Below are 72,089 nucleotides of genomic sequence, written 5' to 3' on the forward strand. Positions count from 1 at the left end.
AACAGTGGCAGGTGGAACTGTGATCCACCCGTGGCTGTTAAGATGTTAAATGCCACTGTCAATTTCTGACAGCGCCATTTAACATCCTTCCATCGGCACTCCTGTCACATGATTGTGGGCGCCGATGGGCTGGCATGACAACCCTGGGAGACCCTCACCGTTGTCATTGCGGCTCTGCTATGAGGGCCAATCAGTGCTCGGCGTTCATAGGCTATGTGTAGCACAAGCGATCTGATAATCACAGCTCCTAAAAAGTATAAAAAAAAGTTTTTAAACATTTTTAAAATATATAAAAGTTCAAATCAAAATAAATCAATAAAAAAAATAACACATATTTGGTATCGCCGTATTCAGAATCGCCCAATCTATCAATATATAAAAGGAATCCGATCGGTAAAAGGCGCAATGAGAAAGAAAATCACTCAGCGGGATTGCAATAAAATGCAATAACAAGCGATCAAAACATTGTATCTACACCAAAATGGTAGCAATGAAAATGCCAGCTTGTTGCGCAAAAATACGATCACGAAAAATGGAGACACTATGGGTCTCGGAAAATAGCACCATCATTTTTTTTTTTTACAAATTTTTGTTTTATTTTTCACCACATGAATAAAAAAGAACCTATATGTGTTAGGTATCTACGAACTCATAATGACCTGGGGAATCATAATGGCAGGTGAGTTTTACCATTTAGCGAACATGGTAAAAAAAAAAACCAAATTAATTGTGGAATTGCACTTTTTTTTGCAGTTTCACGGCACTTGGAATTTTTTCACGTTTTCTAGTACACCATATGGTAAAATCAATAGCGTCATTCAAAAGAACATCTCTTCCCGCAAAAAACAAGCCCCCATACATCGTCATAGCTGGGACAAATTCTGGTTTTAACCCCTTAGGCCTGTTTCACACATCCGTTTTTCCCCATCAGTCAAAATCCGCCGTTTTGCAAAAAAAACGGATCCGCCATTTTGCTTGGTGGATCCGTTTTTTTTCCCATTGAGTTGAATTACCGGCGGATCTTGACGGATGGCCATCCGTTGGATCCGTTTTTTTGCGGATCCGCCAAAATTTTGACGTCCGCCGACATGCCCGGACGGACCATGCAACGTTTTTTCGGGCGGCCGGATCCGCATTTCTCACTGCGCATGCCCGAAAGACTTCACTCACCTGGAAATTTAACCCTAAACTCTGTTCTGGCGGCTGAAAAATTCTCTCTCTCTCCCTCTCTCTCTCTCTCCCCCCCCCCCAGGCAGCGGTTCCTTTAAAATTCTTCCTTTGACGGATCCGTTAAAATAAGGGTCCGGTGCCAAACGTTGTGGTACAGGAACGGATCCGTTATCCGCCATTTTAGCGGATTTTGACTGACCAAAAAAAACTGATGTGTGAAACAGGCCTAAGTGACAGAGCCAATTTGGTACCTTATGGCCAAGCCATTTTTTACTATTCTGACCACTGTCGCTTTATGAGGTTATAGCTCTGGAACACTTCAACAGATCCTGGTCATTCTGAGATTGTTTTTTCATGACATATTGTACTTCATGTTAGTGGTAAAATTTCTTCGATATGACTTGTGTTTGTTTCTGAAAAAAAACCCCAGAAGTTTGGCAAAAATTGTGAAAATTTTGCACTTTTCAAACTTTTAATTTTTGCGCCCTGAAATACGAGAGTCATATCGCACAAAATAGTTAATAAATAACATTTCCCACATGTCTACTTTACATCAGCACAATTTTGTAAACATAATTTTTTTGTTAGGACGTTATAAGGTTTAAAAGTTAACCAGAGATTTCTCATTTTTCCAACAAAATTTACAAAACCATTTTTTTTAGGGACCACCTCACAATTGAAGTGAGTTAGGGGGGTCAATATAACAGAACATACCCACAGTGACACCATTCTAAAAACTGCAACCCTCAAGTTGCGCAAAACCACATTCAAGAAGTTTATTAACCCTCCAGGTGCTTCACAAGAACTAAAGCAAATGTGGAAGGAAAAAAAATGAACATTTACTTTTTTCACAAAAAATTTACTTTGGATCCAATCTTTTTTATTTTCACAAGGGTATCAGTAGATAATCGACCACAAAATTTGTTGTGCAATTTCTCCTGAGTACACAGATACCCCGTATGTGGGGGCAAGCCGCTGTTTGGGCGCATTGCAGAGCTCATAAGGGAGGGAGCACCGTTTGACTTTTTGAGTGCAGAATTTGCTGGAATCAATGGCGGGCGGCATGTCGCGTTTGGAGACCCCCTGATGTACCTAAACAGTGGAAACCCCACAATTCTAACTCCAACCCTAACCCCAACATACCTCTAACCTTAATCCCAACCCTAACCACAAACCTATCCCCAACAGCACCCTAACCCCAACACCACAACCCTAACCCCAACACAATCCTAACCACCAGGGGCGTATCTAGGGGGGGGCAGCCGGGGCAGTTGCCCCGGGCGCAGCCAGCAGGGGGGCACAGTCGGGCCGCCTAATGCAGCGGTCCGCAGTGTCCTCCCTGGCGGCTGCGTTCTGCCGCCCCCCCGCCTGAGAGTCGGCGGTTCTCTGTGTCAGCTGTCAAGCTGACAGCCGGCGCAGAGAAGGAGGCCGCGCCGGCTCCCAGGGAACTACTGGGGTCTATACAGACGCCAGTGAAATTGCAGCTCTGACCGCCGGGCCAGAGCGACGTCAGCAGCGTGATCAGGTCATGTGATCACGCTGCTGACGTCACTCCCCGGCGCCCAAAGCAAACGCTGGTGGTAAGTGTGCTCCTCTGTGGAGCTGAAGAAACCACCGAAGATGGGAGATGAGGGGGAGTTAATGAGTGGAGATGGGGGGGGATTTGTAGAGGGGATGGGGGTTAATGAGTGGGGATTGGGTTAATGTGTGGGGGGATTTGGAGTGGAGATGGGGGTTATTTAATGTGTGGGTGGATTTGGAGTGGTGATGGGGGTTATTTAATGTGTGGGGGGATTTGGAGTGGGGATGGGGGTTAATGAGTGGGGATTGGGTTAATGTGTGGGGGGATTTGGAGTGGAGATGGGGGTTATTTAATGTGTGGGGGGATTTGGAGTGGGGATGGGGGTTAATGAGTGGGGATTGGGTTAATGTGTGGGGGGGATTTGGAGTGGTGATGGGGGTTATTTAATGTGTGGGGGGATTTGGAGTGGTGATGGGGGTTATTTAATGTGTGGGGGGATTTGGAGTGGTGATGGGGTTAATGAGTGGGGATTGGGTTAATGTGTGCGGGGGTTAATGAATGGGGATGGGGGTTAATGTGTAGGGGCGTTAATGAGTGGGGATGGGGGTTAATGTGTGTGGGGGTTAATGAGTGGGGATGGGGGTTAATGTGTGTGGGGGTTAATGAATAGGGATGGGGGTTAATGTGTGGGGGTGTTAATGAGTGGGGATGGGGTTAATGTGTGTGGGGGTTAATGAGTGGGGATGGGGTTAATGTGTGGGGGTATTTGGAGTGGAGATGGGGGTTATTTAATGTGTGGGGGGATTTGGAGTGGTGATGGGGGTTAATGAGTGGGGATTGGGTTAATGTGTGCGGGGGTTAATGAGTGGGGATGGGGGTTAATGAGTGGGGTTGGGGTTAATGTGTGGGGGTATTTGGAGTGGGGGTGGGGGGATTTGGAGTGGGGATTGGGTTAATGTGTGGGGGGTTAATGAATGGGGATGGGGGTTAATGTGTGGGTATGGGGGTTAATGTGTGTGGGGGTTAATGAGTGGGGATTGGGTTAATGTGTGGGGGGATTTGGAGTGGGGATGGGGAGTTATTTAATGTGCGTGAGGGATTTGGAGTGTGGATGGGGGTTATTTAATGTGTGTGGGGGGATTTGGAGTGGGGATGGGGGGTACTTAATGTGTGTGGGGGATTGGGGATGGGGGGATTTAATGTGTGGGGAGATTTGAGGACACAAAATAAAGAGTATGTATGAGGAAACAGTATGGGGGATGGGTGCAGACAGTATGGGGAGCGAACGGGTGAATGTATGTGGACACAGTATGGGGAGTGAGGGTGATGGGATGTGAGCAGACAGTAGAGAGTGAGGGGGTAAATATATGAGGAGACAGTATGATGAACAGATGGGATGTTAGAGGAGACAGTATGAGGAGGGAGGGGAATAGTGTGAGGAGACAGTATACACTGTATTGCAGATATTTGTATTTAGGAGCATTATAATGACACTTCTATCTTTAAGGGCATCGTGTGGAGGTTTGCTGCAGAAGACCGGAGAAGATGGAAGTCTGCAGAGACGGCTGTGGATGAGAAAACTCATCATGGGGTCTGGACAAGAAGAAGAAAAGGAGACCGACACCAGAGACGACGTCATCTATAAGGTACCTGGATGTAAATATTATTTGTGACACTGACTAATTCTCATGTTTTTATTTGTTAGGAGCATTACAGGGGTTCTCCAGGTTTGTGCTGAGTCTGCAGTCATTCTATGTGACTGCAGACTTCTGAATTCTCACAGTGCTCACTGAACGCTGTTAGGATTCTCTCGTGCCGGTAATTTACATACATGTGGTCACATGCTGACTAGACATGTGTGGCCTCACTCAATGAAAATGAACAGAGCGAGGCCGGGCACGTCTAGTCAGAGTGTGGCCAGAAGTATACAAATCACATACTTGTGCTGACATGACGGTACATCGGCAAGGGAGAACCCTAAAAGTGTGCAGTGCATTCGTTGTCAGGATTCAGCTCTGCAGATTCCAGTAGTCATCACACGGACACTTCACTCATATGCGATTTTCATACTTGACAACGAGCTTCTCTTCCTGCTTCTCTCAGTTTTTTACTGAACATTGAGAGCATTAGGGAGAGCAGCTCGTCGGCACATGGCTAAGTGTGCAAGTCGCAATATGTACTTGGGCGGGGGGGGGGGGGGAGCGCCGAACCAAATTCTTGCCCCGGTGCCAGAGAGCCTAGATACGCCTCTGCTAACCCCAATCCTAACCCAACCCAAACCCTAGCTCTAACCCTAGCCCCAACCCAACCCTAGCATAACCCTAACCCTAGCTCTAACCCAACCCTAACCCTAGCCCCAACCATAACACTAGCCCCAACCCTAACCCTAGCTCCAACCGTAACCCAAACCCAACCCTAACCCTAATGGAAAATGGAAAAAAAAATAATTTTTTATTTATTTTTGATTTACATTTTTTTATTTTGATCACTGTGTTTATAGGAAAAATCTGTTGTTGCCGGGTGCTGGCCGGCAGATCTAGATGGGCCCATGCGCCCACCATTTTCTTTCCAGAAGAGGATGCCGAGGGCTGGGGGACAGGACCGGGGGATGCAGGAGGTGCCGGGAGCCCTCGGGGGACCCCATTTCTCTCTCCTCTGATGTGCTAGATCATATCAGAGGAGAGAGAAATAATTGGGAATTCAGACTTTTTTTGTTTTTGCGGTTGCCATTATTCTGTGAATAATGGCGATCGCAACACTGGGGATGGTAAAAACAGACCCAAATCACGTTCTCCGGGGTCTGAGGTACCCCTTCCGGTAGCCAAGACCCCAGAGGTTTTCCGACGCTGGGGGGCGCTATAACCTTATTTCTCAGCGCCGTTAAAAATCGGTGCTGAGGAATAAATATCTTTAACTGCAGCCGATAAAAGGCGTATCGCCGGTCGTTAAGGGGTTAAATGACACCATTCATTTTAGCATGTAATGTAATGAAAAACAGTAAAAAAAAAAAAAAAAAAAAGAAACCTTTGAGTTGGGTGACATAGTGAAGAAACACACTGCTGCTGTTATTTTTGTGTTTCGCTTTTTGTGGCGCACAGTGTGCAGTAAAAATGACCTGGTAACACGATTCTCCAGGGCAGTTTGATTATGGCGATACAACACATGTACATTTTTTATTATTATTTTCATAGTTAAATTGTAAAAAAATCAGAACTTTGTAAAAAAAAAAATTGTCTTGTGTTGTCATTCTCTGAGACATAATTTTTCCATAGATAAAGCTGCGTGAGGGCTTATTTTCTGCATGGAGAGCCAATGTTTTTATTGATAAAATATTTGGGAACATATGAAGTCTTGATTTCTTTTTATTGCATTTTTTTTGGATGGAAAGGTGGGGTTTGGTGACAGAAAAATGGCCATTTCAGTTAAAGGGGTTGTCCAACCTCAGGCTAGTCACTTTATCTGCCTGCAGACTGTGAATCTTCACAGCGCGCACATTGTGCACTGTGAGGATTCTCCTGTGCCCCCTGCGGGCACGTCACCAAAAGGTACTGTATGTGATTTGCAAACAGGCTGACAAGACGGGCACAGCCTCACTCAATACAAGTGTATTGAGCGAGGCCAGACATGTCTAGTCAGAATGCAGCTGGAAGTTTGCAAATCACACACTTGCAGTCACATGACCCACATGACCAACAGACAGCGGTGACTGCAAAGTTGTGAATTCTCACACAAGCGCACACTGTGTACTATGAGGATTCTCCGATGTGACTGCTCCCAGCCACATTTAGACAAGACTGTTTCCTGCCTCCCTCAATGCACTTGCATTGATCGGGCCGTGCCCAACTAGTCAATACTCAGCCAGGAGCACAGTGTCCGAATTGTGAGGAGTCACATGTCTGCAGTCAATTAGAGTGACTACAGACTTGTAACTTTAGACCGGACAACCTCTTTAAATTGACGTTGTTCTATCAAGGGGGACCAAAGGGGTCCCTTCGTAAGGAGAGGGCATCTGCAATCTGGGAGAAAAGGTGGGCGAAGGGCCCCAGTATACGTGTGTACTGGCAACCCATTCCTAAGCCCTATCCATATACATTCATACCTTTACTATGACATTCTATTATCAAGATGCATGAATTACCATTGTCAGGGTGCATGAAATGTTGACAAATTTATTGGGTTGAATTGTGTCACTTTTTATTTCTGGGTTTCACAAGCTCCACCGAGGAGGATCCATACATTAATAACGAACTCCTCTTGGAGGCATGAGCACCATGGTGGACCAATCTGATTACCTCCATGGAGACCATATTAATACCCATTGAGTGTGGTAGGGGCTCTTCGCTCAAACTGAATTTGCAGTCAGATGAAGAGAAGTGGTCATTGTTTTTTACTAAAAATATTTAAATTAATTTCCTTAGGTTGAAGAATAAAATTAATAAACTAGGAACCAAGTGTAACCAAGTGAGACAACCAGGAGAAAAAGACCTTGTTATGCTGGTAACTCACATGCTGTTCTACTCACTGTGCTCACCGCTCTGCAGCTCTCAGTCTCAGGCCATCACACTGAACTGCCTCTTGCAGCATTTCCAGCACTGCTGCATCTTCCTCTTGCTGGAGAATCTCCACCTGTCTATAGGGAGGTGCGGCGAGACTCTGCAGGAATTTAACCCCTCTGTGTGTCTTGCGGAGTATAACTTCTCTGGCCTATCCCTCTTCAGCAGGGGATATATTAGGCAGCTCCATCCTCCACACTCCATACTGTGCATGAACTTAGGTTCCTAGTGCAGTTCGTCTCCTAGCAGGGCTGGGACAAGGGGTAGGCAAGGAAGGCACCTGCCTAGGATGCTACCTCCTGCTTCTCCGAGGGGGGCGACTTTGTAAAAAAAAGCCTTGATGAAGCAGAAAGCGTTCAGCCACCCGTCACCTTCCACCTGCGGCAAGCATTCAGCACAACGAGCAGTGTCAGTCACTTACATCTCTCACCATTTTCTCTGCCTGTGCCCCGGCTGTTGCTACCTCACTGCAATCAATTGTATTTGCGTCTTCCACCAATCCAATTCCCCCATTACTTGGGCGCCCAGGGCCACGGACCGGGTCACCGCTGCTGTGACACATCCCCCTGACACCGGCCTGGTACCGAGTACCCCACAGCCCTGGGAGGGTGACCCATGAGCATGCAGCACAAAGATGTGGGCGCACAGGGGAGCAGTGTCAGTCACTTACACCTCTCACCATTTTCTCTGCCTGTGCCCCGGCTGTTTCTACCTCACTGCAATCAATTGTATTTGTGTCTTTAAGACGAGAATACAGTTGCTGTGAGAGTCACCCGGACAGGACCAGAGGAGTTGTAAAGGAAGGAAATGGTGCATGCAGGGGATGTTGGATGGTGCAATGCAGAGCAACACCCACTTTTGTACAAGATAGTAGAGAAGACAGAGGCTGCGCTGGATGGGGAACCTGGATTAGGTGAGTATAAACCTTTTTTTTTAATTTTTCTTATTTTACTCACAGTAGGAGCTGACTATGGGGACATTGTGAGGGGCGAGATGTGGGGACATTATGAGGGGCTGGATTTGGTGACATTATAAGTGGTACTGAATGTGGAGATGTTATGACGGGCTGGGTATGGGGACATTACAAATAGGTCTGGCTGTTGGGGGACATTACGAGGATCTGACTGTGTGGAAATTACATGAGGGGCTGGCTGTGGCGACATTATAAGAGGGGCTGGCTGTGGGAATATTACAAGAGGGGCTGTGGGGAACATCACAAGAGGGGCTGTGGGGGACATCAAATTATATGGGTGTCTGTGGGGGACATTTTATTGTGTATAGAGGGGGCTGTTGTAGAAGTACTATATGGGTGGCTGTGGTGACAATCATACTGTGTAAGGGAACTGTGTGAGGAGGACAACTGTTGTGAGTTCATTCTCCCCTTCACCTTTGATGTCTGATGAACTCCCTCTGCTGGTGAAGAGAGGTAGTGAAATTGATTGGGATGGGAAGAACCTGTCATCTGAACAGGCGGAGTGTGATTGGACATCTGGAATTTCTGGCTACTGTTAGTTGTGGTGTATAGTATCAGGGGTCTGCAATGGAAGACTGTGTGGTGGTTATAGTTCATAAGGGCAGATAGTGTGGAGGCCATATACCATAGGAGGCTTATTTAGAGCATAGTATGGATAGATATATTTATGTAGAGTGCATTTTAGTAACACTTTTATTTTTAATTTGTGTTGGAATTTGCTGCAGAAGAGCAGAGAACAGGTAGGTCTACAGAGAAGAGCTGTGGATGTGAAAAATTATCATGGCATCTGGACAAGATGAAATGAAAAAATAGAAACAACTCAATGGAAGAAGTCCCCTATAAGGTACCTGGATGTCAATGCATTCCTTTTGATGCTGACTATGTCTCATCAATACTGTGGTTCCTGTATGAACTGCAGTCTGATAATGACTGATAACAACAACTCCCAGCAACTCTTTACCATTATTAACCACATACTGGGAGTTGAAGGTTTCATGAGATTCAAGTGTTTATGGCCCTGACTTGACATTACAACTGATTTCTGTACTAAGCTTGGTGATGCAATCATGTACTTATGATGGTTCCGGGGATGTATTCATGTACTGATGGTGGTTCTAGTGACGTATATGTGTACTGATGATGGTACTGGTGCTTTTTTTATTTACTGATGGTGGTTCTTGTGATGTATTCATGTACTGATTATGGTTCTGGTGATACATTCATGTACTGATGTAGGTTCTGTTGACGCATTAATGTACTGATAGTGGTTCTGGTGATGCACTTATCTACTGATGGTTGTTCCGATGCCGTTTTCTTGTACTGATTGTGGTTCTACTGACCTATATAATTTACTAATGATGGTTCTGGTGCCGTATTTCTGTACTATTGATGGCACCGGTGTTCTATTTATGTACTGATGATTATTTTGGTTTTGTATTCATGTACTGATAATAGTTCTGGTGATAAATACAACATCAGAACAGCCATTACTGCTTGAATACATCAAAAGAACCACCGTCTTTACATGAATACATCACCAGAACCACTATCTGTACAGGAATATGGCAACAGAAGAACCATGAGTGTTATAAAAATGTATTCACTCAGGCACAGAATCATCTGAATCAAGGCAGTTGTTTATTCTCATCTTGCAGAAAGTGGACAAGGCATTGGTTATAAGCGTTGTTTAACTTATTATAGATCGTCAGACTTTTTTTACTCTTAGAATACAAGAGAGTCACTCAGATCTACAGGTCTATTTCTTATTGGTTAATATCTATTAGCGTAATTATCAGTCCTGTGTAAATCCAAGTTCGCATTCTCATTCTATCTCTTGCTCAGAAACAGGTGTTTGATAAGTCCAGATCTACCATGAGGACATCTCTTGGAAATACATTTTGCTATAACGTTTTAACTCTTGATTTTGCTAACAATATAGATATATAGAACTATCTAAATGATAATAAAAGCAAGGTATAAAATATTAATAATAACAGTTCCTCCCTTTTTATTATTTACCGACAATTTATCCATCAGCTATTTCCCTTTGTTAAAATAGCCTTGGGGCGACGAATCCTGTTCACTGGCGGATATCTTGTTTGTAAATCTCCTCATATATATTTGCTGGAGGAGCACTGTGATATTTTGCAGATGTGATAACTGATGGCCTGGGACCTTGCGTGTTTCTTTACATAATCAAATGGGTCAAGTCGTTCACAAGTCTAGGCAGTAAACCGCAACTGACTATTGTCCAAATATCCATGGTAATTTATGTGAAAACATCTATCATCACGAATCATAGACGTGCTCTCACACCTTTCCCAGTTCTCGGAGTGTAGGCATCGCAAGGCTTAAGTTAAGTTCCTTTACTGGAATCTCGCCTTCTCGAAACTTTTTAGCCCTGTGTGATATGAATTTACCTTATACTAGGTCCAGCTCATACCAATGTTTTAAAGGGAATCTGTCACCCCATTTTAGCCCTATCAGCTGCCGGCACCGCCACCAGGGGCTTATCTACAGCATTCTGTAATGCTGTAGATAAGCCCCCGATGTAACCTGAAAGAGAATAAAAACACTTTAGGTTATACTCACCGGGGGGCGCGGTCCGGTGCGGTGCGGTGGGTGTCGCGGTCCGGTCGGCGCCTCCTGTCTTCATACGATGCCGTCCTCCTTCTTACTTCTGCCGCGGCTCCTGCGCAGGCGTACTTTCTCTGACCTGTTGAGGGCAGAGTAAAGTACTGCAGTGCGCAGGCACCGGGAAAGGTCAGAGAGGTCCGGCGCATGCATGCTGCAGTACTTTACTCTGCCCTCAACAGGTCAGATCAGGTACTCGCTCCTTTCCTCTCCTATGTATAGCACTCACGCTTTTCACATTGTTAAATTGCACAGATCCAGTCAGTCCCACCATTCAACATACGAGACGCTCTCACAAATCACTTAACATCTGCTCACTCTTTCTATCCTCCTTCTCCTAGTCGCAGGAGACATTGCTCCCAACCCTGGTCCCCCATGTTATAGAAAGTCAAACCCCCCAACTGCTACACTCAGAAACCCCTCTAATATTATTAATATTCCCTGCCTGCCATCTGTCTCTCTTAATTGTGCCCTTTGGAATTCTCGCTCAGTGTGTAACAAACTCTCCTTCACTCATGACTTCTTCCTTTCTAATTCTCTTATCCTCCTGGCTCTTACTGAAACCTGGATCCAGCAGTCAGACACTACCGCTGCTGCTGCTCTTTCATACGGGGGGCTACACTTCTCTCATACCCCAAGATCAGACAATAGAGCAGGTGGAGGCGTTGGTCTGCTCCTATCACCAAAATGTACCTTTCAGGTTATCCCCCAACTACCCTCACTAGTCTTCCCTTCTTTTGAGGTCCATGCCGTCAGACTCTACACCCCCTTCTCCATGTGAGTGGCGGTGGTGTATCGTCCTCCCGGCCCCTCCCATCAGTTCCTGGATCATTTTGCCACTTGGCTTCCACATTTTCTCTCCTGTGACATCCCTACCCTCATCATGGGAGATTTCAACATCCCCATTGCTCTTCCCCTCTCCCCATCTGCTACTCACCTTTTATCTCTAACCTCCTCATTTGGCCTTTCGCAGCTTACTAATTCTCCAACGCATGAAGACGGAAACTCCCTCGACTTGGTCTTCTCTCGGCTTTGTGCAGTGGATGATTTTGCAAACTCCCCTCTCCCGCTCTCTGACCACAATCTTCTTTCATTCTCTATCAAGAACTGCCATGCTGCTCAGGTCACCCCCACTGTCCATACTTATAGAAACATACAGGCCATTAACACCCAGAAACTTATGAAGAACTTGCAGTCTTCATTGGCCCCTATCTCCTCCCTCTCCTGTCCTGATTCTGCATTGAAGCATTACAATGAAACACTTCAAAGTGCCCTGGATGAAATTGCACCCCCTATAAATAGAACACCACAATGCAGACGGCGACAACCCCGGCACACGGTGCAAACACGTTTCCTGCAGCGGTGCTCCAGGTGCGCCGAACGTCTGTGGAGAAAATCCAATCTACACGAAGATTTCATCCATTATAAGTTTATGCTTAGAACATACAACACTGCCCTTCACCTATCAAAACAAACCTATTTCAACACCCTCATCACCTCACTGTCCAATAACCCGAAAAGTCTCTTTGACACTTTTCATTCTCTACTCAACCTAAGAGTACAGGCCCCAACCACGGAGCTCCGAACTGATGATCTGGCCAATTACTTCAAAGAAAAAATTCACCAGATTTGACAGAAAATTATCTCCCAATCACCTCATACCATGCACTGTCCTCCGTCCCCCACTGCATCTAGCTCACTCTCTGATTTTGAACCAGTCACAGAAGAAGAAGTAATCAGGCTCCTTGCATCTTCTCGCCCAACCACTTGCACCAGTGACCCATTTCCGTCACATCTCCTCCAGTCCCTTTCCCCTGCTGTCACCCCTCACCTAACTAAAATATTTAACCTCTCTCTCTCTTCTGGCATCTTTCCCTCCTCATTTAAGCATGCCATCATACATCCACTACTTAAAAAACATCCTTCGACCAAAACTGTGCCGCTAACTATAGACCTGTCTCTAATCTTCCCTTCATCTCTAAACTCCTGGAACGCCTGGTCCACTCCCGTCTTATCCACTATCTCTTTGATAACTCTCTTCTCGACCCTCTCCAATCCGGTTTCCGCTCTTTACACTCTACTGAAACTGCCCTCACTAAAGTCTCTATTGATCTACTAACAGCTAAATCAAATGGTCATTATTCCATGCTAATTCTCTTGGATCTCTCTGCAGCATTCGACACTGTGGATCATCAGCTCCTCCTCACTATGCTCCGTTCTATTGGCCTCAAGGACACGGTTCTCTCCTGGTTCTCCTCCTATCTCTCTGACAGCTTCTTTACTGTATCTTTTGCCGGTTCCTCCTCCTCTCGTCTTCGGGTTCCTCAAGGATCAGTCCTAGGCCCCCTCATCTTCTCCTTGTACACTGCCCCTATTGGTCAAACAATCAGTAGATTTGGTTTCCAGTACCATCTCTATGCTGATGACACCCAATTATACGCTTCTCCTGACATCACGCCAGCCTTTCTAGAAAACACCGGCGATTGTCTAAATTCTGTGTCTAACATCATGTCCTCACTATATCTGAAACTGAACCTGTCAAAGACTGAACTCCTGGTGTTTCCTCCCTCTACTAATGTACCTCTACCCGACATTGCCATTTCTGTGTGTGGTTCCACTATTACTCCCCAGCAACATGCCCGCTGTCTTGGGGTCATACTTGACTCCGAGATTTCCTTTGCCCCCCACATTCGATCACTGGCTCGCTCTTGTCATCTGCATCTCAAAAACATTTCTAGAATTCGACCTTTTCTTACTTTTGACTCTGCAAAAACTCTTACTGTTTCTCTTATTCATTCTCGTCCCGACTATTGTAACTCTCTTCTAATCGGTCTCCCTCTTACCAAACTCTCCCCTCTCCAATCCGTCTTGAATGCTGCAGCCAGGATCATATTCCTCACCAATCGTTACACCGATGCCTCTACCTTGTGCCAGTCATTACACTGGCTACCCATCCACTCCAGAATCCAGTACAAACTTATTACCCTCACCCACAAAGCCCTCCATGGCTCAGCACCACCCTACATCTCCTCCCTTGTTTCAGTATACCACCCTACCCGCGCCCTCCGTTCTGCTGATGACCTGGGGTTAGCATCCTCAATAATCAGAACCTCCCACTCCCATCTCCAAGACTATACACGTGCTGCGCCAATTCTTTGGAATGCACTTCCCAGGTCAATAAGATTAGTCCCCAATCCCCACAATTTTAAGTGTGCCCTGAAAGCGCATTTATTCAGATTGGCCTATCGCCTCAACACATTAACCTAATTTATCCCTGTGTGGCACAGCCAAAAGTTTTACCATAACCAGGTTCCCCTCACCATGTTCCCACATGCTTTATGCATCCATTAGCCCTCTGTGTCTGTACAGTTACACACTTAACATTATGGCTGGTCCAAACAATCAGGACAACTGTTACCACCCACCTTTCGTGTCTACCTCTTTCCTCATAGACTGTAAGCTTGCGAGCAGGGCCCTCACTCCTCTTGGTATCTGTTATGATCTATGTGATTATTGTTATGCTGTAATGTCTATCGTCTGTACAAGTCCCCTCTGAAATGTAAAGTGCTGCGGAATATGTCGGCGCTATAGAAATAAAATGTATTATTATTATTATTACTTTATTCTGCTGTCAACAGGGCAGAGAAAGTACGCCTGTGCAGGAGCCGCGGCAGAAGTAAGAAGGAGGACGTCATCGTATGAAGATGGGAGGTGCCGGACCGGACCGCGACACCCATTGGACCGGACTGGATCCCTGGATGAGTATAATCTAACTCGTTTTTCTTATCTTTCAGGTTACATCGGGGACTTATCTACAGCATTACAGAATGCTGTAGATAAGCCCCTGATGGCGGTGCCACAGCTGATAGGGCTAAAATGAGGTGACAGATTCCCTATAAGATTTATCTGTAACCATGGACTCTATTGAGACATTCGTTGTTAGTGGCAATGTTGTGGTTTGATCAACAGTAGGGAAAGTTAGGGTTAATGTTTGGGACTAGCCCAGAGTGGGAGGGGCTAAAGGGACTGAGACAGTTTCCTGTCAGAATGTGAGATAGGGCTCAGACAACAGTGATTAGTTAGCAGAGCCGCATGGCTTGGGTGTCGCTGACGTGAGTGGAGACTGAGGCCGTGGATGTCGAGAACCAGAGCAGAGATGAGGAAAAGCAGCAGAAAGTCAGAGTGATACTCTGGAGATGGGTCCTGGGACGAGACGCCTAGCAGTATGGCCCCGAGTTTACAACTCAGAGAGGTAACAGGACCGGACGGAAAAGGGAACGTGCGACGAAGAGAGCGGGAGTTCCAAGGCATCAGCAAGCAGAGAAGCTAAGTAAAGGCCATAGTGGCGAACTAACTCCTGTAGGGAGAAAAAGGACGTGGAACAGCGGGTTGAAGTGTAGGACTCTCACTTACAGGACTGTAGCACTGTGCTGAAGTTTGGTGAAGATGGAGGAATTTGGGAACAAAAGCAAGTAAGCCTAGAAGAGATAGAGAGACCAAGTGTGAGGATGCTCCACGTTGCAAAGGAAATGTACGTGAAGTTATGCACCTGCTATCTATTGTACATAGTTCCCACCAAGTAATTGTTCATTAAAAATCTGTTTATTGTTGACTGGCGTCTCTCTCATTTAACTTTTCACCATCTGGTCCTGGCCAGCCGAAGTCATTGGCGCCACGTAGTCTTCAAAATCTGTAGTTCCCCCATAGAGGAAGGTCACACACCCAGCCTTAGTGTTTGCTCACTGTGCACTTTTATGTTAAATCTATATATATATATATAAATGAATGTATGTATGTGGCAAAACATTTTTGTATCCCTGATCACAGCAAAGTGGATATGAAATTACTGGTATTGAAAGGTAACTTCAATTCTCAGAGAGAGAGAAGAGTCTGTGAGTATAAATTTATGATGAACTTTGACACTCTCAATGCTGGAATGAATGTGTCGCATGGATTTATGTCTTTTTACATCAACTAAGGAATTTCCTTTTAAAACCTTGTGGGGGCATCACAACACAGAACTAGACCCCAATCAGAGGACCATAAAACATCCGGACTCCTTATCTATGAACTGATCCAATGTTTATATTTATGTTTCTCCCTCTCCCATATTGATAGTTCTGCTTCACGTCACTTGTCTTATCTATTGCATTTTTTCTAGGCTGTATTGTGCATATATATGTGACTCTTCAGATTTTGTATTAGTCTAGCCTGATGAAGAGACCTGAGTAGTCTCGTAAGCTTGCAATGTGTTACCATCTTTTCAGTTAGCCATTAAAAGGTATCAACCACTGAGGACTCTCAATCCTGAATATTTTTCTATCTACTGGCTAACACGGTACAAAGATATACATCTTTCCTGTATGTATGTGTGTATCACCAACCAATCACGAAGCAGCAGAGTGGGACACCAACCAATCACGAAGCATCAGAGTGGGACGCGGATGTAGAGCTAGGCTGAGGACGGATATGGGTCGCCCTCCCAGGGCTGTGGGGTACTTGGTGTCAAGGGTGTCAAGGGAATGTGTCACAGCAACGGTTACCCGGTCCGTGGCCCTGGGTGCCCAAATATCAATGGGAGTTTGTAATGTAGTTTAAGTGGAATAGTTCGTGACGCCACCTGTGGTGTTCGACAAGTGAGATGTTATGCCGACGCTGCATGCAGATCCTCTGGGGCTGGTGGTGTGGTGCAGCATAGATGGTGAAGCTCCCCACAGGTGGAGCTGTAGCCCCAGGGCTGTGTAGTTGGAATGGATGAGGAGAGGCGCTGGCGGTGTAAGGGATGGTACCCAGAGGTAGCAGTGCTGAGCGGGTTGGTGCAAGAATGAATGGAGGACACCGGGGCTTGTAGTTCCAAAGCTTTACTCACAGTCTGCGGTACACAAGGGTGCCTGCCTCCGGGCCGTGTCCTCCGGGTCAGAGACTCAGTCAACCTCCAGGCAAGATGGAACGCTCCCCTCCAACACTCCGCCAACATGTACCTTTCTGAACGACTCCTCTATAGCGCCTTAAATTGTGAAGATCTCCAGTACCGTGGTACTCTGGAGTTCCTCCTGACTGATGTTCCCAAGAACTCTACTTGTACGGCAGACAGCTGTAGCCTGCTTCGGGGACTCCCTTCTCCTGAGTCCCGGCTATCTATCTAATTGCTGTTGCGCCCCAAGACTTAGATGGGAGTAGCGCATTTACAGCCAACTACTCCACCGGTGTCTGCTGCAGAACCATTAGTGTCCATACAACCTCGGGGACCGGTCCCCGGCCTTGCGCTGAGAACCTATAGGCAGGGTTCCACTTCCAACCCACGTCCTCTCTGTTCTCCTACTCCTTCGTTCCGTACTTGTCTCTCTCTCTCTTATGGAAGATTAGGTTTCAGTTCTACGTCTTTCTCCTTCTTTCCCTTTCCCGTGCCAGCTGGCTCAGATCACTGAGGGAGCTGCAGCACTCCTTCCTCCATCCCTTCTTCCAGGGATCCTCACTCCTGTCTGAGTGACTTCCTACCTGACTGACCTTCTGTCAGACTGAACCTCTCCTCCTACACTTTCTCACTCTTTTATGTATCTCAACTCCACCCACCTCCCAGCACATCCAGTGTTCCAAGCAGCGAACCACCAAAGGGGCTCTGCTACTCTCTAAGCACTGAGCCGCAATGTAGTTGTGCAGAACCACCCCACTGTGTGGGGTGCGAGTGCCGGAGCGTGGAAAGGAGCCACCACCCTACCTGGATGGTGGGGTACCACACCCCAGGAGAAGGTGCAGTACCTCGGTGGCGACTGAGCCTCAGGGGCGCCACAGATACAGCTACAGCAGGACAGTGCATGGAGAGAGGGGCTGTGGAGAAAGACATTCTTCAGGACAGGGGCCTCCCAGCCCCGTCTCCGCTCAGTCGGCGCTCCCTGTCGCCAACCGCGCTATCCGCCCTCTCCCCTGCAGCTTCCCGGCCTAAATTTAGTCCCCGGCTTCTACTGTGGCCTACTACAGTGCTCGGCCATGCCCTCTACAGGCCGCCCAATCACACGCACTGTAGCTCCGCTCTAGCTCCGCCCACTCCGGAAGAACAATCTGCGCAGCTCTCTCTTCTGGTCCCGGCGTCACTGCGTGTGGTGCATGGAGAGCGGGGCTGACGCTGTCAAGGAAGACAGCGGGGCTGTGGAGGGAGAGAGTGGGAGAGCAGGGCCGTGGAGGAAGACAGTGGGGCTGTGGAGGGAGAGAGCGGGAGAGCAGGGCTGTGGAGGAAGACAGCGGGGCTGTGGAGGGAGAGAGCGGGAGAGCGGGGCTGTGGAGGGAGAGAGCAGGAGAGCAGGGCTGTGGAGGAAGACAGCAGGGCTGTGGAGGGAGAGAGCGGGAGAGCGGGGCTGTGAAGGTAGAAAGGGCTGTGGAGGGAGAGCGCGGGAGAGCAGGGCTGTGAAGGTAGAAAGCAGGGCTGTGGAGGGAGAGCGCGGGAGAGCAGGGCTGTGGAGGAAGACAGCAGAGCTGTGGATGGGGAGAGCGGGGCTGTGAAGGAAGAGAGCGGGACTGTGGAGGGGGAGAGCGGGGCTGTGGAGGAAGACATCGGGGCTGTGGAGGGAGAGTGGGGCTGTGAAGGAAGAGAGTGGGGCTATGGAGGGAGAGAGCGGGAGAGCAGGGCTGTGGAGGAAAAGAGCAGGGCTGTGGAGGAAGAGAGTGGGGCTGTGGAGGGAGACAGCGGGAGAGCAGGGCTGTGAAGGAAGAGAGCGGGGCTGTGGACAGGGAGAGCAGGGCTGTGAAGGAAGAGAGCGGGGCTGTGGAGGGCTGCGGAGAGATAGAACGGGACGGTGGGTGGAGAGCGGGGCTGTGGAAGGAGAGAGCGTGTTGGCGAGTGGAGAGCGGGGCTGTGGAAGGAGAGAGCGTGATGGCGGGTGGAGAGCGGGGCTGTGGAAGGAGAGCGTGATGGCGGTTGGAGAGCGGGGCTGCGGAAGGACAGAGCATGATGGCGGGTGTAGAGCGGGGCTATTAAGGAAGAGAGCGGGACCCACAGTTAGGTACTATGCCCGGGCAGCGCCGGGCTCTTCAGCTAGTTCCTTATATATCCATAATAAAGATTTATATTTGTTTCCTTAGTTTTGGCTATATTTCTTGTGAATAAGTGTAATATTGCTACTTTATAGAGCTACATCCTTACATTTGTTGCTGGTTAAGTGTCGTTTCTACCTGCATTATTTAAATTAGCACCATTTTGTTTGGCTGATGATAGGTGGTATCAGTGTTTGTGCTGGGTACAGTGCAGTGTACTCACGTTCAGGCTGGAGGCCTCCGCTGCATCCACGTGCTTAGGTCTAGGATCAGCCACACAAAAATCAGTGGACACACTTCCCACTTAACTGTACTTAACAGGCTGAGTTCAATTGATGATACGGCACAGTACGTTCCCGTGTTCTCCGTTGATTCAGCCTGAGCTATCCCTTTGTTTACTGGCTCCTTCTGCCCCGGGATATTCCGTCTGATTTCGCAGTTTTCACAAGACCCATCCCGTCTCTCTCACATACTTTCCCGGCGGCTACCACTTGATGGAAAGGAATAATACATGCTTCACAGTCCCTAGATTGGGCCATAGGCCCGGACGTTACAAGAATGTCCACTGAAGATCATTGCTGACATTCTCATACTTATTATTATTACTATTTTCCAGCCCTCTGGCCTCGAACCATTACTAAAACTTTATCTATCTCTCAATGTGATCGAATCAGGTAATGCTTCCCTTTCTATATTATCTCATCACCTCCCATGCTGGGCTGGTCCCAAACACATTAACTATATCTAAACCTGTCCTCTACTTCCTATAACTATTATGCCCACCATTGCATATTTCTCTTTCTTAATCTAAACTCCAAGCCCTATACTATACCTATGTATAATCGACCCAATCCTCTCGGATGAGAGAATATTCGCTTGTGTGACCCTAGCCTTAGTAAGCATTGTCAGGCTATTTCCCTGCTGATTAACCCTATATCTGCAGGTAAAAAGCATTTTTGGAGGTGACAGGTTCCCTTTAATACCTGCTAAAACTCATGTTTAAAGTACGCACACTGCCTGATAAACAATGAAAGGGACGCATCTCTTCCAGGAGCAAGACGGCAGTATTATGTTGGCACTATATGGCAAAAATACAGTATAATTTTTTTTATATTGCTTAAGGAAATTTTAAACTGCACACAATAATTGACACACAATCTACACAAAACTTATAACTTTATTGTTACATCTGTTATTTATCAAATGTAGTCATCCAATAATATCACTGAAAATGATGTATAAATGAATTGGAAACTCTACTATTTTTTTTACATAAGTGCAGTGCAGACAACCGTGTATTCGCTCATGTGAGAAAATCGGGTCGATTGTACTAATCACGCTGATCAGAGTTTGTGCAATCCAATTCTCTCGGAGGAGGAAAAGACGGAGAAAGAAAATTTCTCCATCTTCTCCTTTCTGTGAGGCGACAGAAATCGGACTGCACTCAGATGTCATCCGAGTGCAGTCTGATGTTTTCCATGCTCTCATCAACTTGCATGGCTCGGGTATGCAGCAATTTTTGATTTTTTTTTTCCACGGACAGTGTCTTTCCGAGTGAAAAATCGGACATGTGCACAGCCCCAAAGAATAACATTGGTCCGAGTACGATCTGAAGTTTTGTCGGATTGCACTCAGACAACAAATTTGCTTGTCTGCACCTGCCCTAACCAACATTATAGCCATTGAATTGCTAATTTCAGTAAATTCCAAACTCCAGCAGCTTGTCATCTTCTCAGTATTGATGTTTATATTTCCATTGGAGACTTTGCAGATCGAGCCAAAAAAGTCGTCCTGTCGGGCGCCGCTGGTATCCAGCACGTGCATGATACCTGCCGAGCAGTCTGAGTTGTCCCAGCCAACGAGCCACTGTGTTTCTTCTACTCACATGACAAACAAGGATAGAATTAAAGAGAACTTGTCAAGTGATTCTTGTTGCCCAAACCATGGGCAGTAAGGAACAGAGCCTGTCTGTAGTTGTGCAGCAGCGTTCAGAGAAAATAGAGTTTGAAGATTCATCTGAGGGCCATAGCCTGAGACGAGACTAGTCCGACACAACCCTCACCAGTCAGCTTATGCCTTCTCTGTTGAAGGTGATTGACAGGTCTCTCCCATAGCGAGGGACCTGTCAATCAACTGGAGTGGTGCAAGACTATTCTGATCCCTGCCTGTAGTCCTTTGCTGGACCTTCAAAATATACCTAGCAGCCATCGTGCAGCCAGATTCATGCTAACCATGTTGTCTGCAGCATGAACAAGCTAACAAGTTCCCTTTAAGAAACACAAATGGGCACCAAGCATTAGGGCACAGTCCGATGGGCCGCAGAGATCGAACCGCAATGCACGGACTGGCTGCCGGCAGATTTCCTGACCAGAGTGTGAAAGCTTCATATATTTATTCGTCATTCACGACTCAGGAGAGACGCGGCCAGTCCGAACTTTGTGGTCCAATTTATACGGAAGTCTGACTGCATTGCATTGCTATTCTGCCTAGGTGATTATTACAACCCCAAACCTCAGATCTTCACACCTCATATGTGGGGGAAAACTACTGTTTGAGTGCATGGCAGGGCTCGGAAGGGAAAGAATCGTAGAATGTTAGCGTTGAAAGGTACCTCAAGGGTCATCGTGTCCAACCTCCTGCTCAATGCAGGATTCACAACTAAACCATCTCAGACAGATGTCTGTCCAGCCTCTGCACTCTAACACTCTAATAAGGCTTCATTTACATACATTTTTTTTATTTTGGGTAATATTAAATACACCAGAAAAAAAAACACTAAACTTTAAAATATATTAAATGCACACAATAAATATAATTCAAATACACGCAAAACTATACAACCAGAATATTGTGTATTCATGCCCCTAATAAAAAAAAACCAAAACAAGCAGAATACCCATGTGACCATAAACTGCACCCAGTACCATATATATCAGATTAGTGTCAGGCGAGCCCGTCAATTTCAGCTGGACAGCATGACCATCTAACGTGTATTACGTGACAACGCTCCCCAATAGCAGGTGTTGAGAGAAAAAAAGGAATTGGGCAGATTGATTTGGGCATGCTCGACCCTTCCGTTTTCTAGGGATAAAAGTTGGGTTTGGAAGCTTCCCAGAGTGAGCGTTGCCTGGACTCAGCCCTCATGGAGGCGCGTGCGCTCTGACACTGTCTAATCCCAGCCGCGTTCGCACAGTATCAGTGTGAGCGTGTTCTCCTCTCTGCGGCAGTGTGCGCACGTCTGCTCTGACAACTCTGACACTGTCTGCAATTGGCAGGGCTCAGGCAGTGTCAGTGCGCACAGGTGGACATGCAGGCTGAGTTCAGGAAGTGCTCACTCTGGGAAGCGAGCACTGTCAATCAGAAGCATGGGATGTCCCAAAAATGCTAATTAAGGGGGTGTAATGGTGCACTGAAGCCCACTCATTTACATTGGAATTAAGCAATTTTTTCAACCAAGGTGCCACTAAAATGTACAATGTTAGTATTATTTTATAGTGGTTAAGTCCTCCACATCCCTGTACAGCTAGAGTAATATGTATTTTGGGGGGGGGTGATAGACTCCCTTTAAGGCCACGTTCACACGCTCAGTATTTGGTCAGTATTTTACATCAGTATTTGTGAACCACAACCAGGAGTGGGTGATAAATCCAGAAGTGGTGACGTGTTCCTATTATACTTTCCCTCTGATTGTTCCACTCCTGGTTTTGCCTTACAAATACGGAGGTAAAATACTGACCAAATACGGAGCGTCTGACTGTGGCATAGCTCTTAGCTTTCCCTGCATGGTACAACTGTTCACCGCTGCAGCCATACCATATTGTACTTCGCCATGGACTACTGTACTGTGCAACAAGACAGATGATGAATCTGAAAAGGAAACGGGACAACCTTTATAGTATACGTAATTGCAGTCATATTGGTTGGAAATGACCAAAGAGAACTCAGAACGCTCTTGTCATTGTAAACAGAATATGCAAAACACAAGCCGCGGAGACACCATCACATGTTTCTCAATGCAAGCAATGACTAGCCAGGTCTTTCCCCGGGAAGGAACAACCATGGGAAGGGCAGTCTCCAATGAAGGAAACCACCTATGCCAACACCTATTTTGTGCTTTGCATATTTTTACATATTTCTTGTTGTATCTCAGTTAGTGGGTGGTGTGAGCATTGTCTGATCGACGTGTTCACACTTGTGCATGTCACATGTGTGTTTTTAATCCGTTTTTTTTCCTTGCTTAGCATGGTTTGGGAGACCCCACCCCTCTCTTGTGTGACGTGCACATAAGAGCTGTCTCAGACCACAAGCCCATACTAGGGAGCGGCCTGTCTGAATCCTGTTCATATTAGACACTGTTCACATGTTCAGGTTTTTAATACATTAGATAGGGACTGCTTCGATATTGGTTACCTTGACGTGGTGGAGCAGCTTGGTGTACATTTTTTTGCGCAAAAAAACGTATCGACTAAATACCCTGTATTTGTTATCCAGCACTTGCTGATTACTGACATTTTTTATTGCAGAGTATTTTTGCAAATCTGTCATTCTGTGTTTTCTTGTTGTATCTCAGTTAGTGGGTGGTGTGAGCATTGTCTGATTGACGTGTTCACACTTGTGCATGTCACATGTGTGTTTTTAATCCGTAATTGCAGTCAGATTGGTTGGAAATGACCGAAGAGAACTCAGAACGCTTTGTCATTGTAAACAGAATATGCAAAACACAAGCCGCGGAGACACCATCACATGTTTCTCAACGCAAGCAATGACTAGCCAGGTCTTTCCCCGGGAAGGAACAACCACGGGAAGGGCAGTCTCCAATGAAGGAAACCACCTATGCCAACACCTATTTTGTGTTTTACATATATTTACATATTTCCCATAAGGATGGGGGCATTGCCCTAGAATCACTGCGTTGAGAAACATGTGATGGTGTCTCCGCAGTGTTGGATGTTGATCTCCATGAGTTCATTCATCCTCATTTTTAACTGCATGAAGCTGGCTGTCAATCAGCATGAAGATGGCAGTCACATCCAGCCGACAGAGCAGCCTGAAAGAGAAAGAGCTGCTCTGTTGATGTGGAGCAACTGAATCGCCAGCAGGAGCCGTCAATGACCGCTCTGAGACGGCGCTGAGTAGAACAGGCAGATAGTATTTTTAGGCTCAAAGTAAAAAAAAATAGTCCTGGATTATCCCTTTAAATAAAGCTTCGCTGCAACACCACACACAACATTTAGACAGGTGTATCACTCTTTTTGGAAAACATCCCCTTTAAGGGAGCACCATAGTTACTTTTCAAAGTTTGAACAGAGTCGCTTGATGCGGCTGAAAGATTCGATGCCATCCAAGTATAATTCGGTTCGAAACCAAAAGTCCCCCTCTCCGATTGCCAGACCCAAAAGCATAAGTAAATGGAGGGGAGGAAAGGTTTAAAAAATATATATATTATACTCACTTGTTTTAGGCCCTTGCCTGTCCTGCCGCTGAAGCTCACCATCTAATCCGCCATTCACTCTCTCCGATCTTCGTTTGAGACTGAGTCAGTACCGGAAGATCCAGAGGCCAGAGGTAGCGAGCGGAGGATCCTGCAGGGAGCTGCAGGACAGGAGAGGGGTAGGAATATGACAAATGACTTCCCAGACCGTCCAAAAAATCAACCAAACTAGTGACCGGTTGAATATTATGCTAATTAAATCCTGAACATTTTAGATTCTCTAGAATCCAAAATTTGGTGGAAATTTCCAACAAATTGAATTAGTTATTAAACAATTGGCTCATGTCTACTTATGACTGCCATTACCATAACCAAATACAGGTCATGCCGTGGAGCCACAATGGCAACCGTTAAGCAAAGCAACAACATTTTAGTATCCCATTGTGATTTTACTTGGATGTGAAGGATCCACCGGTCAATCATATACAGTACATAGATCAATAGATAAAGCGGACTCCCTGTATTCGTTGCAGTATGCAGAGCTTTTCAGAAGAAAAAGAAAGCACAAGACAGCACCAATCGCTGGCTGTAAGGTTACGCTGCACATGGAAAAATTGTGATTTTTCGGCAGTTCTCCTCTTGCACCTCAGTTACTCTAAAACGAATCATAGGTTTATTTTGTCTTCCCCTATTAACCATTTTGCCGTCTTACAGCTCTCAAGAATCAAATCTAGGACAATCAGCCCATAGATAAAGTTACAAGAACAATGCTTGAAACTTATTTTCAATTTTTAGACCTTCAAGAGGATCTCAAGTAGTTTTGGAGCCTGTGCCGTGCACGCCATAGTCCGACGGACTTGGGAAAGTGAAGGCATTGTTCGCTTTGTCCTGTTCCTTGTGTTCTCCTATCTGTTTTTGATCTGCCTCCGCCGGTATGTAGCAAGGTTTCCAGTCATTGGCACTGCTCTCCTTGAGAGGTACTTTTTTCATATAGCCTGGGCTGTGAGCGACAGATACCACAGTTTTCTGGCTGCCGTTCATAAAGTTCCTTTCATCCAGGGATTCTTTCCTTGAATGGGTGTAGGTGCTGCTACTCCGATGATGTAGCTGGGTTTTCCGCATAACTGATTGTCTTCTGTTTCCCCATTGACATTTTAGGATACGTATGAAGGCTCTCTTAAACTCTTTACTAGAACAGGGGTAAATGATGGGATTTAGGCAGCTGTTGAAATATCCAAGCCAGAAGATCACCTTCTGTACGATTATTGGTGGCTCCAATGCTGCATGGAGTGATCCTGAAAATAAACAAAAACATTTTCGGGGTTTATTATTCATGTTTTTGGACATGTAAGTAGTAACTCAGCTCAATGTTAATGGATATTAAGAGCTGTCCTTCCACCATAATGGGTATGTTCAGAAGACTCCTCTAATAAGCCAGAGCAGAAGGCCACAAGGAGCGTCTCTCTTTCTGGAGGACTCAACATGTCCAAGACGAATTACGTCTACAGTTCATTTATGTTAATGGTAATGGGTCAAAGTTTTATTTCTCCTAGTGTGGCGCAGTATGGAAACAGATCAGTGCCCAACACAGAGCTGATCCCTGAGGGTCCCAGCAACAGTACACCCTCTGATCATCTCACTGGTCATGAAGCCTTCAAAGAAAAGTAGATTATCTAGCCTGCCCTTGTAAGCATATGTTAACTGTTCTCGAGGTCCTCAAATATATTCAATTTTGCAAATTCATATGGGGACATTTATCCATTCATAGATTACTCCACCACCTATCGGGGCATACAGGACTCCCATATATGTGCTAGAATCGAAGAAAACCATTCTGAAATAGAAACTTCTGCTCTGACCAAACACTAAGGGCAAAGTCGGTCAACTGCATAAATCAGACCAAGATCGGACTGCAATGAACAGACCGGCCAGAGGGTCTCCCGACCTGAGCTTGGCAGCTTCATATATTTATATAAAGCTGTCACACTCGGGTCGGGAGACCCACCGGCCAGTCCGTGCATTGCAGACCGATCTTGGTCCAATTTGTACGGTGGTCTGGCTGCGCCCTTAGGCCTCTTTCACACTTCAGTTTTTTGTGTCAGTTACAATCCGCCAAAAAGGTGGAGAAGCGGATCCCTTGTTAACTGATGTGAACGGATGCCACAGGATTCGTTTTTTGACGGATCCGCAAAATGAGGAATTTTAAAGGAACCGCTGGCCAGGAAGAGGAGAGAGAGAGAGATGCAACGGATGCAACGGACGGCAATCCGTCAAGATCCGCCAATAATGAAAGTCAATGGGGAAAAAAACGGATCCGCAAACAAAAATGGCGGATCTGTTTTTTTTCAAAATTGGCGGATCTTGACTGATTGTCAAAAACGGAAGTGTGAAAGAGGCCTTAGGCTCAGCTTTATGGTAAAATTGTGATCTTAATATTATACTGTGGCTGGAAAAAGTTGCAGACGAGCAATGATGATGAGTGATGATTGTGTAAGGAGGGTGAATGGTGTAACCCCCATTCAAAAATTGCATTAAAAAAAACCTGTCTTACTCAAAAACACTCCAGGAAAGGACTGGAGTACATTTACGCCAATTTATGTGACTTTTGGAAATCCTACACTCTGTCCACAATGGAGAATATAAGAAAAAACAGGCAAACACATAAAACAGACTTTAAAACAGGTGCAAACCACAAGAAGAATTAGGCAGGAATCAAAAACAGTAAAAAAATATGAAAAATGAAACCAAAAACAGGTGCTAATGCAATAATAAATGTGGGGCCCTAGTCCTTAGAAGGTCTTAAAGTTAGGAAACTACAACCTAACCCAAATGAAGAACAACACATGACAAATTATACCGCGACATGATACATTCAACATAAACTAGGCCAAAATGCAGAATTAGAGTGAAGAATTAAGCACACCCTGTGAATCAATAGCCTGTAGAACCAACTTTGGCAACCATAACTTGAAGTAATCACTTTCTGTGTGACTATCAATCTCTCAAATCGTTTTGCAGGAATTTTGGCCGACTCTTCTTTACAACATTGATTAAGTTCATTGAGGTTCGTTTCTGTGCAGCTCTCAAGGTTCTGCCTCAGCATTTCAATTAGTTTGACTCCTTTGTCTGGGGGCCATCGCGAATTCTTGATACTTTTCTTTTTCAGCCATTCTGATGTAGATTTGCTGCCATGCTTGGGATCATTATCCTGCTGCATGACCCAGTTTTAGCCAAGCTTTGGCGTTTGAATATGTGGCCTCAGATGTGACTGTAGAGTGCTTTGATATACGGTAACTCTTTAACGTACTAGCGAAGACCTTTAGAGCAATGTTCCTCAAACTCCAGGCCTTAAGACTCACCAACAGATGTATTCAGGATTTATAAGCACGGCCCATGTGATTGAATTATCTCCTGTGTAGTACTAAGGAAATCCTGAAAACATGATCAGTTGGTAGGTCCTACTCCTAATGACTGAAGCTGAGGAACATTGCTTTACAGTCTGAGCTGTAGCTCTTGAGAGTTTTTTCAATTTCTTTGAGCAACGCATAGTCTGGCCATGGAGTGAATTTGCTGGGAAGTTCATTCCTGAGAAGATTGTCAACTGTCTTGAATAGTTTTCACTTGTGAATAATCTTTCTCACTGTAGAATGATGGACTCCAAATAATGGCCTTATAACCCTTTCCCAGATTGATGGGGAGCAACAAATGATTCTCTAAGATCATTGCTGTTTTATTTTCTCCTTGACATTGTGTTAGCACATGCCTGAATGCTCCCGACCAGCAAACTGCCAAAACTTCTGCTTTTATAGAGGAGGGCACACTTATTGATGGACGATTAATCAAGAGCATTTGATTTGCAATACTTGGCTGCTATTTACCTTCTTAGTCCCTATGGAAGCTGTAAGGGTGTACGTAATTTCTGACACTCTGCTTCCGTATTTTGGCCTAGTTTTTGGCAAATAAATAATGACGTGGTGTAATTTGTCTTGTATTCTTGTTCATCTTCTTACAGTGCAATCTTCTCAGTGCACAGTGACAGTGCACTCCCTATCAGACTCCTATGAATAGTGACAGAGAGCATACTGTCAGAGCAAAAATAGAGACCATTCCCCCCCCGCGAAAGTGACGTTGATTTCACAGGCACGGCTGGACTCTGCTTTCCTGATGGCGACAAAACCTCCTTACAATGCGCACTGACACAGTGCTCTCTTGACAGCTTGTCACTTTTCTGAAGAGTGAGGGAGCGCACTGTCACTCTGCACTGAGAAAAATATTACACAATAAGTAGGGAGCTTGTACTGAGCATATGTCGGTATTGACAATCGATACATGTCCAGTAGAGCTGGGACCAGTCCAGCCCCTGAAAGGGAAGTCACTGATGATGTTATTATTATATAGCCATAGACGTCCCCGATTTAAAGGGGACTCCCGTTCAGTAAATACATGATGAACATGCCCCAACCTACCTAAGGTCCGCCAAGGTTCTTTAAAAAGTTGCTCAAATTGAAGTTGTGCAAAAATGTTATTGTATTTCATGCAGTTTTATCCCAGAATTCTGCCGAAAACTGCTTTGTGAATTGGATTTTATTCTCTTTTTATTAAAATATCGAGCATGATCAAGTTTTCACAAGCCGGTGTTGCACATTATAGTTTGAACCTCTAGGTGGCAATGTTGAAATGTTGTAAATCCATCTATCTGCGTAATTAAGTCACTGGATTGCGGGGTTTAAAGGCAAAAAAACAGGATGATTTATTACTGCCAGTCTGGCAGTGATTCACATCAGACGATTTGTCTATGTTCAGAGAAAATGAGATAATGACATTTTTTGCTTTGTTTATCATTTGCCATATTTGGACATATCATTTTATTTGTTGAAAATAGACTATGATAACTAACTAGTTCATTAAAAAAAGATGGTCTGGAGTCCACAGGGTAGCTATGACGCCCCCATCCGTGCTTTGCAAAGTCCACTAACTGTAGCATATTTGTTCTAATAGGTGCAATTCATCCAAAAATAAAGAAAAATGTAGTAAAAATCTACCGTATTGTGCACGCAGCTCCTATATGTTTCCATAGTGGCACTCAAACTTTATGTAGTCTGGCCCAGCAGTCATACTACCTTACACCTGTCTTCTTCTTTATGGTAAATTTATAGGTTATCGAGAAGCAATGGACAGATGAAAAGAGGGCAGGATCTGACTACACAAGATGTGATTGTAGTCTGTTACCATGGAGATGTAAGAATGTGGACTGTTTTACCCTGTTCCTGTGGTTAGAGAAGTGAAGTGTCAAGGTCAAGTTTAGTTGCAGTGGGCTGCTAGGGGCAGCATGGGCAGTGGGAGGCCATATCGAGTTCCCTGATGGACGTTCGGGTAACATCTGGACCTAGGGCCCTGGCCAGGTACCAAGGAGCGGGCCTGGTCTTCTGACATCTCGAGGTAAGTGGAAGAGGAATTACGTGGTGGGCAGGTGGCTGGACCCAGGTGCCCTGCAGGAAATCCCCGAGGCGGATGGAGTCAGCAGATTTAGGAGTAGGCCCGGATGAACGGATGGCAGCGCTGAAGAGGTACTATACTAAGGAAGGAAGGAACATGAAATGCTGTGCTCTATCCCATATGTTACCACTTGATTAATAAGAAGTTGATCGAGCGCACTGGAACCACTGGAGATAGTTGAGCGCTGCGCTCGGCTGGTCTAGAGCGCTCCCTTAAGTATTAATGGAAGATCAAACTCCACTCCATTCACACAGGGCTCTTCAAAGCCCCAGTTCTCAGGATCATCGGGGGTCCCAGCTGGTGCACCCAGAGCGACTGGAAGTTATCCTCTATCCCATTGATAGGGGATACATTTCAAACTTGAGAATATATCTTAAGGATTAAAGTATACCTCCAGTTTTAGAAGACTTCTGACACATCATAGGGAAATTAGTACTCAGAGACACCCACAGATCTTACGAAACTAAGCTCCTCACTATTATAATGCGAGTCTGAGAATCATGTGCAGCCTTCCCAAATAAAGTATGGCAGAAGTCAACCATTTTCATAAGTATACACTCTTGTAGTTTTGTTCCAGCAATTAGTGGACTCCCTGTGCCTAGACCTCCTATTCTATGGCAATCAAATGGAATCTGACAGCAGGATTTTGCTCTGTAATCGGAGGACCGCATGAGGTAGGGGCTGAGACACAGATTTCAGGGATGTGTCACTCACAAGGCTTTGCGCTGTTGTTTCCATACAATGAATGTTTTATCACCGGGAGATTATCACTGCCCTGACTAGCTCCCTTGTGCCAAGTGGTCTGACCACGCCCCATCCTCTGATAAGCAGCTAAGTGTCAATATATAATGTACACAGAAAGCTGAGGTGTGGGTGGGGCCAGCTTTCTCAGCTCTGCTGCATGCTACATCTAAAATCTCTGATTTTATCACAATTGCTGCACCCAGTAAATTAAGTGACACATTGCTGGAATCAGGGTCTCTGCCTCTACATCATGCTGCTCTCAGATGTGGTAACAAAAAACTGGCGAAAGATTAAAGGTGTTGTCCTGCAAATAAAAATTAGATGGTTGCAGATGGTTCAGACTGTTATAAAAAAAAATAAAAAGAGCAATATTTACCCTCACTATAGAGCCCCTTTCTGAAGCGTTCCCGTTCCCTGCTGGTCAGTACTACCTGGTCATGTCTTAATTCACAGGGAGTGGTGGAAAATACCAGCTTAGCCAATTACAGATCACAGCTGGGATCCCCCTCAGTCAGTGATTGGCTGTGCAGGCATTTATTACTATTTCTGGTGTAGTGAGATCGGACCAAGAAGTAGAGACCAGCAGGGATAGGTAATGATCAAAGCCAGAGCTGAGGAAGACTAGTGATGGTGAGTATTACCACTTTTATTTTTTTTATACCGGTCTGAGCCTTTTAAAAATTATTTTTTATTTGATGAATAACCCCTTTAAGCAAATAAAATTCAATTCCTAACCTGCAGTCTATGGGGAGTTTTCATCTACTTATTCTAGCTCTGCGCAATCATCATCAGGTCGTGCGAGTACAGTGACCGCACTGCATTGACAGAATGCAGAGTGCTGTAAACAGCAGCCTAAATTCTGCTGACAGGCTCCATTCACCAGGTATGTAAGAGTTAACACTTATTGTCTTTGGCACTGCAAGTAATGGTAGACTACGATCTCAAACATTTGCATCTATTTTTGCCCAAGTTATGAATCACAAGGAAAGTTAAATGTCACCTCCTGGCTCAATACGATAAAGCCTTGGTTTGGATTTACCTCTGTAGATCCATCTCTAATTTACTGAATTGGGGGGGGGAATAAATTGGGACTTATATATTCGCAGGTCTTGTTACGTTCCAGCAGTAACTCTCCCAGGACCTTGCAATCTAACAAAAGGTGGCAAAAAATATTATTACTGTACAGAAAACCCAACCATAGTGCGTTAGATTTATCAAAAATGTCTAGTAGCACCTCCTCCCACCGCACGCTCCTGGCTACATACAGTCTACAAAACCACATCATCCTTATCTGTTCTGGATCCAATCACTGGCCTCAGAAAGAACATTCCTAAGATCGATGGGGGGTCTCAGCAACCGGACCCCGGCAGTCATACATTCTGTGCATAGTGATAAATGTTGCAACTCTAACTTATTTTGAATATTTGACTATAACATCTTTCTCTTTTTAAAGGGAATCAGATTTTCACTATGTACTCTTGAGAGGAACATGATGTAGGGGCAGAGACCCTGATTCCAGCGATGTGTCACTTACTGGGCTGTTTTGATAGAATCACAGTTTTCTCTGTTGTAGATGTAGCAGTGGTGAGAATATGAGAATATTACACCCCTTATTGGCAGTTTCCTCTGCACTGTCAGCAAGCTGCCAATCATTGGTGGGGGCGGGGTAACATAAATTAGCCTCACTGCTGTGCATGTGAGACCTAGTCGCAGTGATAATCTCCTGCTGATAAAACACTGATTCTATGGAAAATACGGCACACAGTCCAGTAAGTGACTTATTATTGGAATCAAGCTCTCTTGCCTATATTATGCTGCTCTCAGATTAAATAGCAAAAGACTGCTGACAGATTCCCTTTAACACACCAGCTTACAACACTTCTGCTATCAGCAGGACTCACAAAAATTAACCAGATCTAGGGGGGCAAGTTTTTTCGAAAACTTTAGTGACTTTTGGTCTTTTCACACCAGTTTTGAATCATCTGTGCCAAAATGGGATGGGCTGGTGAGGAGTTCAAGTGGGATGGGGAAAGCTTATGCTCACCCATCAAATTCAGCAAAAGTGCCAGCATGTTTACAGCAGAGATACTACTCCAGTCCCTGACTGGAGTAACATTTCTGTCAAGACACACAGAGGCGCTGTGCCAAGCTCATGAAGTGGCTCCCAATGAATTCGGCGCATTGTACTCACTCCAGTGACCCCCTTCATTTAGACCGCCCTGTCCAGAAGCAGTCTTAATTAATCATCCCATCTATATTAGAAGTAAAGGGGTTGAATACTTCATAAAACAAACCTTTTTCTTCAAAGTGTTTATGACAGAAAACTGGATGAAAACTCTTCGTAAAGTCACTAAATTTTTGTGCAATTCAAAGTTGCACAGAAATTTTGTGACTTTTGGGCAGCTCCCTCTAAAAAGGCAGATTGGGTTGTGGCAGCAGTCTCTGCTGGAGTAACATTTCTGGCGAGGTACAAGAAGGCGCAAACCACCGATATGATGCGCTGAATTGATTAAGTGGTGTGAAGGCTCTGCACCAATGAGATCTCGGTCCCTAGGAGTGCGCCTCTTAATAAATTCACACTGGACTGGATGAGTTCACCGTCGGCGCAGTGGACGATTTATTTTACTAATTGATCTTTTGTTTGATGTGTTCCTCACGGAGTAAAATGTCAGAGCTGCGTGGGAGCCGATTAATAAGAATTGAGTGAAGATGAATGGACGACACGGATGGAAAAAGTGATTAGTTACAGCGGTATTTCCATCTAAATATTTATGGAATATGAGTGTCTTCTAAGCATGGATCCCCCATTCCACTAGGGAGGAGAGCAGGGATTCTGATTTTGACATAGGTGCAGGTCTCACAGGACGTAATGCACTGACCTACTGTCATGTTGTGACAGTCTTCGCTAAGGAAGAAGGATCTCAAACTGTCCCTGGAACTAGGACCCTAACTATCCCTGTCCGAGGGGGTACTCTTGAAAGTAGAGAAGCCTGAGTCCCCGACCTTACTATGTTCCTGTTAAACCCTGATTTGTCTCCTTTCCCATCCCATGAGTAGAGTGTCACGATCCATGATGGATTGTGACAGATAAAAGCACATGTAACTTTTTTTTCCTTTAAGCTGTTTGCTTAAAGTTAGCTTTGCCCCCGGTGGCCATTAGGGTCATTACACAATGGTGTCTTTAGTTCTAGTTTTGCCCCCGGTGGTGGCTAGTATTATTACACGAGAATCACTAGCAGGTGTTATGGCTCTGGCTCTTGCCTATAAAGGAGAGTCAGGTGGTCTCACTCACTGTTGGTGATATTGGTCATTTCCAACCATCCTTGGTGGAGTAAGGAGCTAGATAAGAGTTCCTTGCAGCTCAGTCAGAGTCCTGGTGTGGAAGGAGCAACAGTGAGGAGTTCCTTGCAGCTCTGACAGAGCTTTGGTGAAGTAGCAGCTATTCAGGAGGAAAGCTGCACTCAGGTGCTGTACTCTGTTGTTGGGAGCAATAGCAACAGAGCAAAGCTAAGTGGTTTTTCCCTGTTTGTAACTTTCCTTATGTGTGTTTTAGTGCAGTGGTGGGATTAGTTTATGCACCGTCCAATTCATTAGAAAGGGATAGGTGCAGGGCGAGCTAGGGTTTTTAGGCATCCTGCTTGTCGCCAGGTGCGGAACCTGCCTAGGGACCATCAGGAGTGTAGAGACACTGACTCAGGGGAGTGCAGGAGGTCTCCACGTCCCCGTTCCCTATTGCAGGGCCCTCCATTGTATCAGTTTCCCTGGTGTTTCCCTTATCTCTGTAAATTCGCCCTGCTGGAGGCGGTGTATCCAGATACACGTGTTTCTATTGAAATTCGCCTGCTGGAGGCGGTGTATCCGGCTGCACGTTTCATTGTTTAAATTCGCCCTGCTGGAGGCGGTGTATCCAGGGTCACGGGTGTCATAGAGATTCGCCCTTCTGAGGCAGAGTATCCAGTCACCCGTGACATCACATAGAGATGGGCAAACCCGAACCGTAAAGTTCGGCGTCCATACTGAACACCTACTGTTCGGGCACAGACACCGAACATGGACTTCACCAGGAAGTCCGTGTTACTGTTCGGGTTCGGCTGCCCGAAACCCGGGTGTTTATCGCGCTGTCATGTGCATGACAGCACGGCAAACACCTCTTCAGTTCGTCAATGAAATCATCCCCGCCGGTCAGAAAGCCGCAGTTCCCACGATGTCAAAAGACAGCGTGAGCACTCAGCTGTGATCGGAGGTATAAAGTTTACCTCTGGTCACTGGTGTCAGCGGATGGGACTACTACTTCCATCATCCGACACCTGCTGCCACTAATAACAGCGAGAGCAGGAGCAGCTGATGAGAGTATTCATTAGCTGGCTCCTGCGGTGTAAATAAATAATTAAAGAAAAAAAAGGCGCGGGTTTTCCTGTATTTTTGATAACTAGCCAGGCAAAGCTCACAGCTGGGAGCTGCAACCCTCAGCAGTCAGCATCAATAAGGCTGAATATCAAGAATAGAGAGAACCCCATGCTGTTTTTTTTAAATATTTACATAAATAATTGTAAAAAAATGGCGTGGGCTCTCCCCCATTTTTGAAAACCAGTCTAGCTAAAGCAGACAGCAGGGGGCTGGGTTTGTTTTTAATTATTTACAGTATTTACAGTGCAGGAGCCGGCTAATGAATACACCCAACAGCCGTCAATGTCTTAAATGAGATGGTTCTGCATGCTATTTATATGGGTGTTCTATGGACTGGAACATAACTGCTTTCAAGCTGAGTATTCCTTTTTGTGTAGATTTATTACATTGACTTTTAAGCATCTTTTATGTTAGTGAAGTAGACACTGCTTTATAACATAATCTCCTTTTTTTCAGAAACAGCGCCACTCTTATCTGTAGGTCATGTTTGGTACTGCAGGATTCTTTAGAGTGAGGTTGAGCTGTAATAACAGATGCAGTCCAAAAGTAAAAACAAACAAACTGAGGGGCCGATTAATCAAGACTGCTGCAGTGAATGCACGCACCACGCCAATCATGCTGGAGCACAAGTTGCCGCCACTTAATGTATTTGATGTGTCTTCTGAGTGGCATGCACCTCTGTGCTCTTTGCCAGAAATGCTGCCGAAGAAGAAAAAATCCACTGCAGGGGTTTTCCTCTTGCAGTTTTCCGCTTCAAAAACTCAGTGAGTATTCTGACGGCTATAAGATGCCGTTTGCAAATACCCTAAAGGTTTTCAGTTTTTGGAGCAGAAACTCTCCATAAATCCTCAAAAACTTACATTTTTAAAAACTTGGAACTTTGGTTCAGTTCCTGCTCCAAACATTCAGTGTGAGCACGCCCTCAGGGTATGTGCACACGGCGTCGTTTAGACATAAGATTAGTTGCTGAGTTTTTCAAGCAAGAAAACAAGTAAAAAAAATGCGTTTTTTTTTCCTGAAGTGTCTTTTTGGTCATTTTTGGGATGGCTTTTTATCTTTTAATTTGCATGTTGAAGAGAATCTGTCATCAGGTTTTTGCTTTTTAAACTCAGAACAGCATGATGTAGAGGCTGAGACTCTGATTCCAGGGATTTGCCACTTGCACAGCAGCTTGCCGTAGTTTGAAAACAATCAGTGTTTTATGAACAGGAGTTTATCACTGCAATACTAGGTGCCATGTGCAAGGCAGTCCACCTAATCTGTGTAACCACACCCCCAACACTGATTGGCAGCTTGCCGACAGTGTACACATGAAACTGCCAATCAGGGGTGTGGGCGGGGTTATACACAGCTCATCAATCAGAGAATTGTTACCTCTATAGCAGATTCTATCAAAACTGCACAAAGCAGCCCAGTAAGTGACACATCACTGGAATCAGGGTCTCTGCCTCTACATCATTCTGATCTCAGATTACATAGCAAAACCCGTTGACAAATTCCCTTTAAAATATGGAGCTGCTTCAAAGTGGAATCCGCCTGAAGAACGGACCGGTCACTTCCTTTAACCACTTTGCGGTTTGGGAAACCTGAAGCGATTAGAAGAAGCTGAAAAAGACAGAAAATATTTTCATATTCATTATTTTTTTTATTTATTTTTTAGTGTTTTTTCAGCCGGATTCCGAAAAAGACTTTGCACGCATTAATCTCTAGACTATATGTACACAAAGTTTTGGGTTTTGACAGCTGTGGCAAACCCACCACACAAACAATATGCCAAGGAAGACATTTTCTGCTCCAAAAGCTCAGCGTGTACACTGGTGTCAAGTAGACTCAGTGTGCACATGGCCTCAGGCTGCCCCCGTTACAAAAACGAATGCCGGTTGCCAGACAGTTTGAGTTTTCTATGTTACAGGTGTACCAGTTTAGAATATTAAGAGCTTCCAGAAATCTGCGCACAGGCTGCAGACATAGCCCCATGGTCATGTTTGGATTGGAACTTTAGTCACAGAAATTTTGTGGATAAAACCTCCCCTAGAACCTCGCTCCCACTAGCGTTTAAAAAAATCTGTCCGACGTTGATCCAGAAAAGTAGAAGTGTCATGCGAGTACAATGCGATTTTTATCAAGTAGCATTTGTATGACATCCGTATGCTATGCGTTTTTAACATCAGCTTTTACATACAGTAATTCTCTGTCATTTAAGCTAGTTTTCTAAGTAAAATAATTTTATATATAGATAGATGATAGATAGAATAACTAGGATAGCTGTCTTGAAGATATTTAATGTCACAAGCCCCCTACATATAATAAACTAGCACCCTTTAGTGCCTTTCATGTATTTAGCCTTTTTAAACCTTTTTAAATAAATGATTTTTTTTAAATGGTATGAGATTCGCCCTTATTTCTAATAACCAGCTGAGGGAAAGCAGACAGCTGTGATCTGGTGTTATTATTCTGGGAAGGTGCAATATCCATCTTTCCAGACTATTAATATCAGCCCGCAGCTGTCTTTGTAGCCTTTACTGGTTATTAAAAAGGGGGAACCCCCCCAAAATGACGTGGAATCCCCCTTATTTTTAATAACCAGCAAAGGCTAAGTACAACTGGAGGATGATATCAATAGGGTGGAAAGGGACCATGGATATTGGCCCCCTCCCAGACTAATAACACCAGCCCTCCGCCGCCCCAGAAATTGCGCATTCATTTGACGCTCCATTTCTGGCACTTAGTCTCAGCTCTGCCCTGGTGCTTTGGCAATCAGGATAATGGTTTTGAGGTTGATGTCAGTTTTGTAATGCCTGCTGACCTCAAGCCCAGGGGTTACTAATGCAGAGGTGTCTGTCAGACACTCCCATTATTAACCCCATAGTCAAAATAAATAAACACGCACACAGAGAAAAGTCCTTTTATTGTAAAAGGCGCTCCCCAACAATTACCCTCTTTCACCCATGTAATACCATTAAAAAAAAAGTATGAATGGCATTAAATGGGTAAAAGAGGGTAATTGTCGAGGAGTGTTTTCACAATTAAAGAACTTTGTGTATGTGTTTATTTATTTTGACTATGGGGTTAGTAATGGTGATGTGTGACAGACACCTCTCCATTACTATCCCCTGGGCTTGATGTCAGCAGACATTACAAAGCTGACATCAGCCCCAAAATCGTTACCCCGATTGCCAACGCACCAGGGCAATCAGGAAGAACTGAGGCTAAGCGTCAGAAATGGTGCATCTAATTGATGCACCATTTCTGGAGCGGCTGAGGGCTGATGTTATTAGTCTGGGTGGGTGCCAATATCCATGGCCCCTTACCAGCCTATTAATATACCAGCTGTCTTCTTAGCCTCTGATAGTTATAAAAAAATAGGGGGGACAGCATGTCATTTTTTGGGGGTCCTTCCTTTTTAATAACCATTAAAGGCTATGCCGACAGCTGTCAGCTGATATTATTAGTCTGGGAAACTCCATGGATATTGTTCCCTTCCCAAAATAATAACAAAGGCTGTCTGCTTTCCCTCAGCTGGTTATTAAAAACCAGGAGTTGTGTGTGTAAAAATTGGATGGCACATGCGTGGTCTGTGTGCTGTGTAATTTTTTTTCTCAAACCCATTGTCTTACATTGACGAGTCTTGTCCAATATACACAGTCAATCACAGCATGCTGCAAATTTATCTTCAGTCTAATTTCAGCTAAGGAAAAACTTTCAGATGAGCACTGACTCCTTGAATAACATTGCAATGTGATTTTTTTCTTTCATTGCCCATGCCGATTTTATACACAAGTGGGAGCAAGGCCAAAATTTTACAGGTGTGAAAATCCTGCATGTGAATTATATGGAAAACTTGATGCAGATTTTAAACTGAAAATCTTCATCAAAATACATATGTAAACCCAGCGGACTTGTTAGGGCTGGTTCACGCGACCGTATTTTTGGTACAAGTGCTGTTTATTAAAAAAAATGAACCAATGTTATTCAATAGGGCAGTGCAAATTAGCGATTTTTTTCATTGACCAAATCTGCATGTGAAAAAAAATTGCGTAAATCGGATGAGACTCGCGCATTCAAGTCTATGGGTGCGCAAACATGGACAACCCCTTTAAGTCTTCCTATGTCGGCCACCCTGCGGCACGGCATGAGAAGATTTTGCAACAACTGGATACTCGTGATTTAGGAAATTATGAACTTTACTTTCTCTAGCAATATTTTTTTTTATATAAATGGCCCGTGAGAATCCGTTCCTACACATGAGTAATAGATCCGTCACCATCCACCAGCTTCTATGCACTGCTTAACCTCCGTCCCAGAACCGTGCATGAGAAATGACGGGAACCCTTAATAATACCATCATCCTACGTGACCATTAATAATGCCCGACATCTGAACTTCTACCTTTATTTGGTAAATAGAGGAGAAAATATCATCTGACTGTATGTCAGGGGTTAATTAAGAACCTTCGTAAATCTCTGCAAAGGTCCGTCAATCATTAGCTACTTGAGAGAACATGGACGAAAAATATAATTTTACCAAAATTCTATGATTTTACAGGATAAAAATGACATCTTGAAGATTTCTTTTTTGGCATTTTCAGACAATGGAAATCTTTGAAAAACCACTTATTTAATAGGCATATGTGCTGTAGCTGATTTATACATGGGGATTTAAAGGGAATATTTACTATGTAATCTGGGAACATCATGATGTAGGGGCTGAGACCCTGATTCCAATGATGTGTCACCTGCTATTATTTTGATTCAATCACAGTTTTCTCTGCTAAAATCTAGCAGAACTCGGATTACTGAGCTGTGTATAACCCCGCCCACACCACTGATTGGCCACTTTCTGTGTGCACTGACAGAAATCTGCCAATCAGTGGTTGGGGGCGTGGCTGGACTAGGAGGCATGAGACACCTAGTCCAGTAGTGATAATCTCCTGCTGATAAAACACTGATTTTATTGAAACAGCAATACAGCCTAGTAAGTGACACATCACCGAATTCAGACTATCAGCCCCTACATCATGCTGCGCTCAGATTAGATGGCAAAAGCCTGCTGATAGATTTTCTTTAAAAGATGTGATTTAGGGAAAAAAAAGAACTCGCATTTTAATTCTTGACGTGAATTCTGCACGAAAACCGAGACTGGTACAGTAGTCACACAAGAGTTAGCGCCTCTTATCTGAAAGCATATGTGACTCTTCTTTTGATTTGCCGGCCTGGCAAAGTGTCATCGTTGCAGCATGATGCACATGTGACGTCGCTCCAGGCAGACCAATCAAGAGAAGAGCCTTAGATGCCGGCGGGTAAGAGGCGGTTTTACCGCTCCTGTCCACAGACCGATTCCGTGGCCAGTGGACTGGATTGTGCTAACTGATTTGCACCAAACCTAGTAAAAAAAAAATTGCGTTTCCGCTACCCAAAAAGATGAGCTGCAGTTTTTAAAAAATGCACCATAACACTATTTCCGCATGGATTCCTCATCAAAAAGCAAAAAATAAAGCAGCAAGTGGATCAGATTAAGTTAAAACTCATCCACTTTAATGGTACATTGAAAGGTTGTGGATTTTACAAGCGGAAAATCTGCGAATATGAAGATCTTAGAAGACTGCACCCAACTTCTCAAACAGGTTCTCCTACTGATAGGGCTCATTCAGACGTCAGTTTTTCGCGTCCAAGTTCTAGACGTGTTTTTCATTGATAAAAATCAAACCTCGAACAGTCTATGGGGCTTTTAACACTCCTGATCTTTTTTATGGACCTAGTGATCATCTGTGAAGACATATTCAATATTGATCTGGTTGTTGGCTCAAAATCGGTAGTGCGAGTCTATAGGTCCGTGAAAAAAATCGGACCGCACTCGGATGCCATCCATTTATTATCCATTTTTCACGGATTGCTAGATTGGAGAAGATAGAGAAACTTTTTGTTTGTTAGTTTCTCATCAGAGAAAAACTGATGAAGCTAGGATCGTTTTTCTCATACGTGACCAAAACGGACGTCTGAATGAGCCCTCTTACTGATGATTACGCCTAAAGCCTATGTTCAGACAAAGTTTTTTTAGGCGTTCAAAAACGATCAATTTTTCAAGTTTTTCTTTTCCTGAAGCAGTTTTGAAGCATTTTGCAAGATTTTCTTTTTCTGAAGTGTTTATTGCAGCTTTTTGATTTGACCGTGCCTAGTTTGGAGTGGATCCCATCAAGTTCCGCTTCGAAGAAGTGACATGCTTTTTCCTTTTTTCAACTAGGCGTTTTGCTATTTTTAAAATCCTTAGGTGGCACAAAACAAAAACACTTAAAAGAAAAAAACCTATGTGTGATTAACATTGAAAAGAATAGGAAGAGTCTTTTACTTTTTTTTAGTCAATTTTTGCGTCTTTTTTTGACTCAACAAAACATCTCAAAAAACTTTTTCTACACATAGCCTTAAGTTTTTATGGAAAAAAGATATATATATTTTCGGTGTCAAATAAATTCCAGAATAGAACACGATATTCTTTGACGTTATAAAGAATTGTTCTTAATTTCTCGGAACATATTCAGTTTCTTGCAGATGCTTTGTCATTTCGAAGCCAATCATTAACTCGATAAGTAACATATCTGTTCTTTTGGTTCAAGACGTTTTTTGGACCTCAGATGACGTACTAAGCATATATGATCCTTAGGGCTGGTTCAGACATCAGTTTTTCATGGACAGAAGTAATTAAAACCTACTAAAGTCTATAGGGCTGTTCATATGTGCGTGTATTTTTGTCGACAGGATGGTCTGTACAAAATCACGGAGACCAAAAAAAAGTCCAACTTTGGTCAAACTTACCAAGGTTACCGTTAGGGCTCATTCAGACGTCCATTTTTCGCGTACGAGTTCTACATGCATTTTTCACGGCTAAAACTCGAACCTAGAACAGTCTATTGGGTTGTTTACATGTCAGATTTTTTTTTTTACGGACCAAGTGATCTTTCCAAATTCACAGAGAGTTGAGACACATCCGGTATTGATCTGAGGGTCAAAATCGGCAGTTCGAGTCTATTGGTCCGTGAAAAAAAAAAAAATCAGACATCACTTGTTCACTCCATTTTTTGGAATCCGAGTGCTGTCCATGAAAAAATGACATCACATGGACAGAACTAGGGCAAATGGTCTTCATTGCATTATTTTCTTCCGTGTGGCGGAGGAAACTCGCCGATTCAAGTTAATGAATGTGCAAAATATTTCCGGATCTCATCCGGTTGTTAAGGATACATTGCAATTATTAACTTAGAAAACTGTATTTGATCATATACATTTTATAACGTTGAATGACAAAAAAGTTGTTGCACGGATGTAAAAAAGAACGGATGCTACACGGTTACACACGGATGACAATATGGAAGAAAAGTTGGACTGTATTTTTATACGCTCGTGTGAACCCATCCGACATCTGATGGTAAAAACTGACCAAACGCTGATGAAAATCTGATCCAAAATGCTGATCAAACTCTGACCATTTTTTTTGTGTGCGAGAAAAATCACTGACATCTGAAGAAACCCCCCCGGAATCCCCTGAAATGTAACAATTTAAGGAAAAAAAAATCCAGTTGAAGATATTTGTAAGGAGATTTATGAAATCAAGTGTTCTCACTACTACCACAAATGAAAATAAAAGCAAAGGAACTTACGTAAAGGCAAAGCGGTGAAGAATGGTAGCCAACATAAGATGAACAAGCCTACCACAATTCCTAAAGTCTTGGCTGCCTTCTTCTCCCTGGAGAACTTGAGTAATTTTACAGATAAGGAGCTGCGAGGCTGTTGGCTTTTGCTTTTACTGTTCGGAGATCCATCGTGCATGTTCCTACAGTGGATTCTCAGAGTCAGCTCCTTGGAGTCCATGCTTTCTTTCATGACACCTGCTTCTAGATTCTTGGTGATCCTCTTGGCTACCACGTAGACTCTGCAATACATCACCAGGATGACAGTCAAGGGGATGTAGAAGGAAGTCAAGGAGGAGAAGATGGCATAAAATGTTTCTGTGGTGATATCACACCCCGTCTCATTAGTAACAGTCTGCTGCTTCCACCCCAGTAATGGTCCAATGGAGATCACTATGGACAAGATCCAGACACCCAACAGAGCCAATAAGACCCTCTTCCTGGTCACTATAATGGGGTACCGAAGAGAGTAACGTACCCCAATGTATCTGTCTATAGAAATGGCGCAAAGACTGAAAATCGATGCTGTACAACATAGGACATCCATTGCAGCCCAGATGTCACAAAATATCTTGCCAAAGATCCAACGGTTGACAATCTCTAGGGTGGCAGAGAAGGGTAGCACTGTGGTGCTTAGAAACAAGTCAGCAATGGCCAAATTAACTATTAAGTAGTTGGTTGGGATCCTCAGTTGCCTGTTGGTGACCACAGAGATGATGACCATGATGTTGCCCACTATGGCAACACAAATGAAGGCTCCAAGAGTGAATCCAAGGAGCATAGCCCTGGTAAAGTCTATAGGTTCAGTCCCATTGGTGTCAGTGTAGTTATCAGATATGGAACTTATATTGCTCCATGGTGAAGTCTCCAGAATTGATGAGTTCTCACCAGTCATCTTCAATGAGTCCTCCATAGCTTGGATGATGGGAACTTGAAAGTAAGCAATGCCACCTTAAAGTGATACAAGAAGGGCTACGAGAAGTTGTTCAAATTGTCATGGCAGAAGGACATGCCCAACTTCTTCTTCTTCTGAGGAGTCTTCTTAGGTCCTTTGCAAGGTTGCACCTGGAACAGATTGACATCTGCAAGCAAGTGATGTAGAGCCAGATTCCAAATGGTCAGGAAGGCTGAGCTGTAGGTGGGATGACATGCTGCTCCACTAACTAACGGCACTTCTCAGGGATCTTAAGAAAAATCTCTTTTAGCAGCTGCCTTTCTTAGAAGTGACATCACTGCCAATGCCAGATTCTATGGAGTGGCCGCTAGAGGGAGCAGCGAGGCAAACAAATCTGCAGTCAGGGCTGGATCAGGGATGTTAATAAATTATCTTTATAACCTGAGGGATCTGCAGTGTATTATCTAATAAGAGTCTCAAGCCACCTCAGTCATTTAGTGGTTAACTGCACAGCCGGCGTAAGATCATACATAGCGTATTTATACACAATTTTGCCATAGATCTTCCTAAAAATTTCACCTTTTCCATTTGCAAAGGGTGAAATCGGCGCTGAATTCTCCACAAAGGGTGAATTACGGATTTTGTTGCAGAAATTTCTGCACCAGAATATAGGTTCCAATAATACCTTCATGGGGTTGTTTTCAGCTGAATGAGACAGTCGTAGAACTTTCCGCCAAAAAATTTGTAGCAAATGTGCAATGTGACCATATTGGAAAGCAAATTTGCCAGGGTGAGAATTTTCGATGCTGTGGATTTTTCAGCACCATTTCTTTACCAAATAGCTTGTTAAGGTTACTTTAATTTGTTTTATTGCATTTTTATGCATTTATTTTTTTTTACATATATTCTTATTAAATTTTCTTCTGCTGCGTTTTTGTCTTTTTTTTGTTATTCAAATAAAACTACGAACAAATAAATGGACAACAAATCCCAATTCCACTGCAGAACTATTTTTTAGAAATGTGTAGATGAGATTTGTTGGAATCTCATCTACTTATCTGTTGCTTTATTTCTCTGAGGGTTTTGTGCATGCAAATCTGCACTGAATATGCAATGTGTGAGGATACCCTAAGGCCTGATTCAGACATCCGTTTTGCACGTATTTCTTTCTTTATCCATACCTGAAAAATGCTGAATTTTCTGTGCGGATTTTCACCATAGAGTTGCACTGGATGCAGAAAATCCGCACATGACTGTATCAATAAGGTTTTGTCAAAGCCAAATACCATGAAGTATCAAAAACAAACAGCTTTATTTAAAATATGACATACAGTCATGGCCAAAAGTATTGACACCCCTGCAATTCTGTCAGATAATACTCAGTTTCTTCCTGAAAATGATTGCAAACACAAATTCTTTGGTATTATTATCTTCATTTAATTTGTCTTAAATGAAAAAACACAAAAGAGAATGAAGCAAAAAGCAAAACATTGATCATTTCACACAAAACTCCAAAAATTGGCCGGACAAAAGTATTGGCACCCTCAGCCTAATACTTGGTTGCACAACCTTTAGCCAAAATAACTGCGACCAACCGCTTCCGGTAACCATCAATGAGTTTCTTACAATGCTCTGCTGGAATTTTAGACCATTCTTCTTTGGCAAACTGCTCCAGGTCCCTGATATTAGAAGGGTGCCTTCTCCAAACTGCCATTTTTAGATCTCTCCACAGGTGTTCTATGGGATTCAGGTCTGGACTCATTGCTGGCCACCTTAGAAGTCTCCAGTGCTTTCTCTCAAACCATTTTCTAGTGCTTTTTGAAGTGTGTTTTGGGTTATTGTCCTGCTGGAAGACCCATGACCTCTGAGGGAGACCCAGCTTTCTCACACTGGGCCCTAAATTATGCTGCAAAATTTGTTGGTAGTCTTCTGACTTCATAATGCCATGCACACGGTCAAGCAGTCCAGTGCCAGAGGCAGCAAAGCAACCCCAAAACATCAGGGAACCTCCGCCATGTTTGACTGTAGGGACCGTGTACTTTTCTTTGAATGCCTCTTTTTTCTCCTGTAAACTCTATGTTGATGCTTTTGCCCTAAAAGCTCTACTTTTGTCTCATCTGACCAAAGAACATTCTTCCAAAATGTTTTAGGCTTTTTCAGGTAAGTTTTGGCAAACTCCAGCCTGGCTTTTTTATGTCTCGGGGTAAGAAGTGGGGTCTTCCTGGGTCTCCTACCATACAGTCCCTTTTCATTCAGACGCCGACGGATAGTACGGGTTGACACTGTTGTACCCTCGGACTGCAGGGCAGCTTGAACTTGTTTGGATGTTAGTCGAGGTTCTTTATCCAACATCCGCACAATCTTGCGTTGAAATCTCTTGTCAATTTTTCTTTTCCGGCCACATCTAGGGAGGTTAGCCAAGTGCCATGGGCTTTAAACTTCTTGATGACACTGCGCATGGTAGACACAGGAACATTCAGGTCTTTGGAGATGGACTTGTAGCCTTGAGATTGCTCATGCTTCCTCACAATTTGGTTTCTCAAGTCCTCAGACAGTTCTTTGGTCTTCTTTCTTTTCTCCATGCTCAATGTGGTACACACAAGGACACAGGACAGAGGTTGAGTCAACTTTAATCCATGTCAACTGGCTGCAAGTGTGATTTAGTTATTGCCAACACCTGTTAGGTGCCACAGGTAAGTTACAGGTGCTGTTAATTACACAAATTAGAGAAGCATCACATGATTTTTCGCACAGTGCCAATACTTTTGTCCACTCTCTTTTTTATGTTTGGTGTGGAATTATATCCAATTTGGCTTTAGGACAATTCTTTTTGTGTTTTTTCATTTAAGACAAATTAAATGAAGATAATAATACCAAAGAATTTGTGTTTGCAATCATTTTCAGGAAGAAACTGAGTATTATCTGACAGAATTGCAGGGGTGTCAATACTTTTGGCCATGACTGTACCAAAAAAAGAGACAAAAAACAAAATGTCAAAAACACGATAAAAACGCACTGAAAAAAAACTAATTTACCTATTAGGTGCAGAAATGTTTGCAACATCAAAAACCGGGGACTTGAAGAGGTTGTCTGATGCCAAATTTTATTTTCATCCTAAATCTCTATCTATTTAATGTCCTAAATCTAATCTTTTTTCGCATATACCTTAGTTAAAAATTCCCTATAGTTCCCCAACTACTCTATTTAACTGCTTTACTTTTCTACTAATTCCTCTTTGATGATGCTTCATATGAGAATCTCAGTGCATGCTGGGATACTCAAATGAGTTGTCCTCAGGGTGCAGAGGCTGCAGTCACTGTCACAGCCTCTGCCACCTTCCTGAAACAAAGTGTCATCAGTGACCTCCATTTCAGGGGTAGTGATCGTCCCTGCTCTACTGAGCATGCATCAGTTGCCAATTTCGATGGATGCTCAGTAGATTCCTGTCACTGTGCACTGTTCTATTCACACTGCACAATGATAGTGCACTATCTCGCTCGCTCTGATCATAAAAGGTGAGCCGTAAATAGAGCGCACTGTCATTGCACAGCATAAAAAGAGAACGAGAGAGTAGATACCAGCGCTGGGTAGTTGGGCTGGTGGAACAAAACAGTGAGGTATTCATTTTTTTTAATCTGTTTTATTATACTGTTGTTCTCACTGCACAGTGACAGTGCACTCTCTCGCTGGCTCTGATCAGAAAAGATGACCTGGAAATAGAGCTCACTGTCATTGCACAGCGTAAAAAGAGAATGAGCAGTGAGCAGACACCAGTGCCAGGTAGTTGGGATGGTGGGACAGGAGAGCAGTGAGGTATTAATTTTATTTTATTCTGTTTATTATGGTTTGGGGTCTGGAGATATCTCAGATTAAAATAAGGAATATTCAGTTTGCATTTAGTAACTTCAATAAGAATCAAATTTCTCTGTCAAATTTCAGTGAGTTGCAGAATGCAACACTCAGCAGATTCCATCATCTCTAATTGGCATAGCTTTTATTATATGCTGATACAGACGGGGTCTACAAGGTAAACTTTCTCCTGGTCCAGAGTGCCAAGCTGGCGTATTAAAGGGTCATGCAATGCTCCTCTGGAAAATTAAATATTCAATTGGCTTCAGGGTCTCTAGTGCCAGTATCAATTCTATAAGTCAATATCGACCCTTTAGTGAGCCATGTCATATAATTTAGGGTATAAAGCCAGACCACAATCTCCATTTACAGAAGACTGTTTCAGGGTTTTTGCCCCTTCTCAGTGCAAAGTAGGAGACAGTTGGCTGGGTGGGAGGCCTCTGACAGGTGGTCCATAGTATGAGGTATAATATATATACCGTATATATTTTTTAAAAAGGGTCCTATAAGTGCGAGTAGAGATGTAACATGATTCCTTATCAGTAACAATATCATCGATATTCCTCTACACAGTGGCATGAAATCTTGCAGCCTTTGGGTATAAAACGCATGGCCAAAAATATCCTGAATTTGGTCACATCCAGGTTTGGATTTCTGAAGGAATGCAGTTTGCAACGTGACCAAATTCAATTTGATTGTGTTGTGATGTAGTATCGAGATACTGCGATGGTTGGCCTTGTGACTTGAGTTGCGGACTAATGCTAGTCATACTCATTCCTCTAGGTTCACTCAAATGCAGTGCTCTCTGTTGAGTACTGCATCCGAGTTTCCTTCGGACTTGACGAAAAACGAAGTAAACCCTGACAGAGCTCAGATGGAGTCACTTTGGACATTGCATGGCCTCCGACAGCGGAGGTTTGGACATTGGAATTCAACAGAACGAATTCTTACACTACCCTAACATTATCTGATATGGAAGAGTTGGGAGGCCCACATACACATAAGCTGGTCGTCTGATCCCGCCAAAACCAATGGATTCAGCAGACTTTTACCCAGTGTGTGTTTCGGGGCCTTTTTTTCATGCTCTTCACCCAGAATCAGAGGCACAATAAAGTTGGAAAGGAGAGTGGCCCCCAATAAACCTTTCCCCAGGTCAGTGATCGATGGCCTCCACTCACCGAAGCTTAGGGAATGTTGTTCATGCTTGTGGCTACCACCCCAGAAGAACTAGGAGCTCAGTCTAGATCGGCTCTCCACCAAAAAGAGGACAGCCAGTTTGCAGGGAGGAGCAGAACCTCTTGGCCACATACTGCCTCTTAGACCAATCAGGAGAGAATCTACCCTAAAAATCTGAAAGGTTGACACGTAATAAAAAGAAATTATGGAGGTTTTACAGTGTAATACTAATACTAACTGGTCCCAACCTAGCCAAAGGGTCCAAAATAAGAGGGTCTGCTGAAAAGTAAGAAAGTTGAAGTGTTTGTAAGTTTGCCGGGAAACTCAAGTGGGTTCTATCACCCAGTGAGTTCAGTGTCACCACTCCTAGGGAACTTGTGGACATCAACATCTCAAACTGCCAGCCTATACTATTGATCCTTGAGATCAGGGTCACCAAACTGGGTGACCAGGTAACACACCGGGCGTCAGGGGCGGACACTGACAGCTTGCTGCCCCTGTGGAAGAAATGTGTCTGGGCCCCCCTCCTGTTTTGGAGACAAAGCTACATATATATATATATATATGTAGCCACACACCTACGTGTATATATATTACATAGTTTCCTTTATTATGTATATTGCCGTTCCTTATACAGTGCCCTCTCTTGCTATGTACAGTACCGTCCCTTACATATTGGATTATGTAGAGCCCTGTTTTTTATTACATAACGTCCTGTTTTGTTAGCTGTATAATGCAATGATGGCAGATCGAGCATGGGAAAGCTTCTTTTCTAATGGAGGAGAAATGAACTGGTAGTCTGGTTACCGGCGCCTCCATCAGCAGTCATTTTATATCTAAAAAGAGAGAGGACTATGTAATAAAAGAGGGCACTGTGAATAACAAAAATAACAAGAATACACTATGTAAGAGACAGCACTGTACATAACAGCAGAGGAAGTTATATAATAAGGGACAGCACCATATATAACTAGAGAGGATGGTATGTAATAAGGGACGGTATTATGTGTAAAACATAATAAGCGATGATAGCGTCTTCCTCAACCTCCCCCTGTTCCTAAATCCATGATAAATCCACCTTCCTCCCTTCTCAATCCCCCACACCCCTCATTGTCCTCCTCCCCCCGCATTCCATCATTGCCTTCTCCCCACCCCATCATTGCCTTCTCCCCCAGCACCCCATCATTGCCCATTCCACCACCTCCATCATTGTCTTCTTTCTCACCACCCAATCATTGCCCATTCCACCACCTCCATCATTTCCTCCACCTCTATCACCCCCATCTTTGCCCTTTCCACCATCATTATCCTTTCCATTACCACCATCATTGCCTTTTCCCATCATTGCCAATTTCACCACCTCCAACATTTCCTCCTCCCCCACCATCCCCATCATTGTCCTTTCCACCACTACCATCATTGCCTTTTCCCTACCACCCCATCATTGCAAATTCCACCACCTCCATCATTTCCTCCTTCCCCACCATCCCCATCATTGCCCTTTCCACCACTACCATCATTGCCTTTTCCCACCACCCCATCATTGCCCATTCCACCACCTCCATCATTTCCTCCTCCCCACTACTCCATTATTGCCCTTTTGACCACCAACATCATTGTCCTTTCCACTACCTCCATCATTGCTTTCTCCCCCACCACCCCATCATTGCCTTCTCCATCACCCCATCATTGCCTTCTCCCCATCACTCCCATCATTGCCCTCTCCTACACACATACAGACACACACAGCACCATTCACCTCTCTGTACGCTACCCCGCAGCGCTACGCACGCACCCACACACATACACACACCACCACCATTCATCTCTACACACACACACACACACACACACACTGTACGTACACACACACAGCACCTCTCATCTTTCGACATGCTCTCCCGCAGCTGCAGCAACACTGTTGCTGGCAGCTTCCTCTCTCTGGTACAGCCGTGGCGGTGCTGAATAATGATGTCATCCAGCCTTGCCGCTGACTGCTGTGTGAGACAGGAAGCGCGGGCAGGAAGCAGGATGGATTGCCTTAGCTCCACTGCCATTTTCTCTTGTAGACAGCGGAGCTGCAGGGATCTCTCCCTGCCCGCCGCACATGAGGGCAATCTGGCCAGGAGTACCCCGGAGCCTCGAGGCCAAATAAACAGGTCAAATTGCCCTCATTATTAGCCGCCCAGAGCCTCTGGGCCCCGGTGCAGCCGCACAGGCTGCACATGTGGTATGTCCGCCCCTGCCCAGCTTACACCCTGAACTTTTGCGCTAGCAGGTGAGGCCAAACCGACTCAAATCAGCAGACTCTACACTTGATCTCAACCAAAAGTCCAAGAAGAGAAACCATTGGGTTCTGCCGACAATGTGTATGTGTTGCCCCTACATTGGTGGATTGCTATATGACGGCATTTCTTTTCTAAAGCACCTTCACTGAAAATCGCGAGGTTCACCATATTCCTGTTCAAGGTCAATTAAGACGAGGCCAATATTTCTATGCAGCAATAATCCTCAGAGGCGAATTCCTGTGGTAAGACAAACATGTAATTAAGGGGAAGATTTTTTTGCTGGAAGACTCCCATGTTCATAACTAAGCCACTGTAAGAATATTCCAGCTCTATGTTAATATATGATAACCTATAATTACGGTATATATGGTATATAACGGCCATTTAGCCGTTTTGGTTCTCGTAAGTTTCTGGAAGGCCTGCAAAGACATAAATAAAAAATTATATGTATATATAGCACTTATGCACGAATAAATGGGATCATTGTGATATAAATTGTATGTAAATCCATTATTGAGTGACTCGTAAATGTGACTGTAAATTATCGGAGTCAATACTGAACTATTGCATCGTTGAAAGGTTGAAGTCAATTAAACGGAAAGATGTCAAGTAAATAGATTTAGTGCAGACGTAAACCCTTATGATGATAGTTTATTTCCTATAGGTCCACATGAATATTTTCCATTGTGTTTGAGCCAATACTTTTATCAATATTATTTTCCATATGATTTTGCCAGTGTGGGCTCTTCTTGATATATCTGAGTGATGTAGAGATTTCTAGAGCACATTTCTGGTTATATTGCATTTTATTAGGGATTATTGGGTGTTTTTTAGGTATAAATTGTATTGATGAATATAATATGTATTTGGGGGGCAAGGGATGGACATGTTGCTAAAAAAGGTTGCTGCCTTCCCACTAGTAGTTAAAATATAAACTGAGTTTTACTCACTCTCCCTAGTATTGAGTATCCACCGCTGCTCCCGCAGTCTGGTAATGTTTGCCGAACTGAAAACGCTGCAACCAATCAGTGAACTCAGCGGTTCTGTCGATTTAGATCACACTATCCGTTGCCTCGGTCTCCTCTCACTTCAAGGACACCCACATTATATGGCTCTGCTTGCTGGTCAGACCTTAGGTCTGCTCATCAAGCGCACTGGGCCCTGTCTGCCTTCCTTAGAGGAAATTCTCTCTGTCTCTTCATTTTAGCCCCATTCCACTCTGGGCTAGTCCCAACCATTAACCCTAACTGGCCCTATTAACTCCCTACTGCTGGGCAAACTACAACTCTATTGCTAATAACATATATCACTGGACACTTCACACATTCAAATGCATCATAGCAATACACATGTTTTCAAGGTGGAACATGGGCAACACTTCCATCTTCTTACAAAAACATGAATATTCAGCTAAATAGCCAAGTATATGGGAAAGTCGGGAGCTAAAGTTGTCAGCTGAATGAGTATTGTAAGGTGTAAGGCTGTTCTCGATAGCTAAGAATTGAGATAATAACTATCTGTACACTGTGGTGTCCCATGGGCCCCGATGCAAAATTTGGACCCGGGCTCCTAGCTGCATTTTGGGCCCTTGTAGTGTTCTAGAACCCATAAAGATATGCATGTTTATCACCCCCATGTAATAACGTCCCCTGTCCTGGCTCCTTCCGGTAATAATTTATCCCATTCTGGGCCCTTTCGGTAATAATCCTCCGCAATCTGACCACCATGCTATAAGAGAGAACCTCCATCCTGGGCCCCTTCTTGGTATAATGTTCCTCATCATGTAAAAATGTCCTCCTTCCTGAGCCCCTAACTATAATAATGTCCTCGATCATTGGCAACTTCCAGTGATTTTGTCCCATCCTGGGCCCTTTCAGTAATAATGCTACCCATCCTGAGCACCATGCTATAAGAATGAACCTCCATCCTGGGCCTCTTCCTGGTATAATGTTCCTCATCATGTAATAATGTACCCTTTCTGAGCCTCTTTTTATAATAATGTCATCGATCCTGGGCAACTCCCAGGGATTTTGCACCGTCCTGGGCCCTTTCAGTAATAATATCCCCTGTCCTGGGTCCTTCCAGCAATAATGCCCCCATCCTATAATAATGTCCCCCATCCTGGGCCCTTCCGCTCCTCTCCAGTACATTTCGAAAAGAAACAATTATTCTTACCTTCCCTTGCTCCAACGACGTGCAGCGTCTTCCTTATTTTCAGCTGGATGAGCTTCCTAGGATGCCCATCCAGGTGAAATTGGCACTGGGGTCAGCGTGCCCAGCTCTGGCATGGTCCCGGTCACGATCGCACCCTCTGTGATCATGATTATTACGTCCCTGTATGGACACTAGTTACCCCTTTATCTGCCGCTGTTAATTTCTGACAGTGGCCTATAATGCGTGCGTGCAGTGTTGCAGTATATACAAGAGATCAGTGGTTTGTAGGCTCAAGTTCCCTTAAAAAAATTTAATCAATAACCTTTCCGTCCTTTAAACATAAAGATATTAAAAAATAAAAGTGAACAAACATAAAGTCCGATCTATCAAAGTAAAATAAAATTATCCTATTTGACACATGCCATAAAAAAGAAAAAAACATTGTAAACCCAAAAATTGCAATTTTTTGATCAATGTACCTCCTCCAAAAATGCAATAAAAAGCTATCAAAACATTATATATACCCCAAAATGGTATTAATAAAATGACAGCTCTCCTTGCAAAGAATCAAACCTCACACAGCTACAATGACAGAAAAATAGGTTACATGTCCTAAAAAATGGGGATATACATTGATCTTTTTTTTTTTTTACGAAATTCTGAATTTTTCTTCCACCACTAAAATGAAAAGGAAAAGTTTAGATTTACTGACCTGAATAATCATTTGACAGTTGGTGTTTTTAAGATTCTATCGAGGAGGAAGGAAGTGCTAGAGGCATAGACATTCTAGAGAGGAGCTAAAGGCCAATAAAGACATTCTAGAGAGGAGCTAGATGTAGACATACATTCTAGAGAGGAGCTAGAGGCAGACACAGACATTCTAGGGAAGAGCTAGAGGCTGACAGACATTGTAGGGAGGAGCGAGAGGAGACAGAGACATTCTAGGGAGGAGCTAGAGGCAGACACAGACATTCTAGAGAGGAGCTAAAGGCAGACATTCTAGGGAGGAGCTAGAGCCAGTCACAGGCATTCTAAGGAGGAGCTATAGGCAGGTTCAGATTCTAGGGAGGAGCTCGAGTCAGACAGACATTCTAGGGAAGAGCTAGAGGCAGACAGACTTTCTAGGGAGGAGCTAGAGGAGACAGAGACATTCTAGGGAGGAGCTAGAGGCAGACACAGACATTCTAGAGAGGAGCTAAAGGCAGACATTCTAGGGAGGAGCTAGTGGCAGACACAGACATTCTAGGGAGGAGCGAGAGGCAGACTCAGACATTCTAGAGAGGAACTAGAGGCAGACACAGACAATTTAGAGAGGAGCTAAATGAAGATACAGACATTCTAGGGAGGAGCTAGTGGCAGGCACAGACATTCTAGGGAGGAGCTAGAGGCAGACACAGACATTCTAGGGAGGAGCTAGCGGCAGACACAGACATTCTAGGGAGGAGCTAGCGGCAGACACAGCCATTCTAGAGAGGAGCTAGAGCCAGTCACAGGCATTCTAGGGAGGAGCTAGAGGCAGGCTCAGATTCTAGGGAGGAGCTAGAGACAGTCACAGACATTTTAGGGAGGAGATAGAGGCAGAAGCAGACATTCTAGGGAGGAGCTAGAGGCAGACACAGGAATTCTAGGGAGGAGCTAGAGACAGACAAAGACATTTTAGGGAGGAGATAGAGGCAGAAGCAGACATTCTAGGGAGGAGCTAGAGGCAGGCTCAGATTCTAGGGAGGAGCTAGAGACAGTCACAGACATTTTAGGGAGGAGATAGAGGCAGACGCAGACATTCTAGGGAGGAGCTAGAGGCAGACACAGGAATTCTAGGGAGGAGCTAGAGACAGACAAAGACATTTTAGGGAGGAGATAGAGGCAGAAGAAGACATTCTAGGGAGGAGCTAGAGGCAGGCTCAGATTCTAGGGAGGAGCTAGAGACAGTCACAGACATTTTAGGGAGGAGATAGAGGCAGACGCAGACATTCTAGGGAGGAGCTAGAGGCAGACACAGGAATTCTAGGGAGGAGCTAGAGACAGACAAAGACATTTTAGGGAGGAGATAGAGGCAGAAGCAGACATTCTAGGGAGGAGCTCGAGGCAGACACAGACATTTTAGGGAGGAGCTAGAAGCAGACACAGACATTCAAGTAAGGAGCTAGAGGCAGACCCAGACATTCTAGGGAGGAGCTAGAGGCAGACCCAGACATTCTAGGGAGGAGATAGAAGCAGACATTCTAGGGAGGAGCTCAAGGCAGACACAGACATTCTAGGGAGGAGCAAGAGGCAGACACAGACATTCTAGGGAGGAGCTAGAGGCAGACAGACATTCTAGAGAGGAGCTAGAGGCAGCAGATATTCTACGGAGGAGCGAGAGGCAGACAGGCATTCTAGAGAGGAGCTAGAGGCAGACACAGACATTCTAGGGATGAGCTAGAGGCCGACACAGACATTCTAGGGAGGACCTAGGGGCAGACACAGACATTCTAGAGAGGAGCTAAAGGCAGATAGAGACATACTAGGGACATTCTAGTAAGGAGCTAGAGGCAGACCCATACATTCTAGGGAGGAGCTAGAGGCAGACCCAGACATTCTAGGGAGGAGCTAGAGGCAGACACAGGCAATCTAGAGAGGATCTAGAGGCAGACATAGACACTCTAGGGAGGAGCTAGAGGCAGATGCAGACATTCTAGGGAGAAGCTAGAGGCAGTCCCAGACATTCTAGGGAGGAGCTAGAGGCAGACACAGGCAATCTAGAGAAGATCTAGAGGCAGACATAGACACTCTAGGGAGGAGCTAGAGGCAGATGCAGACATTCTAGGGAGAAGCTAGAGGGGACACAGACATCCTAGGGAGGAACCAGAGGCAGACATAGATTTTCTAGGGAGGAGCTAGAGGCAGACACAGACATTCTGCTGTAATTCCCTGAAAAGACAGTTACAGCTCTTCATAGAACTTTTATGAGCGCCAATGGTCATCTCCTATCTCAATAATGGGAAAATCTGAATTCTCTGAGATTATCTGCAAGTTTGATAATGAAAGATCAGTCCAAGAAGAAAAAGTGGATTTTTCTGATAATATATTACAAAGTTGCCTATTTTCATGTGTACTATTGATTTACAAAAAAGTAAAAAAAAATCATCTCTTTAAGTGTGTCCTCACAACGTCTAACTGAGGTTGGATTCAGATACAAATCACCATGCATGGACTGACCATGGGTTTCTTTAATGACAGCCTCATGTGTGTTTATGAGCCTGTAAAGTCAGGCCAAAGAGACCTGTGCTTAGCATACCGAATGTGAAATACACCTGTCTGAACAAGGCCTTACTTTATATGGACACCCTATAGACAATGGCAATGGTAACACCCAGTTGTCCTTGTATTCATACATTTCCAGGAGGTGTAACAAAGGAACATTATCTAAAAGATGCTCCAGAATTCGTATCTCAGACATCCTAGAAGAGATGTCGGTGTCTCTTTTGAAGATTTATAGATTATATTTACACACACCGACCTGCGGCAACATATTTCATAGTTTTCCGTCAGTGAACGAGATTGGAAATTTGATCCTCCTTGTAGTAACATAATTTGACCTTTACAGAAACATTTCTTAAGTACCTTAAAGACTTTTCACAAATACATTTTCATGTAAGGAGTATCAGATGAAGTGAGACGCCTGCGCCTGTGCCGAGCCGGTGGATAGAGCACATTGCAGTTTATAGCAATATCCCCCAGGGCCTTAGGGCTGAGTCAGTGTTTATACAGAACAGAAGACATTTGGCAAAGGTGTTGAGTTGAGTGCCATGGGCGTGTGAACGTTTAGAGAAGGCCGTGATGTTCCGGACTTACATGTTTGCTGTCTTTCTAAATATCAGGATGATAAATTACATAGAACACAAAAAAGGCCACTAAAAAGTCTATCCCTTTCATGGCTCGATGATGTTTTGCAATGGGTCCAAATGGCCGTCCAAGACCATATCCAATTTCAACACCCTTTGGTCTATCCCCCTGATTCAGGTGAATTCATTTCAGTACAGGTTGTTCTGCTGATGTTCATCTCCTGAGATAATTTCCAGTTCTGGCTTATGCGGGCCTTTGGGCAACAAAGTCCCAGTAGCTCTTTCCTCCTTCATCACTTTTAATGTTTCATTTTCACCTTCCCAAAACTCTTTTTTAATTTTTCGGTTGGTAGAGTGTATGAAATCTCGAGCTCAACTTTTTATTGGTACCATTTTAGGGTCCATATGACTTTCTGATCTCTTTTTATTTCATGTTTTTGAGTGGTGGAGTGACCAAAAAACAGCAATTCTGCCATTTCAATTTTTTTCCCCATTTTGGTATTCATTACAGTTGGGCGGATCAATTCACGGGTCTCCGGTCCATGAGTCAGATGAGTAGCCTCTGGCCGCTGTAAGGAAGTTCTTACCTTCCAGAATCCCCCATGTGGCTTTTGATGACGCCATATCATCTATGCATTACGTCACAATAGTGATGTTGCACCAGGCTGGCTAATCCCGATGCCGAAAATTAAGAGATTATTCAGCCTCCCATCCAGTGTCCAGAGACTACTGACCTTGCCTATGAACCGGAGTCCCTCAAATCCATTTGCCCAAATCTAGTGTTTACTGTGTGGGATAAATATTATATTATTTTAATAGTTCAACAATTAAAACTCCCCAAAAAAAAATTATTTTATTTTTCAGATTTTGACAACATACTGGAAAAATTAAGTAGACTTTGAACTGTGAACTATGTTTTTTTTTTTTTTACATTTTTCTTTTCTTTTTTTTAAAGTTTTTATCAGCTCCACCTAGGGGACCTGAAACCATGATCCCTTGTATTATATTGAAAAATGACCATTCTAATTATTGTTTGTGCTCCATATTTTGAAATCTTTGAAATTTTTATGTTTTTTTTATTACTTAAAAAAAAATTTTTGAACAATTTTTTTTTAGTTTGGCCACCACTAGTGTGAATGCAATCTCTAACAAAAAGGCAATCTCTGCATGTGTTGCGGCTGTCGAATAACCTCGAGACATGCAGACGCGGGGTCTTGAACATGTTATTTGAGCACGCCGAAGACACTTGGTTAGCACCTTATTCAAGCATGTTCACTAATCACTAGTTGCCACCTGAAAATTTTTCATTTTTATCATCAGCTTAGCCATGGGAGAGCTTACTTTTTTCTTGCGATGAGCTGTTGTTTTTATTAATACCAATTGGTAGCGTTGTGCAAAAAGAGTTGCAGGACCATGCTCAAGTGGCCTTCTCGGAAGTCCATGGCCACTAGACTAGACCAATGTGAACCTACTCATACCAATGTCACTCGCGACACCTCTTCTGATTAGTAGGGCACCTTTACGTTATTACATTGCGGCTCACCACTAATCAGAAGAGGTTCCCGGATGTCACAAGTAGGAGAGGTTCACAGGACTTCAGACTAGTCATGGACTTCCAACGTGAACGCTGGACTTTTTGTTCCACTCTCTGGCAGCTGGAATTTGTTACTCCTGGCACTCAACATATACGGTGGATGTCGGGAAGGAAGAGTATTTAGACATTTTCTCGTCTGATACTGTTGCTTGATCACTGTACGGTATATTGGTTTCTTTTTTCAGCACTGTATGTTGATATTATAAGGCACTGATACTTGGCCACTATCGGGAATATTTTCGGTGGCCAATTTTTGGCACCCTGGATAGAACATAGAAAAAACGCAAATTGGACACCAAACTTGTCTGCGCCACATATACATAATACATGTACAACTACCTAATGAATGACTTTGTGATGGCAGATGAACACATAAATAAATATCAGTAATTTGCGCTGAAACTTCCCTTTATGACATCATTACCAAAGTCTCCGCTTGTGAAATTTTTAGCAAATAGGTTAATTAACAAAATGTAACCTATGATAACAATCTAAGAAGTCATTAGCTTTTGGGTTCTACAATATTTGAATAGTACTTTGTATTCATATTTGCTGCGAGACAATGGGACGTTTTTGTTTGATTAACCCGTAAGTTGCTGAAAAAGTGTTGTCTTAAGGGTGAAATTCACATTTATTACTTATTATTAGTGTTGACTCTATTATACTTTTTTACATAGCAACAATATAATTCACCGCTCCTTACAGACCTCATCACTTACTGTCCCCAGTGGGTCTCAAAACCTCAATCGCTATAGGCCTGATTCCTGATTGTAATCCCCTCTTTTTATTGCTTTTTTGGTGTTTTTTTTGCCTGTTTTTCATTTGTGCCTATTCTTTGTATTTGCGCCATTTTTAAAGATTTATTTCGCATATGTTTTATGTTTTTTTTCACCATTTCGAACAGCGTTCAGATTTTTTGTCTGACTTGTCAATTGCAACTTTTTAAAAAGTCATAAAAAGTTTGCACGAACATACTCCAGAAAGGAATACCATATATATTTTTTGCATGTATGAAAATTTTGCTCAAATTTTTAAGCATTTTAGATGTGCACCATTTTGAAGAATTTGACGTGAAAAAAAAATCAATCAATTCTACAAGAAAAAAATTGATTCAAAAAAATCCTAAATTTATTAATGAAGTCCTATGTTTTTTGGAGGGAGAATGGAAGAAACATACAAACTCCATACCGGTGTTGCCGGATTTCAACCCAGAATCCCCTCCTTAGGATAGGTCATAGGTCATCAGTGGAGGTCTTATCAGCTGTTGTGAGCTCCCGCTCTAAACAGTGAGCAAAGCTGAACAGTACGGCTCCATGCGCTGTGTAGTGGCCGTACCCAGGTACTGAAGATCAATTCTTATTCATGTGAATGGGAGCTGAGCTGCAGTTTCTGAGAATGGCCACTCTCCTGTGCTATTTAGCTTTGGTTCACTGTCCACATTCGGCCACCGCCGGAGCTGAAAACAGCTCATCAGACCCCCACCGATCTGACATTGATGACCGTAAAGAACAAAGTTCCTTAGATCTTGTTCCTTAGTGTAGCCAGAACCAAACTTATGGCTTGGTCTTATATCCAGTCCCATCACTCTTCACCAAAAGCAATCAATAATTGTCTAAAGGTGAAAACAATAAAACAATATCTGCATGTAAAATGGACAGAAAGGCAAACTAATAATGCAAATATAAAGTAAATAATACAGAGTCATTAATATGGCACAGTATTTCCTGGAGATTGAATGCGTGTAGTCATCGTTCAGCATTTCATTAGTTTGCTTTGTGGATGTAACCCACTCATCAGATCATTGATACGGCCAAGAAGTTGAACATTTCTGACGGGTGCTTGGAATTCGCCATTCTCCAACTTCATTTTTGGCTGCCAAAAGCTCCAGAGTCTAAAAATACAGAGATAAGAACTAGTGAAAAATGTATAAAGGTTACATATATACAGCTAAAAGAAAATCACACAGTGAACACGTAGTAAATCACACATCAGACCTCGACATCTAGCACTTCAAAGATGGGTGGGCACAGTAAGGTTTGCAATTAAGAATTTTGGTCTGGGGTCTATATTAGTTTAGGGGTATGGTGTGGAGTCTGTATTAGTTTAGGAGTTTGGTCTGGAGTCTGTATTAGTTTAAGGGTCTGGTCTAGAGTCTGTATTAGTTTAGGAGTTTGGTCTGGGGTCTGTATTAGTTTAGTGTTCTGCTCTAGAGTCTGTATTAGTTTAGACGTTTTGGTCTAGGGTCTGTATTAGTTTAGGGGTCAGGTCTGGGGTCTGTATTAGTTTAGACGTTTTGGTCTAGGGTCTGTATTAGTTTACGGGCCGGGTCTGGGGTCTGTATTAGTTTATAAGCTTTGGTCTAGGGTATGTATTAGTTTAAGGGAATTGGTCTGGGGTCTGTATTAGTTTAAGGGAATTGGTCTGGGGTCTGTATTAGTTTAGGGGTCTGGTCTGGGGTCTGTATTAGTTTAGGAGTTTAGTCTGGGGTCTGTATTAGTTTAGTGTTCTGCTCTAGGGTCTGTATTAGTTTAGACATTTTGGTCTAGGGTCTGTATTAGTTTAGGGGTCAGGTCTGGGGTCTGTATTAGTTTAGGAGTTTAGTCTGGGGTCTGTATTAGTTTAGTGTTCTGCTCTAGGGTCTGTATTAGTTTAGACATTTTGGTCTAGGGTCTGTATTAGTTTAGGGGTCAGGTCTGGGGTCTGTATTAGTTTAGGGGCCGGGTCTGGGGTCTGTATTAGTTTATAAGCTTTGGTCTAGGGTACGTATTAGTTTAAGGGAATTGGTCTGGGGTCTGTATTAGTTTAAAGGTTTTGGTCTGGAGTCTGTATTAGTTTAGGGGTCTGGTCTGGGGTCTGTATTAGTTTAGGGGCCAGATCTGGGGTCTGTAATAGTTTAGGGTTCTGGCCTGTGGGTCTGCAATTGATTAGGGGTTCTGGACTGGGGTCTTAATTAGTGTTGGATTTCTGGTCTGGGGGGGTCTGAATTACTTTAGGGATTTGGTCTGGATTAGTTTAGGGGTTTTGTTGTGGGGTCTGTACTAGTTTAGGGTACTAGTCTGAAGTCTATTAGTTTTTAATGGTTCTGGTCTGGACTCTGCAATAATTTAGGGGTTTGGTCTAGAGTCTGAGTTAGTTTAGGGGTCTGGTCTGGGGTCTGTATTAGTTTGTGGGTTTTGGTCTGGGGTCTGTATTAGTTTATGGGTTTTGGTCTGGGGTTTGTAGTTTAGCAGTCTGGTCTGGAGTGTTAATTAGCTTAGGGGTCTGATTTGGTGATCTAGATTAGTTTAGTGATCGGTTGTGGGGTTTGTATTTGTTTCTAGGGGTCTGGAACTGGAATAGTTTGGATGGGAGGTGTCAAACTGAATCTTTAAGACGAGGTGACCCTTATTACACCTCTGGTGTATGCTGTGACAGAGCTGCTGCTCCGTTCCCGTGTCTTTTCCCTTAAGTTCCGTGTAATACATTACTGTCCTATGTCTGCACGTTGTGTTTGCCTCCTATTATTTGTCTTTTCGTTACTTAGAAAGGCTCCATAAGGAAGCTGTGCCTTGTGTGATGTCTTCCCTGTCTCTGCCCAGGATGTAATACTGTACATGTTTAATGGGATCATATACGAGTGCCAAGAAAGACAGCTAGTCTCAGCTTTGTAGGTTCATGATTCAGTCTGGATCTAGGGGATTAGTTTAGTGAAGCTACAAGCTGGTCCCTGACCAGAAATAACAAGGAAACCACTGTGGTAAGAATTCCCATCGCTGTTTGGGGATGAAATACTTAAGGAAAAAGTTTCCCTGAGCGACCGACATTTGATGACTTTTTTTATTCAACACTTATAGGAAATAAATTATTCAATTTTATCCTCTATTGGTGCTTTTTAATATTTTACTACATAAACAATATCCACTTTTTACAATCCCATAATATTAAGGAACGGGAGATTTTTGTTTTTTGTGCTTTTGTTTCTTTTCCTCTCCTTGATCTTTGCCATCACTTTTTTTTAATTTTTCCGTCAACATAGCCATGTAAGGGCTTGTTCTTTACAGGATAAGTTGTACTTTTGAATGACATGATCCATTTTATCATGCGATGTACTGTAAAACAGAAAAAAAAAATCCAAAATATGGCAAAATAGCAAAAAAAAAAGTACAATTGTGCCCTCAAATTTTTTTTTAGCATTGATTTTATAGTAAAAATGACCTGGTAATATGGTTCTCGGGGTCAGTACGATTATGGAGATATCAAACATGCATAGTTTTTGTTTTATTTAAAAGAATTATGAAATGTGTAAAAACAAAATTTTGCTTTTGACCCCTTTTCCCGAAAAATTTAACATTTTTAGTTTTCGGGATATGGAGCTGTGTGAGGGCCAATGTTCGTATTTATAGCATTTTTAGATAGATAGGATGTTTTTATCGTCTCTTATTACATCCTATTTTGCACTTTTGGAGCTTAGTTTCTTTTTCTCATTACTCCGTTTACCAGTCAGATTAACTTATTTTATATTTTGATATATCAGACTTTTTTTAACGCAGCAATAAGAAGTATGTGTATTTCTTTACTTTTTTATTGCCTAATTTTTATTTGGGGGGAAAAGAGGGGAGATTTGAACTTTTATATTTTTTACATTATTTTACACTTTAATTGGCAATTTTCACAGTACTTGTTAATCCCCTTAGGGGACTTGAATGCAGCAATGCCGCAGTATTGCTGTATATAGCAAAAAAATCACAGTCTCCCAGCCATGGGCTTGATTTTTCATAAGTACTGCCATGACAGATATAGAGGTTTTTCCTAGACCCCTGGCTATCATGGCAACCCATCGGCACCTCGCGATCATGTCGCAGGTACATTGGTCAAGTAAATTTCTTTGGATTTTTTACGTATTTTGTTCTTATTTTGTAGCTGTAAAGGCACATAAGTCTTGTTATGTCTTGTCTACTTTAGGTTGATTCTCAAAGCCCTCCGTCCGGTTGAGCAGCTGTTGTGCAGCACGGTCAGAAGATGTTGGTGCAGCGGCCAACAGGTTGGACAACGGAGACTGGTAAGTAACCGAAGGACTGCTATAGCAAACCACAAGAAAGCTGGAGACCCAGTATTGGGAGACCTATTAAGCCGAGTAAAGTAATAGGCAGAGCAGAAAATAATCAGTGATATGAAAGAGCTAGGAAGATAAGGAGACTCAATGGAGCGTTGTAACGGAGTCTCGTGACGTAGCAGAGTAGGGTTAGGTCAGGAAATGTATTATAGCTCTGTAGTGGAGCCCAGCAATGTAGCAGAGTTGTGTAGATCAGGAGACTCAGCAAAAAGTAGCAGAGACAAGTGATGTAGCAGAATTGAGTAGTACATGTGGCCAGTATAGCAGAGTAGACTCAGTGAAGTAGCAGAGCAAATGTAAAGTGGCATGGTGCAAAATGATATTGAAGAATAAAGCTACCTGAATACTCAGGTGACGTTCCTTTGCCTGAGCTGACCTCAGTGTGATGTCAGAAGTGCCAGGACACCACAGAGGAAAAGGAGGGGTCAGCCACAGCAGAAGCCAAGAGGGCAAGCCTTCATTGAAGCCAAGAGGGGAAGCCTTCATTGAAGCCAGGGTAAATGAGTAATCTAGAAGCTTCTTTATTGTTCAGCAGGAACAGTTCTGTACATTTCATAGTGACTGTTTCTGGTATTTTATGGGCCTGAGGTGCAAAGAGCTGCAGTACTAGGCATAACCACTACAAGATGTATGGAGCTGGGTAAACAATAAAGAAGCCACTCGATCTGCTGATCGTTGGGCGTACGAGGAGTCAGACCCCCGCCTATTCCTAAGGATGGATCATCAGTAATAAAGTTTTTACACCCCCCTTCCAAAATCTTAAGACAACATAAAGAGAGCACTTATAATTATACTTTATCTCGGTCTCTGTCCCTAGTTGGATGGCTGTCAAGGTTATGTTGTCTAGTCAGCAGAAGATATCTCCAGATACATTAAGAGCAGCTGTTCTGGTCAAGAACCTCACTGAATTTCATCTCATATGAAATTATAATCCTAGTCTGTTCGCCGTTCACTTCGGTTTATAGTTTTATATACTGCCAATAAAACAGGCATCATAAACCATTAGTCATATATGAGGCATCATGTTCTGGAGCAGTCTTCGAGAAAACATGGACATCTATGTCAGGACGATCGTTGGGTCAGAGAGGTTAGTTGACAGGAGAACATTGCGACTCTTTTCTGTTTCCCACCGTCATCTGGGAGCAACAAACCTTAAAATCAAGGGATTTCTAAGGATAATCAGAATACTAAGAAACATAGCGTCCCGAGGACAAAGGCACTAAACCCTTTTGTTGACCCGTTGCTGGAAACACAACATCTGCTGGGAAGTGTTGGGGACATTATTTTTTATTTCTACTGTGTTAGTAATAATCACAATTTGTGTGGTCCTGTTACTTCCCACTTGCTTTTTTGATGGTTATGTAATCTAATTTTCTTTTGTCTTTTGTCCATTTTTAATGGTGGTTAAACGCCTCCACCTACAAATGACATCAAAGTCTGAATCTAGATAGTTACTATGATAATAGCTGCAATTCTTTATATTTACAATGGGGAAAATAAGTATTTGATAAAGTAGAAAAACAGAACTTAATATTTGGTACAGAAACCTTTGTTTGCAATTACAGAGGTTCTTGACCAAATTTGCACACACTGCTGCAGGGATTTTGGCCCCCTCCTTCATACAGATCTTCTCCAGATTTTCTAGGTTTCGGGGCTGTTGCTGGGCAACATTAAGTTTCCGTTCCGCCCAAAGATCTTCTATTGGGTTCAGACCTGGAGACTGGCTAGGCCACTCCAGGACCTTGAAATGCTTTTTAAAGAGCCACTCCTTAGTTGCCCTGGCTCCGTGTTTCAGGTCATTAACATGATGGAAGACCCAGCCACAGTCCGTCTTCAATGCTCTTACTGAGGGAAGGAGGTTGCTGGCCAAAACCTTGCGATACATGACCCCATCCATCCTCCCTTCAATACGGTGTAGTCATCCTGTTCTCTTTGTAGAGAAGCACATCCAATATATGATGTTTCTCCCGCCATGTTCCATGGTTGGGACGGTGTTCTTGGGGTTGCACTCATCCTTCTTCTTCATTCAAGCACCGTGAGTGGAGTTGATACCAAAAAGTTCTATTTTGGTCTCATCTGACCAAATGACCTTCTCCCATGCCTCCTCCAGATCATAAAGATGGTCATTGGTGAACTTCAAATGGCCTGGACATGTGCTTGCATGAGCAGGGGGACCTTGCGTGCCCTGCAGGATTTTAATCCATGACGGCGTAGCATGTTACTAATGGTAATGTTTGAGACTGTGGACCCAGCTCTCTCTAGATCATAGACCAGGTCCTCATGTGTAGTTCTGGGCTGATTCCTGACCTTTCTCAGAATGATCCTTACCCAACGAGGCAAGATCTTGCATGGAGCCTCAGATTGACAGTCATCTTGTGTTTCTTCCATTTTCTAATAATTGTGCCAACGTTTGTTGCCTTCTCACCAAGCTGTTTGCCTATTTTCCTGTAGTTCATTACAGCCTTGTGCAGGGCTACAATTTTGTCTCTTGTGTCCTTAAACAGTTCTTTGGTCTTGGCCATGGTGGAGAGATTGGAGTGTGATTGATTGTGTGGACATGTGTCTTTTATATAGATTTGTTATTATATCTCATATTTTTTTTCTATCTATTACACGGTCATTTGAAATAGGGTTGTAACTCTATTGTGGGTTGTTGATCTTTATGTGTCATATTATGACTTTTTAATGGTTTTAAATTGTTCTTTGGTTATTTTGTGTACCAATAAAGCATTGTTTTATTTAATGTTAATCCCTGTATGGACAGCATGTTTCTCTTTGTTGTTTTTGTCTCTATTCAACGTGCTGCAGGTAGAACTCATTTATTTGGTGGTGCCCTCCATTTTATTGTATGTATATCAAAGTCCGAACATGTAACCTTCGGTGAGATTTGCAGACTATCTGTTACACCCGGTCCCCATCCTGGCGCTGCGCCCAGGTCTGTTGCTGTTACACCTGGCCCCCGTCCTGGCGCTGCGTCCAGGCCTGCCGCTGCTTTCCGTTCTGGGCACTCACCTCGAGCCTCACATAGGCAGCTGCCGGCCTCCTCTGGATCTCATGCTGTTGCTCAGCGTTCTATCTGCCCTCCTGCCTCCTCCTCCTGGCGCCCTGTGAGGAGATCTGTAGCTAAGACTATTAGGGCACGCCCGCCGGCTCTCTTGCCTTCTTAAAGGGGCGGCGCGCATTATTCAAAAAATACAATTAACCAATGGCAGCTCACTGGCTGCTATTTCTGGCCTCTCCTCCATAGGGAGAGCGCCGGAGCAACAAGTATCTATCATTGCTACATCCGGTTCTCATGCTAACCTGTCTGCATCTGCAGTCTCTGTGCATTGTCTAATGCTCTCTGTTTCCACAGCATATCAGTATCCTGTGCTACCTGGTTATATCAGCAACCATCTGGGCCTAAGTCATCCCGTTCCGCCTACTGCCATCCGAGTCCAAGGACTGTGTGAAGGTCACTGGAACCGACTCCTTACCAACTAACCGGATCCAGGACCCAGCGCATTACGGACTCTGCTGTAACTTTTGTTATCCCTTTTGGTCCCGCTGGGACAGCTGCCACGTGTTCGGGGTCTAACTGGAGGTAGCACCTGTGTCCTCCGGGTATTCCATTCTGGCCCTGCCTGAGGGGCTTTACTACGGGTGCCCGGGGCTCACTAGTCACGCCCCCTTTGGAGCCCCCCGGACCGTGGTCCCGAGGTTCCACTTAAAAAAATAAAAACGAATGTGAACTTCACCATCTCTGCCTCCGCTTCCATTCGTTACAGATTGCTCCGGCCATGGAATCCGCTGGACCCCAGAGGCCTCCGACGTTGGAGTTGTGCCAAGAGGTGACCCGTTTAAGAGATCAACAGGATAAGATCACGACGTATCTACGTAACCTGTCCACCCGCATGGATTCCCGCAGAACCCGACTGCTCCTGATTCATCTAGCAACACCCAGGTACCTGCTGTCATGACAAGCAAGGGCCCCCGCTTGGCGGCTCCTACCCACTTCCATGGTGATCCCACTCAGTGTCGGGGTTTTCTCAACCAGTGTACCCTGCACTTCGAAATCTTGGGGCATATGTTTACTTTTGACCGTGCCAAAGTGGGCTTCATTATGTCACATCCAGTAGGAGAGGCTCTCGCCTGGTTGAATCCGTTATGGGAAAGAGGAGACCCGCTGGTTAATGATCTTCAATCTTTCCTAGAGACTTTTCACAGGACCTTTGATGAACCTGGCCGGGTCACGTCGACCGCTTCTGCCCTGCTTCGCTTACGCCAAGGAACCCTCAGGGTGGCTCAGTATGCTGTTCAGTTCCGCACCCTCTCGTCTGATCTATCCTGGAACAATGAGGCCTTGCTGGCTACCTTCTGGGAGGGCCTATCTGGAAAAATTAAGGATGAGCTGGCGGGACGGGACAGGCCTACCATCTTGGATGACCTGATTTCCTTGGCGACTCAGATTGACCTGCGTTTTCAGGAGCGTTCCATGGAGATTAAGCGTGACAGGAGGTCTTACCACCTGGACACTAATTCTTCCAAAACGTCTACCTCATCCTCTTCTCCTGAGGCTATGGAGGTAGATCGAGTAAGTCTGGCCAGCCGCCGCCAGTAGGCGCGTCGCAAAGACGGAAGCTGTCTGTACTGTGGTAGTTCCGACACCTGATCCGCTCCTGTCCAAAGAAGTCGGAAAACTCCTGTGCCTAGGCTCGGTAGGAGAGGCCACCCTAGGTAGAGAACGTTCCTCTCCTTCGTTGCAGATCTCAGTCTTTGTGACCTGCGGAGCAATAAAATTTTCTGGACTCTGCCTGTTGGACTCCGGAACTGCCGGAAGCTTTATCCAGTAGACGCTTGTGGATCGCTAGCACTTACCAGTTCAAGCTCTTCCCAACCCGTTGCGAGTAACTGCTGTCGATGGCCAGCCTCTGACCGAACCCTTCCAGTTCCAGACTGAGCCAGTGGAACTCCGGGTAGGTCTTATGCATTCTGAACGAATCTGTTTTTATGTGTACCCTGGTTTGTCTCACCCCTTGCTTCTAGGTTTGCCTTGGTTTCAGAAACATGAACCAGTCCTTAATTGGAGAACAGGCGAAATTCTACGTTGGGGAGATTCCTGCTCGGACCGTTGTTTAACCCGGATTGAACCAGCTTCACCCCAGGTCCAACCTGCTACCCTGCCTGGATTACCATCCGCTTACTGGTCCTTCTCGGATGTCTTCGGGAAAAAGGAGGCTGAAAAACTTTCCCCCCACAGGTCGTATGACTGTCCAATAGACCTTCATCCTGGAACATCTCCTCCCCGTGGGAGAGTTTACCCTCTTTCCCAGGCAGAGACTCAGGCTATGTCGGACTACATCCAGGAGAACTTGGCCAGAGGGTTTATCCGAAAATCATCGTCACCGGCAGGAGCAGGCTTCTTCTTCGTGAAGAAAAAGGACGGATCTCTGCGGCCCTGTATCGACTACCGAGGGCTGAACCAGATCACGGTAAAAAAACAGGTACCCTTTGTCTCTAATTTCAGAACTGTTTGACCGTCTCCGAGGGGCCAGGATCTTCACCAAGCTGGATCTCAGAGGTGCTTACAATTTGATCCGAATAAGAGATGGAGACGAATGGAAAACAGCCTTCAACACCCGTGATGGCCACTACGAGTACCTGGTAATGCCGTTTGGTTTAAGCAATGCACCCGCTGTTTTCCAAGAGTTCGTCAATGACATTTTCAGGGACCTGCTTTCCACCTGTGTTGCTGTCTACCTAGACGACATTCTGATTTTTTCTACTGACTTGGTCTCGCATCGCAGACAAGTGCGCCTTGTCTTACAGAGGCTCAGGGAGAACAGACTGTACGCCAAGTTTGAAAAGTGCCTCTGAACAATCTTCTTTGCCTTTTCTCGGTTACATTGTTTCCTCCACAGGATTAAAAATGGATCCGGAGAAGTTATCGGCTGTACTCAAGTGGCCTCGTCCGTCTAGGTTGAAGGCCATACAGCGATTCCTGGGCTTCGCCAACAACTACAGGCAATTCATTCCTAACTTCTCCACCCGAGTGGCGCCCATCTCAGCTCTAACTTGGAAAGGTACAAATCCGAAGGATTGGCCTCCTGAGGCTGAGGAGGCCTTTGTTTCTCTCAAAAAGGCCTTTGCAGTTGCACCTGTTCTTCATCGTCTTAACTCCAATGAACAATTTTTTCTTGAGGTCGATGCCTCTTCAGTAGGTGCGGGAGCCGTACTAACCCAGAAATCGTCCTCCGGGCGAATGCATTCCTATGGTTTTTTTTCCAAGGTTTTTTCTTCTGCAGAGAGGAATTATTCTGTTGGGGATCGGGATTGTTGGCTATCAAATTGGCTCTGCAGGAAGGAGTGGAGGCATCTTCTAGAAGGAGCTCTTCATCAGGTAGTCATATACACCGATCACAAGAACCTTGCTTACCTCCAAACTGCACAAAGTCTGAAATCCTTGTCAAGCCCGCTGGGCTTTGTTTTTTGCTCATTTTAACTTTGTTCTTCATTTTCGCCCAGCTGACAAAAATGTCAAAGCAGACGCACTTTCCAGAGCCTTTCTACCTCCTGATCAAGAAGAAGAACCGCAGCACATCATTGAACCCTCAAGGTTAGTCATGGTCACTTCTACTGATCTTGCCCGGCTGCCTCCCGGGAAGACTTTTGTGTCAGCTTCTGAGCTTACTCGTGTTCTTCGATGGGGTCACTCGTCCAAGTTGGCTGGGCACGCCGGCCAGAGAAAGACTCTGCAACTCATCTCCCGGTACTACTGGTGGCCTGCCATGGCTAAGGACTTTCTGGAGTATGTCACAGCCTGTCCTTCCTGTGCTCGTAACAAGACGGCCAAGCATCTACCTGCAGGTAGGCTTCAGCCTCTTCTAATTCCGTCTGCTCCCTGGCAACATATCGCGATGGACTTCATCACAGATCTCTCGGTCTCATCTGGCTGTTCGGTGGTGTGGGTAGTGGTGGATCGCTTCTCTAAAATGGCTCACTTCGTTCCGCTACCCGGTCTTTCAACTGCTCCTGAGTTAGCGGATTTGTTCATTCTTCACATCTTCCATCTCCATGGTTTCTCTCTCCACATCGTGTCCGACAGAGGAGTCCAGTTCACCTCAAGATTCTGGAGAGCAGTTTGTAAACTGGTAAGAATTGAACTGGATTTTTCCTCAGCGTACCATCCCCAGTCCAATGGACAAGTGGAGAGGACAAATCAAATCCTGGCTGGATTCCTGCATCACTTTGTTAACGCTCATCATGACGACTGGGTAGACTTACTGTCCTGGGCCGAATTTTCTAACAACAATCAAGTAAGTGAATCTTCTGGAAAGTCTCCCTTTCAGATTGTCTTCGGATTGCAACCCGGAGTACCTCTTCCCATCTCCGGATCATCTGGCGTTCCAGTTGCCGATACCTTCTCCGAAGATTTCTCTAAAGTCTGGAGGGATACCAAAACTGCTCAGGAGAAAGCCTCCCAGCGTATGAAAAGGCATGCGGACAAGAGACGTTTGGAATCACCTATCTTTCGCCCCGGAGACAAGGTATGACTCTCTTCTAAGTACATCTGGTTAAAGATGCCATCCTACAAATTGGGCCCCCGGTTCATCGGACCGTTTGAGATCTTGAGACAGATCAATCCAGTCTCGTACAAACTGAAGTTGCCCGCTTCTTTACGTGTACCTAACTCCTTTCATGTTTCTCTCCTCAAACCAGTAGTTTTGAGTCCCTTCTTTAAGGATCCGGGTACCACTCCTGACCCTGTCTCGGAGGATGATGTTTTTGAGGTAAAACATATCCTGGCCGTAAAAATGTAAGGGGTAAGACCTACTACCTGGTGGACTGGAAGGGTTTTGGTCCTGAGGAGAGATCTTGGGAGCCTAGGGAGAAAATCCAGGCTCCTCTTCTCCTTAAACGGTTCTACGCAGGCTTGAAGAAGAGGGGGTGTAAAGAGGGGGATACTGTTACACCCGGTCCCCATCCTGGCGCTGCGCCCAGGTCTGTTGCTGTTACACCTGGCCCCCGTCCTGGCGCTGCGTCCAGGCCTGCCGCTGCTTTCCGTTCTGGGCACTCACCTCGAGCCTCACATAGGCAGCAGCCGGCCTCCTCTGGATCTCATGCTCTCATGCTGCTGCTCAGCGTTCTGTCCTCCCTCCTGCCTCCTCCTCCTGGCTCCCTGTGAGGAGATCTGTAGCTAAGACTATTAGGGCACGCCCGCTCTCTTGCCTTCTCAAAGGGGCGGTGTGCATTATTCAAAAAATACAATTAACCAATGGCAGCTCACTGGATGCTATTTCTGGCCTCTCCTCCATAGGGAGAGCGCCGGAGCAACGAGTATCTATCATTGCTACATCCGGTTCTCATGCTAACCTGTCTGCGCTGCATCTGCAGTCTCTGTGCATTGTCTAATGCTCTCTGTTTCCACAGCATATCAGTATCCTGTGTTACCTGGTTATATCGGCAACCATCTGGGCCTAAGCCATCCCGTTCCGCCTACTGCCATCCGAGTCCAAGGACTGTGTGAAGGTCACTGGAACCGACTCCTTACCAACTAACCGGATCCAGGACCCAGCGCATTACGGACTCTGCTGTAACT

At 44.3% G+C, this 72,089-nt stretch overlaps 1 protein-coding gene across 1 annotated transcript; it reads right to left on the reverse strand.

Moving 5' to 3' along the window:
* Nucleotides 1-20,039: 20,039 nt before the first annotated feature.
* ADRA1B (adrenoceptor alpha 1B) lies at nt 20,040-43,858 on the reverse strand. Its single transcript, XM_073567854.1, has 2 exons — nt 42,610-43,858; nt 20,040-25,606 (listed from the first exon to the last, which is right to left on the reverse strand). The coding sequence occupies exons 1-2, from the start codon at nt 43,550-43,552 to the stop codon at nt 25,122-25,124; spliced, it is 1,428 nt and encodes a 475-aa protein (XP_073423955.1). The 5' UTR covers nt 43,553-43,858; the 3' UTR covers nt 20,040-25,121.
* Nucleotides 43,859-72,089: the final 28,231 nt, after the last annotated feature.

Source organism: Dendrobates tinctorius, unplaced genomic scaffold, assembly GCF_039654945.1.
Source record: "Dendrobates tinctorius isolate UK_male_01 unplaced genomic scaffold, ASM3965494v1 ptg000020l, whole genome shotgun sequence".
Lineage (NCBI taxonomy): Eukaryota > Metazoa > Chordata > Amphibia > Anura > Dendrobatidae > Dendrobates > Dendrobates tinctorius.

Coding starts and splice junctions, on each gene's coding strand:
- ADRA1B (XM_073567854.1), bottom strand. CDS start 43,552: ATGGAGGACTCATTGAAGATGACTGGTGAGAACTCATCAATTCTGGAG. Junction 25,607..42,609: donor CTTCACCGCTTTGCCTTTAC/GTAAGTTCCTTT, acceptor GTTTATTTTCAG/GATCACTCCATGCAGCATTG.